General features: G+C 40.3%; 6 pseudogenes; 4 read left to right on the top strand and 2 right to left on the bottom strand.

Moving 5' to 3' along the window:
- Positions 42807 to 44033, top strand: ZNF736P6Y (zinc finger protein 736 pseudogene 6, Y-linked; annotated as a pseudogene).
- On the bottom strand, positions 55426 to 55849 carry MTND6P1 (MT-ND6 pseudogene 1; annotated as a pseudogene).
- Positions 55922 to 57040, top strand: MTCYBP1 (MT-CYB pseudogene 1; annotated as a pseudogene).
- MTND1P1 (MT-ND1 pseudogene 1) lies at positions 63553 to 63920 on the top strand (annotated as a pseudogene).
- Positions 63989 to 64063, bottom strand: NMTRQ-TTG8-1 (nuclear-encoded mitochondrial tRNA-Gln (TTG) 8-1; annotated as a pseudogene).
- MTND2P3 (MT-ND2 pseudogene 3) lies at positions 64131 to 64600 on the top strand (annotated as a pseudogene).

Here is a 72089-nt window from a genome sequence, read left to right on the forward strand (position 1 = left end):
ATTTTTGCATCAATGTTCATCAAGGATATTGGTCTGAAATTCTATTTTTTGGTTGTGTCTCTGCCCAGCTTTGGTATCAGGATGATGCTGGCCTCATAAAATGAGTTAGAGAGGATTCCCTCTTTTTCTATTGATTGGAATAGTTTCAGAAGGAATGGTACCAGTTCCTCCTTGTACCTCTGGTAGAATTCGGCTGTGAATCCATCTGGTCCTGGACTCTTTTTGGTTGGTAAGCTATTGATTATTGCCACAATTTCAGATCCTGTTATTGGTCTATTCAGAGATTCAACTTCTTCCTAGTTTAGTCTTGGGAGAGTGTATTTGTCGAGGAATTTATCCATTTCTTCTAGATTTTCTAGTTTATTTGCATAGAGATGTTTGTAGTATTCTCTGATGGTAGTTTGTATTTCTGTGGGATCGGTGGTGATATCCCCTTTATCATTATTTATTGCGTCTATTTGATTCTTCTCTCTTTTTTTCTTTATTAGTCTTGCTAGTGGTCTATCAATTTTGTTGATCCTTTAAAAAAACCAGCTCCTGGATTCATTAATTTTTTGAAGGATTTTTTGTGTCTCTATTTCCTTCAGTTCTGCTCTGATTTTAGTTATTTCTTGCCTTCTGCTAGCTTTTGACTGTGTTTGCTCTTGCTTTTCTAGTGCTTTTAATTGTGATGTTAGGGTGTCAATTTTGGATCTTTCCTGCTTTCTCTTGTGGGCATTTAGTGCTATAAATTTCCCTCTACACACTGCTTTGAATGCATCCCAGAGATACTGGTATGTTGTTACTTTGTTCTCATCGGTTTCAAAGAACATCTTTATTTCTGCCTTCATTTCGTTATGTACCCAGTAGTCATTCAGGAGCAGTTTGTTCAATTTCCATGTAGTTGAGCGGTTTTGAGTGGGATTCTTAATCCTGAGTTCTAGTTTGATTGCACTGTGATCTGAGAGATAGTTTGTTATAATTTGTGTTCTTTTACATTTGCTGAGGAGAGCTTTACTTCCAAGTATGTGGTCAATTTTGGAATAGGTGTGGTGTGGTGCTGAAAAAAATGTATATTCTGTTGATTTGGGGTGGAGAGTTCTGTAGATGTGTATTAGGTCTGCTTGGTGCAGAGCTGAGTTCAATTCCTGGGTATCCTTTGTGACTTTCTGTCTCATTGATTTGTCTAATATTGACAGTGGGGTGTTAAAGTCTCCCATTATTAATGTGTGGGAGTCTAAGTCTCTTTATAGGTCACTCAGGACTTGCTTTATGAATCTGGGTGCTCCTGTATTGGGTGCGTATGTATTTAGGATAGTTAGCTCTTCTTGTTGAATTGATCCCTTGACCATTATGTAATGGCCTTCTTTGTCTCTTTTGATCTTTGTTGCTTTAAAATCTGTTTTATCAGAGACTAGGTTTGCAACCCCTGCCTTTTTTTGTTTTCCAGTTTCTTGGTAGATCCTCCATCCCTTTATTTTGAGCCTATGTGTGTCTCTGCACATGAGATGGGTTTCCTGAATACAGCACACTGATGGGTCTTGACTCTTTATCCATTTTGCCAGTCTGTGTCTTTTAATTGGAATATTTAGTCCATTTACATTTAAAGTTAATATTGTTATGTGTGAATTTGATCCTGTCATTATGATGTTAGCTGGTTATTTTGCTCTTTAGTTGATGCAGTTTCTTCCTGGTCTCAATGATCTTTACATTTTGGCATGATTTTGCAGTGGCTGGTACCGGTTGTTCCTTTCCATGTTTAGTGTTTCCCTCAGGAGCTCTTCTAGGGCAGGCCTGGTGGTGACAAAATCTCTCCGAATTTGCTTGTCTGTAAAGTATTTTATTTCTCCTTCACTTATGAAGCTTAGTTTGGCTGGATATGAAATTCTGGGTTGAAAATTGTTTTCTTTAAGAATGTTGAATATTGGCCCCCACTCTCTTCTGGCTTGTAGAGTTTCTGCCAAGAGATCCGCTGTTAGTCTGATGGGCCTCCCTTTGAGGGTAACCCGACCTTTCTCTCTGGCTGCCCTTAACATTTTTTCCTTCATTTAAACTTTGACACCTCACACGGCCAGGTACTCCAACAGACCTGCAGCTGAGGTTCCTGTCTATTAGAAGGAAAACTAACAAACAGAAAGGACATCCACACCAAAAGCCCATCTGTATATCAGCATCATCAAAGACCCAAAGTAGATAAAATCACAAAGATGGGGAAAAAAATAGAGCAGAAAAACTGGAAACTCTAAAAAGCAGAGTGCCTTTCCTCCTCCAAAGGAACGTAGTACCTCACCAGCAAGGAACAAAGCTGAACGGAGAATGACTTTGACGAGCTGAGAGAAGAAGGCTTCAGATGATCAAATTACTCTGAGCTATGGGAGGACATTCAAACCAAAGGCAAAGAAGTTGAAAACTTTGAAAAGAATTTAGAAGAATGTATAACTAGAATAACCAATACAGAGAAGTGCTTAAAGGAGCTGATGGAGCTGAAAACCAAGGGTCAATAACTACATGAAGAATGCAGAAGCCACAGGAGCCGATGCGATCAACTGGAAGAAAGGGTATCAGCGATGGAAGATGAAATGAATGAAATGAAGCACGAAGGGAAGTTTAGAGAAAAAAGAATAAAAAGAAATGAGCAAAACCTTCAAGAAATATGGGACTATGTGAAAAGACCTAATCTACGTCTTATTGGTGTACCTGAAAGTGACGGGGAGAATGGAACCAAGTTGGAAAACACTCTGCAGGATATTATCCAGGAGAACTTCCCCAATCTAGCAAGGCAGGCCAACATTCAGATTCAGGAAATACAGAGAACGCCACAAAGATACTGCTCGAGAAGAGCAACTCCAAGACACATAATTGTCAGATTCACCAAAGTTGAGATGATGTTACTCTTTTTCCTTGGTGTTTTCCTAAGGAAGCCTTGTGACATATCTCAGGACCCAGCACCGAGGTGATGTGGCCCTTTTGCCTGGTTTCTTCCCATGTGTTAGACTGTGACATATACCTAAAGAAACACCTAGGTGATGCCACTCTCTTCTTCTTCTTGAGTCCTGCTTCAGGACATAGTGACTCTATATACACACCTAGGTAACAGTTAAAGGTGCCACCCTCAAAGATGAGCAGATTGTGTCATATCACTGGGCCTAGTACCCAGTTGTTAAAACTTTTGCTTAAATTATTTCTTGTGTGTATTGTGACATATCATGTCAGAATCATAATAATGTGACACTTTTGCCCTGGCCCTGCCAACAAGAGATATCATCACATATCTCTGAGCCTAACTGGTAGGTGATTTGTCTTTTTCTTGTGCTTTGCCCCCAAGAAATATTGTGATATTTTTGTATGTAGCATCTAGGAAATGTATCTCTTCTCTCTTGCCTAGGACCTCCCTACTAAAGGAATTGTGCCATACAGCTGAGTGCAAAACCTTGGTAGTGCAACTTTCCCCTTTATTCTGGAGTTTGTTACGAGAGGGGATTATGACATATTGCTGAGCCCAGCACCTAGGTGATGTGAGTTTCCTGTTTTTTTCAACCCTGTCTACAGTGGACATGGTGCCATATTACTTGTGGCTGTATCCAGGTGATGTGACTCTCCTTGCTTGCCCCTGCCAGCAAAGGAGTTGATAGTGTATCAGGAGCTCAGCATCAAGGTGATGAGACTCTCCTTCCTTGTTTTTGCCCACAGGTGAAATTATGTCATATGCCTGGGATCATCTCACATGCACAATTATAACCATCAAACTGGGACCCAGAAAGGAGAGAGATTTTGATTCTTATAGCTAGTCTTATTGCCATAAGTAAAATAATGGGTCTCCTAATTGTATAAAGTTCACAGAGGATTATGACACTCAGACATATCATATAAAGCCTCAGTGGTAAAAAGAGTGTCATGATAGGGAAGAACAACCTGGGGTGATTGCAAATCATGGAGGCACACCCAGCTAGCTTGATTGTCATTCTTACACAAGAACATGGCCTACAAGTAGGGTACTAAATTTCACACAAAAGAGCAGTCAAAGGTTGAAATTTTTCCCCTCATACACGGTTCAACCCCATGGGTAGTGTGGTGATGCAATATTCAGCCCAACTGTGAGATTGTGACTTTCCTACTGGAACATAATCTTCAAGTGGAACTGGACAACTTATGCATGGATCCTGTTAAGACTGTGAGTCCTCAGCTTTGACTCAACTCACAGGAGATGTTGACTCACATGCACAAAGCCAGGACTTGTGTAGGGCTGTGGAACTTATTTCTGAATATTTCCAAGTGTGTGATTAGAATGTAGAAGTTAGCCCAGCTCCTGAATAATTTGACTCTCCTTTTTAGGCCATGACCACAGATAAAATTGTGACATATGTGGACAGTACACCTAAGCAAAGCTTCCTGGGCCTGACTACCAAGGATACTTTTACATATCATTGGGACTAGCATCAAGGTGAGGTGAATTCTTTGTCTTTTCCCTGCCTACAAAAGGCATTGTGGCTTACAGTTAAGTCCATCATATAAGTTCATATAAGTGATGTCACTCCCTTCTAGTGCCTTGGCCCTGCTATTTCAGTTCATTGTGACACATAACTGGGTACTGCACCCAGGTGATATGACTCTCTGTTTAGGGTTCTGCCAGCAGGAAGCTTTGTAACATATCACTTAGCTCAGCACCTAGCTAATGCTTCTTCTCTCTTGCCTTGCTGTGATCAGAGGGGAGACTGTTTCATATTGCTAACCCTAGTGCTGAAGTCATGTCACTTTCATACCGTGGTTCTGAACATAGTGAACATTGTGACATGTCTAGGCCAATTCCTTAGGTAAAGTGAGTCTCCTCATCCTCTTAAGATTTGCTCACAGGGGGAATTTTGATTTATCACTAAAACCAGTATCCAGCTGATGTGAGTCTTATTCCAGGGTCCTGCCCACAAGAAAGATTGTGACATCTCACTGGACCAGCACCCACCCAAATGATGTGACATTTCTGTTTGTTCTCTGCCCACAGGTCATATTGTGCCATATACCTAACACCACTTAAGATGACTAATCATGAATTTTTTTTTTTTTTTTTTTTTTTTTTTTTTTTTTTTTTGAGACGGAGTCTCGCTCTGTCGCCCAGGCTGGAGTGCAGTGGCGGGATCTCGGCTCACTGCAAGCTCCGCCTCCCGGGTTCACGCCATTCTCCTGCCTCAGCCTCCCGAGTAGCTGGGACTACAGGCACCCGCTACCACGCCCGGCTAATTTTTTGTATTTTTAGTAGAGACGGGGTTTCACCGTGTTAGCCAGGATGGTCTCGATCTCCTGACCTCGTGATCCGCCCGCCTCGGCCTCCCAAAGTGCTGGGATTACAGGCATGAGCCACTGCGCCCAGCCTAATCATGACTTTTAAACCTGGATCCTGGTCATATGCAAGATGGAAACTCCCATTCCTGGAACTTTCCACCAGTGTTATTGTGACATATACCTTTGCCCGGCTCCTGAGTGATTTAATAATACTGCCTAATTGTAGCCCTCAAATTCGATTTAGACATATAGTTCATGTGATCACCTTTATGATTTCACTCTCCTGTTTTAACAATATCTTGCAGAAGGATTGTAACAGATTTCTGGACCCAACATCTAGTTACCTGACACTCCTCTCTTACCTGGACCCTGCTTCCACTATGGATTGTAGCATTTCTAAGCACTACCTCCAAATTATATGAATCTCTTGCCTGGTCCTTTCAAGAGGAGACCTTGTGACATATCTCTGGGCTTACCATTTAGGTGATATGAGTCTCCTCTTCTGCCTGGACACTGCCTACAAGGGGTATTGTGTTATACATGTTGATGTAACCCCTGAGTTATGCAACTTTTCTGCCCAGAACATGCCTACAAGGAGAATATTGGAAAATTTCTGGCTCAGTATTTAGGTGACTTGTCTGTCATGCCTGTTTCATTACCACAGACTGAATTGTGATATATACCCAAGCACAGCTCACAGGCATGATAATGACTTTCTTATGTGGATCCCACAAATAGAAGTAATTTTGACTCTCATAACTTGCTTTAGAGACATGAGTGATTAAATCTCTATCTGGCACCAAAAAAAAAAAAAAAAAACAAACAAAAGGTCAAAGAAGATTATAATGGCCTCACATATTTTATAAAGCCTTTGGCTTGTACAGAGTGTCATAACAGAACCCAGCAGAGAGGTGAAATTGTGAGTCTCAAATGCACACCCAGCTGTCACTAAGGTCTAATCACCATCTCACCTATATGAAGCTAACTGTCACTAATGAAAACAGCACACACGTGATACTGTACACCTCATCAGGGGAATTTTCTGATAGTGTTATTGTGATATAAATCTTTGTTGAGCACCTGTGTGATTTAATTCTCCATAATTGTTCCAGCCCACATATGTTATTGTCATATCTACCTGGGCCAAACTCTACATGATGTGACTCTCCTGCCTAGGCCCTGCTCTCAGTAAGAATCATGACTTATTACTACATCCAGCACCTAGGTCATGTTACATCTTTGCCTTAGCCATGCCCAAAGATATTGTTGTGACATATTACCGTGTCAAATACTTAGGTGATATAACTCTCCTAATTAGAATAAACCCTGCACACATGGGGGATAGTGACATGGTACAGCCAGGCACACAGGTAACAGTACTCTTGTTAGAGCCATGTCCCAAAGAAAGAATTGTGACAAATCTCTGGGCTGATCACTTAGATTATGTTGCTCTCCTGCTTGGCTCCTGCTTTCCTGAATAGTGACATATTGCTACACTAGGCCTACAAGTGTTGGTACTCTTTTGCCAGGGTCATGCCTCAAGGAGAATAGGAGAATGTTGTGACATATCTCTGTGCCTATCACTTAGGAAATGCTTCAGCATGGCCCACAAAGAGAATTGTGACATAAAGGTAGAATCTACACCTATTTGTTGTAACTCTCTTGTCTGAGTCTTGTCCTAAGGGAATCTTGTAACGCATCTCAGGAACCAGGATCAAGGTGGTGTGACTCTTCTGCGTGGCTTCACCTCACGTTAGATTTTGTCATATAGCTAGGGAAGCACCTATGTGATATGACTCCTCTTCTGCCTGAGCCTTGCTTATTTGGGACATTGGGCCTTATATCTAAGCCAGTATCCTAAGTGATGTAATTCTATTCTTCTGCCTGAGCCTTTACAATTGGGTGATGTGACATATTGCTAAGCCCAATACTTAGGTTATATGACTCTTCTTTTTTTCCCAAAACATGCCCATGAAAAGGAATTTTGACATATTGCATGGCCCAGCACCCAAGTGATGTTCCTCTTCTGCCTGGATCCTGCATAAAAAGAGAGTTATGGCATATTGCTGTGCCCCCCACCATGATGCTGTAACCCTCTCCTCTTGCCAGTGCCAGAGCAACAGAAAGTAATTTTACATATCTTGGGCACACCCAGTAGGAATTTTGCTTTCATCATTTGACTGTTTTTTTTTTGTTGTTGTTAGTTTGTTTTTAGGTGGGGGGATTGTGTCATATTGCTGAGCCCAGCACCTAGTTAATATAACCCTCATTTCTAGACCCTACCTAGAGAATGCATTGTGATCTATTGCTTGGGACAGCACCTCAGTTGTGCTACCCTCTTGACAAGTTTTTTTTCCCCTACAAATGGGATTATGAAATTTACATTGATCCAATTCAGAGGCATGTTGATCAAACTTAAACTGGGATTCCACCAATAGTAGGTATTTGCCTATCATCTCTACACTTAGGGTAATAAATTTAAAATTGTGAGTTGCATATTTGTAGAAAGCTCACAGCAGCTTAGAACACCAACTCATATTATAAAAACTGCTTGGGTGGTACACAGAGTTTTATAACAGGGCCTAGCAAGAGGTTAAGATTATGACTCTTGATTAGATGTGCAGGTGAGTGCAAATGTTTTCAGCATCCCATATTTACAAAGCCAAATGTTGAAGTCCTGAGCATAACAAGTAAATAAAGTACAAAATTGAAATTTTGACTTTCATATGTGGTTCTTGTTGTAGGTGAGATGGTGACTATTTTCTGGACCCAGATCACAGGCATAATAATGGGTCTCCTATCTGAACCCAGACTATTAGACAGATGTTGACAATCATAACCGGGTTTAGGCAATATGTAAGATTGTGAGTGAATATGAGCATGTAAGCCCCAGAGTGGTTTGTAACTATCATGTATGTTGCATAAACACTCTGAATGTTATAAACACTCTGAATGTTGTAGAGTGTGTCATAAAATGACGCAGAACACATGTAAGGTTGTGACTGTAGTATACACACCAAACTAACAGTTAAAGGTGTAACCTAAAAGATGAAGAGATTGTGTCATATTTCTAGGCCTTGCACCCAGGTGTTAAGAATTCTGACTTAAATTCTTTACCATGGGTGCATTGTGAAATATCACTGTGTGTGTGTGTTTACTATGTATTATATATATGTATTTTATATTTACATATATATGTATTATAATATTATATATGTATATGTATTATATATACATATTATATATGTATATGTATTATATATTATATGTATACTATATATACACACTTGTAGTGTATATATGTAATATACATACATGTAGTGTGTATATATATACATACACAATGTATGTATGTATATCTATACATACAATGTATACTATAGCTGAGTTAGAATCATCATAAGATGACTCTTTTGCTTGGAGTCAGACAACAGGAGATATTATCACATATCTCTGGGCCTATCAGGTAGGTGGTGTGTCTCTCCTGCCAGGGCCCTGCCCACAGGGGACACTGTGACATATCGCTGAATATAGCATATAGGTAATGTGGCTCTGCTCTCTGCCTTGATACTGCCCACTGAATAATTTGTGACATACCACCGAATGCAAAACCTAGGTGATGTGACTCTTCTCTTTGTCCTGGTCTCTATCCAGAAAGGGAATTATAACATATTGCTGTGCCCAACACCTAGGGTGTGTAACAATCCACTATTTTTTCAACCTTGTATACAGTGGGCATTATGACAAATTATTTGAGACTGTACCAAGGTAATATGACTCTTCTGCCTAGGTCATGCCTACGAAAGAGATATAAGTATCCCTGGCTCAGCACCCAGATGATATGACTCTGCTGTCTTGTCTCTATGTGTAGGCAAAATTTTGGCATATACTGGATTCATCTCAAATACACAATAATAACTCTCATACCCAGACCTAGTCAGAGAAGATATTTTGACTCTCCTAGCCAGTCTTGTGGTCATGGGTAAAGTCCTAGATCTCCCACCTGTAAGAATTCACAGAAAAGTATTCTACTCAGACATATCATGTAAAGCCTGGGTTGTACAAAGTATGTCAATACAGTCACCAGCAACCAAGTGCTATTGTGACTCTTGGATGCATAACTAGCTGAAATGACTGTCATTTTCACACATGATCAGAGCCTACGAATAAGGTAGAAAATCTCACACACATAAGCACTTTTACTTACACACCTGAATCTGATACAAAGCGGTTTGGTGATGGTTTAATCATTAATCTGAAGACCTGTGGTGTTTTGACTTTCCTACTGGAACACAATCTTTAAGTAGGATTGGGACTCTTATACATGGATCTTGCCCATTGTGGAGATTGTGACTCCAGTACTTTGACCCAACTCATAGGAGGTGTTGACTTTCATAACCAAAGCTAGCACTTGTGTGGGACTGTGAAGTTTATTTCTGAACATTTTTGAGTACATTATTGAGAAGCATGATTTTGCCCAGGATCTGAGTGTTTGATTCTCCTTTCTAGGCCCAGAGCACTGTTGAAATTGTGACATACATGCACCAAGCACCTAAGCAACGTATAACACTTTTTTGACAATGAGACAAAGGGCAGTTTTATATATAACTGGGGCCAGCACCTAGCTGACATAAAACCTTGGACTGAACCCTGCCAACAAAGATCATTGAGGTTTTTATCTAGGTCCATCACGTAAGTGATGTGACTTCATGCTACTGCCTTGACCATGCACTAATGGTGCATTGTGCCACTTAACTGGGTACTACACCCAGGTGACCTGACTCTATTTCTGAAGGAGTTCTTCCAATAGGAAGCTTGGTAAATTACCACTTGTCTCAGCACCTCGGTGATGTTTCTTCTCTCTAGCCTGTGCCTTGAAGACCAGAGAGATTGTGTCTTATTGCTGAACTTAGCACCAAGGTGAGGTCACTCTCCTGCCTTGGTCCTTCATATAGAGGGCATTGTGACATATATCCAGCCCACTTACTTGTGTGATATTCACCTTCTCTTGTGCCTAAGCTCTGCCCACAGTTGGGAGGACTTAGATATATCACTGAAATCAGCATCCAGGTGATATGACCTTTCTTCCAGAGTCTTTCCCACAAGGAGGATTGTGACATTTCATTGGACCAGTACACAATCAGGTGATTGTTTTCTTTATTCTCTCTGTCCACAGGTGATATTTTGCCATATATGTGAGACCAGATCAAAGGCCTATTAATGACTATTGTACCTGCAGCCAGGACCTGTGTAGGATCATGAGTCTCATAGCTGAATCTTGCCATAAGTGTAATTGTGAAATACACTTTGCCCAGGACCTGAGTGATTTAATGATCCTCAGGTCCTCAATACACCTTGGCCAAAGAAACTTGGTGATTTGCATCTCATGTCTTAACAGTGCCATCAGAAGAGATCATAACATACCATTGGATATAGAAACATTGGGAAATATCACTGAGCCCATGACCTAAGTGTTGTGACTCTCGTTTTCTGCCTGGGTTTTCACTATAGGAGATTTTGACACATTGCTGAGCCCAACAGTCAGGATATGTGACTCTCCTCTTTTTCCTGAACCGTGCCCACAAAAAAAGGTATTGTGACTTATTGCAGGACCCATAACCCAGATGATGCTACTCTTCTGCCTGAGTTATGCATAAAGAGGAAATTATGGCATATTGCCTATTGCTGGGCCCAGAACCCTTACAATGTGTGTCTCCTGCCTGTGGTGGAGCCACTGAAGGTACTTTGACACATCTTGGGTCCATTTGGTAGGTGTTTTGGCTCACATAACTTGGCTGAGTTTTTTCCACATGTGAAATGGTGTATTTCTGGGTCCAGCACCCAGGTAATGTGATCCAATTTCATATGCCCTGCCTAGAGAAGGAAATGTGACATATTGGTTTGCACAGCATCTAAGTGATGTTACCCTCCTGTCTAATTTTTTGACCCCAATGGGATTATATCATATACCTTGATTCAGTCCACAGGCATGATTATTATACTTATACTGGGATTCTGCCAATAGGAGATATTCCCTCTCATTGTTAAAACAATAAGTAAGTTTCTAGATATAAAATAATAGGTAAGTTCCTGTGTTGCATATTGATAGGAACCTCACAGAATCTTACAACACTAACTTATATTGTATAAACTCTTTGCGGTAGAGAGTTTCATAAAAGGGGCCAGCAAAAATTTCAGATTGAGACTCTCGGTTACACATCCAGTTGAAGTTAAAAGTAGTCACCATCACACATTTACAGTGCATGCTGTTGAGGTTCTGATTCTAACAAGGCGATACAGCACAAAGTAGGAATTGTAACTTTTGCATGTGGATTAGGCCACAGGCGGGATGGCTGCTCATTTCTGAACCCAGATCACAGACATAATAATAAGTGTTCCCTTTTAACCCTGCCTATAGGAGAGATATCATCTATCAAACGTGGGCAATATTTATGATTTTGAGTCCCCATGAGCATAAACACCTCAGAGAGGTTTGCAACTCTCAATGAGGTTTCATAAAGCCCCAGATGCCTTACAAAGTATCATGCATTGGCCCAGCATACACGTGAGATTCAGACTCTAATATACATCCTCAGCTAAAGTTAAAGGTATCATCATACAAGATGAGGAGATTGTGTCATATCACTGGGCCTAGTTCTCAGGTTTTGACACTTTTTGGCTAAAATTCTTTTCCTTAGGAGCACTGTTGCAACTTGCTGTGTCAGAATTATAAGAATGTGACTCTTCTGCTTGGACCTAGACAACAGGGGATATTATCACTTATCTCTGGGACTATAAGCTAGGTGATATGTCTCTCCTGCTAGTGCCTTGCCCACAGGAGACACTGTGACATATCGCCAGATATAGCAGCTAGGTTATATGACTCTCCTCTCCTGCCTGAACCCTGCCCACTAAAGAAAGAGTGACATACAACTGAATGCAAAACCTAGGTTATGTGACTCTCCTCTTTGTCCAGGACACTGCCAAGAGATAGAATTATAATCTATTGCTGAGTGCACAACCTAGGGGTTGTGACAATCCACTGTTTTTTCCACCTTGTACACAGTAGGCATTATGACATATTATTTGAGACTGTACCCTTTTTTTGACTTCTTTGACTTGGTCCTGCCTACAAAGGAGATTATAATGTATTCCTGTCTCAGGACTCAGAAGATATCGCTTTTCTGATTGTCTCTGTCCAAAGGTGAATTTGTCACATATAACTTGATTAAGCTCATATGCAAAATAATAACTCTCATACCTAGACCCAGCCAGGGAAGATATTTTGACTCTCATAGCCAGACTTAAGAACATGGATAAAATCCTTAATTTCCCATCTGTAAGAATTCACAGAAAAGTATGCAACTCAGATATATCATGCAAACCCTGTGTCGTACATACAGTGTCACAACGGACAATAGCAACCAGGTGCTATTGTGACTCTTGGATGCACATTCAGCTGACATAATTGTCATTCTCACACATTAACAGAGCCTACCAATGAGGCACTAGATCTTACACAGATAGGCACTTTGAAGCTTGTAATTGTTACTCTCATACATGAAACTGACCTACAGGTGGTTTTTTTGACGTTTGAACAATGGCTCAGCAGACGTGTAGTGCTTTGACTCTCTTACTGGAATATAATCTTCAAGTATGAATGGAGCTTTTATAAATGGACCTTGCCCATTGATGACATAGTGACTCCTTGTACTTCGACCCAACTCATGGGAGATGTTCACTGTTACATCCAAAGGCCGAACTTGTGTGGAACTGTCAAATATATTTCTGAACATTTTTGAGCGTGTGATTGAGCAGTGTGACTTTGCCCAGCATCTGAGTGTATGACTCTCCTTTCTAGGCCCAGAGCACAGTTGAAATTGTGTCATACATGCACCAAGCATCTGAGCAATCTATAACACGCGTTTGGCAATGTAATATAGAAAAATTTACAAATCAATGAGACCAGCACCCAAGTTTTGTGACATTTCTCTTATATCACTACCTACAAAGAGAATATTGGAATATTTCTGGCTGAAGATTTAGTTGATATGGTTGTCCTGGCATGATATTTCTAGTCATATATGGACCCAGCCAATAGGAGAAATTTTGACTAGTATAACTAGGTTGAGGTACATGAGTAATGTCTGGGGCCTAATTCTGGTAAAAATGTTACAGAAGATTACAACAGTCACACATATTTTATAACATCCTTGGGTTGTATAGACAGTGTCACTATAGGGCCCAGCACAGAGAGGAAATTCTGAGTCTCATATGCACACCCAGCTGACAGTAAGGACTTTCACCATCACAGATGGATGAAGACAACTCTCCTACATGAAAACAGAATGTATGTGATCTTTTAAATCTAATCCCCAGAATTTTATTTCACTGTAACTATGATATAAATATTTGCCAAGCACCTGTGTGATTTCACTCTTCAGACTGGTTATAGTCTACATATGAGATTTGGGTATCTCCCTGAGACAATCTTGAAGTGATGAGACTTGTCTGCCCAGACCCTGCTGTCAGTAACAATTGTGACATCACTGGATCCAGCATCAAAGTGTCATTACATTTTGCTTACACCATGCCTAAAGACATCATTGTGACATATAACTTTGTACATTAGTTAGAAGATGTAACTCTCCTCTCTGAAATAAGTCCTGCACACAGGGCAAAAGAGTGACATATTACTAGGACAGGCACACAGGTGACAATACTCTTTTGCCAGGGTCATGCCCAAAAGACGGCATTTTGACATATCACAGGTACTATCATGTAGGTGATATGGCTTTTCTGCTCAGGAGTTGCCTACTTGAATAGTGACATATTGCTAGGACAGGCACAAAGATGGTGGTGTTCTTTTGTCAGGGTCATGCTTTCAGGAAGGCTTTGTGACATATCTCTCAGCCTATCACTTAAGTGATATGCTTGGCCCTGGTCCTTGGTCCTGCTTGTCCCTGCCCACATGAAGCATTGTGAATAATAGTGGAGCATGAACCTAGGTGATGTAACTAACTTCACTAGGTTCTTTTCTAAGGGGGACTGACTTGTGAGTATCTCAGGACACAGGAACAGAAGATGTGGCTCTTCACCATGGTTTCTGATCACATATTAAATTGTGACATACACCTAAAGAAGCATCTAGGTGATCTGACTCTTTCTGCCTGAGCTCTGTCTACTGGTGACATTGGGCCATATCTCTGGCCCAATATGATAGACATAGCATATCTCTGTCTACTGGTGACATAAGTGATGGGACTCTCTTCTTCTGTCTGGACCTTAACAATAGAAACATTTTGACATATTGATGAACCTAGCACATAGGTAGTTTGACTCTCATCTTCTTGCTCAAAAACACCCAGGAACAGGGATTTTGCAATATTTCAGGGCCCAGCACCTGGATGATGCTACTTTTCTGCATAAGTCATGCATAAACAGGGAATTGTGGCATATTGCTTGGTCCAGCACCCTAATGACGTGACTCTCCTGCTTGTGACTGAGCAAAATAAAGTATTTTCAGGTATCTTTAGCCCATTTTATAGGAGCTTTGGCTCTCACCACTTTGCTGGGTTTCTCCCACCTGTGGTTGTATTATAATGCTGGCTCCAGCCCCTGGTTAATATGACTCTCTTCCCTAGGCCTTGCCTAGAGAGGACATTGTGACATATTGCTTGGCCTAGCAATATGTTAACCTTCTGCTTGTTTATTAGCCCACTAATAAGATTATGATGTATACCTTCCTGCAGTTGAAGGGCATGATGATCAATATTATATTGGGATTCTGCCAATAGGAGATATTTTGCCACTCACCATTAGGTTTTGTTCAGTAAGTTCCTTTATTGCATATTTGTACAAATCTCACAGAAGTTTACAACGCTAACTCATATCATACAAACTCCTTGGGTGTTACACAGAGTTTCATAACAGGGCCCAGCAAAAAATTAGGATTGTGACCCTTGACTACACAGGTGAAAGTAAAAGTTGTTATCATTCTACATTTACAAAGCCCATTGTTGATGTCCTGAGTCTAACAAGAGAATATAGCATAAAGTTGGAATCCTGACTTTCATAAGTCAACCTGGCCACAGGTGGAATCATGGCTCATTTCTGGACCCAACTCACAGGAATAATAGTGGTCTCATTCTTTAAGCCAGCCTATAGGAGAGATGTTGACTGTCATATGTGGGTTTAGGACAATCTGTAAGTTTGCGATTCCATATAAGCATGCAGGCCCCAGAGAGGTTTGCAACTTTCGCACATGTTGTATACAGTTATCAGATGTAGAGTGTCACACAATGGCCAGCACATACCTGAGATTGTGACTTTTGCATACAAAACTAGCTAACTGTTAATGGTGTCACCCTTAAAGATGAGGAGATTGAGTCATAATGCCTTGGCCTAATACCCCGGTGTTAAGAAGTTTGGTATATATATAATTTTTCAATAAGAGCATTGTTACATATCACTGGGTCAAGATCATGATAATGTGACTCTTCTGCCTGGGTCCTGCAAACAGTATATATTTTCATATGTCTCTGGGTCCCTCAGCTAGCTGATATGGCTCTCCTGCCAGTGCCCTGCCCACAGGGGTCATTGTGACATATAGCTAGATATAGCATCTAGGAAATGTGACTCTCCTCTGCTGATTGGATCCTGCCTACTGAAGAAATTGTGACATACTGCTGAGTCCAAAACCTAGGTGACATGAGTCTCCTCTTTGTCCTGGATTCTGCCAAGACAGGAAATTATTACATATTGCTGAACCCAGCACCCAGGAGTTGTGATTCTCTCTCTCTTTTTTTTTCTTTGAAACTGTCCTTATTGGGGATGCTGACATATTGCTTGAATCTCTACCTAGTTTATGTTGCTCTTCTGCTTGGTGTCTGCCCATGTGTTAGAATGTGATATGTAACTAGGAAAGTCCCTAGGTGATATGAGTCACCTTTTCTGACTGGGCTTTCCTTACTGGGGACAGTGGGATATATACCTATGTCCATGACCTAAGTGAAGTGACTCTCTTTTTCTGCCTGTTCTTTACAATGAGGGGATTGTGGCATATTGCTGAGTTCATTACTCATGTTATTTGTCTCTAGTTTTTTTCTACAGCCATGCCCACCAATAGAGTTTTTGACCTATTGCAGGCCTCAGCCACGAGATAATGTTACTCCTTTGCTTGGGTCCAGTGTATAGACTGAATTATGGCATATTGCTGGGGACAGCAACCTGACAATGTCATTTCAGAGCAGGGCATTATTTCATCTCTCATGCCTGTCCCGTATGCACAGAAGATTTTTAACATATCCTGGGCTTATTATGTAGGTGTTTTGACTCTCATCCCTTGGCTGGGATTTTGCACATGTGGGATGGTTTCATACTGCTGAATCCAGCACCCAGCTAATGTGACTCTAATTCCTATACCCTTTCTAGAGAGAACATTGTGACATGCTACTTGACACAGCAGCTAAACAATCTTACCTGCCAACGTAGTTTTTGCCCACAAATGGGACTATGATATATACTTTACTTCAGTTTGCAGGCATGAGAGTAAAACCTATATTAGTGATATGGTTCTCCTTCATATTCCAGACTCTGACAACAGGACTTACTTTGTCTTTCATCGCTAGGCTTAGGGCAACGTCCTGTGTTACATATTTGTATCAAACTCACAGTGCGTTACAATACTAACTCATAAAGTATAATCTCCTCATGTGGTACAGAGAGTTTTATCATAGAAACCATCAAAAACTTCAGATTGGGTCTCTAGATTATACACCCTGGTAAAAGCAAATGTTGCTACCATTCCACCTATGCAAATCCCACTGTTACGGTCCTGAGTCTAACAAGTGAATAAAGTACAAAGTTGGAATTGTGACTTTCATATGTCCCACATATGTCCCACAGGTGGGATGATGACTCATTTCTGGATCCAGCTCACACGCATAATAATGTGTCTCATCCCTAATCCCAGCCTATAGAAGAGATGTTGACCATTATACCTGGGTTAGGCCAGTAGTTATGATTTTGAATCCAAATGGGCATACAGGACTCAGAGTGATTTGCAACTCTCATGCATGCTGTATAAAGCCTTCAAATGTTGTAGAGTGTCATACAATAGCCCAGGAAAAATGTGAGTTTGTGACTGTCATATACACATCCAGGTCACAGTTAATGGTGTCACCCTCAAAGACCAAAGGTTTGACATATTCTTAGGCCTTGTACTGAGGTGTTGAGACTTTTTGGCTTAAATATCTTCTCATGGGTTCATTATGACATATTGTTGAGTTATAATAATAATATTATGACTTTTCTGCCTGGACCCTGCCAACCTGAGATATTATCACATAACCCTGGGCTTATAAGCTGGGTGACTTCTCTCTCCTATGTGTACCCTGCCCCTAGAAGACATTGTGAAATATTGTTTGGCCAACATTTATGTCATGCGATCCTCCTCCTGGCTAAGGTTCTGCTTACCAAAAATCTTGTGACATACTGCTGATTGCAGCACCTAGGTGATATGGCTTTCCTTCATATTCCAGACTCTGGCAATAGATACATTATTAAATATTGCAGGGCCCAGCACCTAGGTGGAGTAACTCTCCTCTTATGCTTCTTCCCTGTCTATAGCCGGCTTGGTAACATACTATTTGAGGCTGTATCCAGGTTGTGTGATTTTCTGACTAGGCCCAGCCTATAAAAGAGATTATACTGTATCACTGGCTCAGCACCCAGATAATGTGACTTTCCTGCATTGTCCCTGCTAACAGGTGAAATTGTGATATACACATGAGTTAAGCACATATGCACAATAATAACTCTTATAACTGGACCAACCCAGTAGGACTATTTTAACACTCTGTGTTAAGGACACATGCATAATAAATTTTATACCTGGACCCAGCAAGCAGAGATATTTTGAGTCTTACAGCCAGTCTCAAGTCCATGGGTAAAGTCCTGGGATTTTTACTTGTACAAAGTTCATGAAGAATTATAAGACTCAGGCATATAATATAAACCCTTTATGGTGCAAAGAGTGTCATAAAAGAGATCAGCAACGAGGTGAGAATATGACTCTTGCATGCATACCTAATAGAAGTCAAAAGCTGAAATAATTACTCTTATACCTGCCTCTTAATCACAGGTGGTTTGGTAACATTTGCAGCATGATTCAGCACAATGTGGTGTTGTGACTCCCCAGCTGAAACATAATCTTCTGGTGGGATTCTGGCTGTTATAGATGGATCTGCATCATTGCTGAAATGTGACTCCTCTGCATCAACTCAACTCATAGAAAGATTTGACTTTCATACACAAAACCAGGACTTGTGTAGAATGTGCAACTTATTTCAAACATTTCTGAGAGTGTGATTGGGACAGGTAAATTTCCCCAGCACATGAATAATTTGACCCCTTTTTTTGGTCCACACTACAGATGAAATTGTGCCATATGTGGAAGAATATGGCCCTAAGCAATACGTAACACATTCCTTCGCACTGCCTATGAAGGGCACTTTTGTATATCACTAGGACCATCATCCTGGTGAGGCGAATTATCTGCCTAAACTTGCCTACAATGAGAATTGTGTCTTATATCAAGGTCCATTACATAAGTGATATGACTCCTTTCTACTGCCTTGGCCCTGCACTTATAGTGTATTGTAACACATAGCTTGGTACTGCACCCAGGTGATGTGATTCTCTATTTTGGGTTCTGCCAACAGAAAGCATTGTAACATATCACTTGGCTAAGCACCTAGGTGATGTTTCTTCACTTTTGCCTGTTCCCTGGCCACAGGGAGACTGTGACATATTCCTGATTTCAGCATCAATGTGAGATCGCTCTCCAACCTTGGTACTGAATATTAGAGCCATTTTGACATATAGTGAGGCCAATTGTTAGGTGAACTGAATCTCCTCTCTTGCCAAATTCATGCCAACATGAGGAGTTTTGATATGTCACTGAAATTAGCTTTCCGGTTTTGTGACTTTTTGGCCAGTTTCCTGCCCACAAGGTGGATTGTGACATCTCATTGGACTTGCACCCACGTAGGTGATGTGACTTTCCTGCCTTCTCTCTTGCCACAAATAATATTGTGCCATGTATCTGAGACCATAAAAAAGCCTAATAGCAACTCATGTCTGGAGTCAGAACTTGCGCAGGATGGTGAGTTGTATTCTTAAACTTTTTCACAAGTGTAATTCTGACATATAGTATTGCTCAGCTCCTGAGTGACTTAATAATTCTGCCTAGATTCAGTCCACAAATGAGATTTTGACAAATACCTGGGCCAAGAACCTTGGTGAATTAATCGTGCTATCTTAACAATGTCCTTAGGGTGAATGGTCACATATTTCTTTACCTGTCATCTAGGTTACATGACTCCCTTCTTTGGCCTGTACTCTGCTTTCTTTAGTAATTTTAGCATTTCTAAACACTGCATCCTAATGACTTGATTCTTTTTCCTGAGCCCTGTCAACATGAGATATTGTGACATATTTTTGATCCCTGCTGTAAGGTGATATGAGTCTCCTATCCTGCCTGGACACTTCCCACAAGGGACGTTGTGCACAAAGCTGGATTTAGCACACCAGTTGTGTGACATTTCTTACTGGAATATTCCTACAATAAGAATATTGGGATATTTCTGGCCCAGGATTTCAGTGATGTGGCTCTTCTGCCTGCTTTATAACTACAGAGGGAATTGTAACCTATTCCTAGGCCTGCACAACAGGCATGATAATGAGTCATTTATGTGGACTCAGCCAGTAGAGGCTACTTTAAGTCTTATAAATAGGTTTAATGACATGTGTGATGTCTTGGATCATCTTCTTGTTCAAAGGTCACAGAAGACTGTAACACTTACACATGTTTACAAAATCTTTGGCTTACATACACAGAATCTAAGCAGGGCTCAGCTTACAGGTGGTTTTGAGCCTTGTATGCACACCTAGCTCACAGTAATGACTGTCATCATCTAACATGTATGAAGCCAGTTGTTAAATGAAAACAGGATGTGTGTGGTATTGTAAATCTCATCTTTGGAATTTTCTGAGAGTGTGATTGTGATGTAAACCTTTGCCAAGCACCTGTGTAATCTGACTCACCAGAATTGTTTCAGCCCATATATGAGATTGTGATCTCTACCTAGGACAACCTGGAGGTGATGTGACTCTCCTGCCTGGGCCCTTTTCTCAGTAATGATTGTGACATATCACTGGAGCTAGCATCCAGGTGATGTTATATTCTTGCCTTCACCATGCCACCCAAATTGCTGTTACATATATTTGTGTCCACCTCTTAGGGGATGCCACTCTCCTCTCTGTAATGGGCCCTGCACAAAGGAAGGATGGTGACATATTGCTAGCCCAGGCATACAGGTGAGGGAACTCTTAGGCCAGATCCATGCCCAAAGGAGGGCATTGTGACATATCTCTCGGCTTATCGCAGAGTTTATGTGGCTTTCCTGCTTGGGCTTTGCCAACCTGGAGAGTGACATATTTCCAGGCCAGTCACACAGGTGATGATATTCTTTTGCCAGGGCTATGCTCCATAGAGGACATTGTTACATATATCTGGGCCTATCACCTCGGTGAAGTGAATCCCTGCTTTGGCCCTACCCATGTGGAGCATTGTGGCATAAGCAGAAACCTGCATCTAGGTGATATAACTCTCTTTGCTGGGTTCTGTGTTAAGAGAGCCTTGTGAAAGATCTCAGGAACCAGAACCTAAGTGATGTGTTTCTTTTGTCCACTTTCTGTCCACATGTTACATTGTGACACATTCCCAGGAAAGCAGCTAGGGGATCTGACTCTCCTCATCTGCCTGATCCCTGCTTGCGGTGGACATTGGGATGCTGGGGTTCAGTCAGCCTGGTGGGAAATTATTTATGTAAAATATAAACACATAATCTCTGGAAGGCCTGGAGGTTTGTATAAAGTGTTTGGCTGAAGACAGCCTTATACTTTTTGAGCTATAGCAAGGGTATTTAACGATGGAATACAGAGAAGTCTATTTAAATAGCTTGTTTACTCATGTGGTCCTAAAACTAACCTTTGACCATTTGCTGGTGTGTAATTTCTTTGTATTAGAGGGGTCAGCAATGGTAATTAATTTCTAGTGGTGTTTACTTGAGACTTTTGTCATTTAATGTGTGTTGAATGAATGCCAGGAGAGCCAGCAACTCAGGGCCACAGCTGACAGCACTCTCACTGGAGTCTGTAAGTGGCTTGGACTCTCAGCCAGACTGATAAGCATAATATATGCATCTGTGTACATTATTTATTTTTCGTTGAGTCAGGGTTTCCCGGAAAACCTCTCATTGGGACATATCTCTGAGCCCATGACCTAAGTGATGTGGCTCTCTTTTTCTGCCTGGGCCTTCACAATAGGAGGATTTTGACACATTGGTGAGCCCAGCACTCAAGGTACATAACTCTCCTCTTTTTCTGGACAATGCCTACAAAAATGGAATTTTGTCATATTGCAGGATTCATCACTGGATGATGTTACTCTTCTGCCTGGGTCCTGCATAAAGAGGAAATTATGACATATTGCATATCACTGGGCCAAGCACCCTATTGATGTGACTCTCCTGTCTGTGCTTGAGCCACTGAAGGTATATTGTCATATCTTGGGCCCATTATGTAGGTGTTTTGGCTCTCATTACCTGGCTGGATTTTTTCCACATGTGAGATGGTACCATATTGATGGGTTCAGCACCCAGTTATGTGACCCAGTTTTCGATACCCTGCGTAGAGAAGGCATTGTGACACATTGCTTTGCACAGAATTGCTCAATATTCAGGTTATTTGGCTAAGTGATGTTACCCTCCTGCCTAGTTTTTTGTCCACAAATGGAATTATGACATATACCTTGCTGAAGTTCAAAGGCATGATGATCAAACTTATATTCGGTTTGAGCCAATAGGGAAAATTTTCCCTCTTATACTTAGGCTTAGGACAATAGAGAAGCCCCAGGTTGCATATTTGTATCATGCTCACAGAAGCTTACACCACTATCTTATATAGTATAAACACTTCTGTGGTAGGGAGTTTCATAACAGGAGCCAGCAGAAAGTTCACATTGGGGCTCTCAATTACACACCAAGGAGAAATTAAAAGTGGTCATTATTCCACACCTACAAATCCCACTGTTGACATTCTGAGTGTAACAAGCAAATATAGTGCGAGGTTGGAATTATGACTTTTATATGTGGATCTGGCCAAAGGTGAGATTGTGACTTATTTCTGGACCCAGCCCACAGGCATAATAATAGGTCTTCTCCCTTAACTCTGCCTATAGGAGAGATGTTGACTAAAAAACCTGGGGTTAGGGCAATATATAAGATTGTGAGTTCATAAGAGCATGTACACCTCAGAGAGGTTTGCATCCCTCATGAAGGTGTTATAAATTCCTCGGATGTTGCAGAGAGAGTCATACATTGGTCCAGTACACAAGTGAGACAGTGACACTAATACACATGCTCAGCTAAAAGTTACCTGTCACCCTCAAAGATGAGGAGATTGTGTCATATCACTGAGCCCCAGTTTTGAGACTTTGGGGCTCATATTCCTTTCCATGGGGACATTATTACATGTCACTGGGTCAAAATCATAATGATGTGACTCTTTTGCCTGGGCGCTCTCACCGGGGGATATTATCACATATGTCTGAGACTATTAGCTACGTGATGTGTCTCCCCTGACAGTGCTGTGCACACAGGAAACATTGTGACTTATCACTAGATATAGAATCTACGTAATGTGACTCTTCTGTCCTGCCTGGATCCTGCCCACTGAAGAAATTGTGACATACCACTGAAAGCAAAATCTAGCTGAGTCATATCACCAAATATTTAGGTGATATGACTCTCCTCTTCTGCCTGAACATGGCCCACAAGTGACAATGTGCCACAGAGCTGGATCAAGTACACAGGTTATGCCACATTTCACAAAGTATTCTGCCTACAAAGAAAATATTGGACTATTTCTGGCTCAGCATTCAGGTTGTTTGGCTACCATGACTGTTTCATTACCACAAAGTAACCTTTGATGTAAACCTGTGCACAGTTCACAGGCCTGGTGATAACTCTCGTATGTGGACCCCATGAATAGGAGTAATTTTGACTCTCATAATTTTTTAAAAACAGGAGTGATTACATCCCTTTCTGCTAAAAAAAAAATCACAGAAGGTTATAACAAACTCAGATATTTGGTAAAGACCTTGACTTGTACAGATCGTGTCATAAGAGAACCCAGCAGAAAGGTAAAATTGTATTCTTACATGCACACCCAGCAGTCAGTAATGACTGTCACTGTCTCACATATATGAAGCCAACAGTTACACATGAAAACGGGACGTGTGGAATCGTAAATCTCCTCTCAGGTATTTTCTGCCAGTGTAATTGTGATGTAAATATTTGCTGAGAACCTGTGTGATTTGACTCTGTAGACTGGATCCACCCCACATATGTTGTGATATCTACCTGGGGAAACCACTAGGTGATGTGAATCTCCTGGCTGGGCTTTGCTGTCAGTAAGAATCATGGCATATCACTAGATCCAGGAACCAGGTCATGTTACATTTATTTCTGAGCCATGCCCACATAAATCATTGTGATATATGACTGTGTCAAACACCTGGGTGACATAACTCTCTTCATTAGAAGGCACATAGTGGAGTATAACGACATATGGCTTGATGAGTCAAACAAGTGATGGTACCCTTTTGCTAGGGCCTTGTCCTAAACAGGGCATTGTGGAAAACCTCTGGGCCTATCACCTAGGTGATATTGATCTCCTGCTTGGGTCCTACTTTCCTGGATAGTGACATATCACTAGGCTAGGCATGCAGGTGATGGTACTCTTTCCACAGGGCCATGCCTCAAGGAGGACTTTCTGACATCTCTGGGCCAATCATCTAGGTGATGTGACTCTTGGCTTGAGGCCTGACCACATGGATTATTATGAAATAAGTGTAGACCCTGCATCTATTTGTTGTAACTCTCTTGCCTAGGTCCTGTCCTAAGGGAGCCATGTGACACATTTCAGGACCCAGCATCAAGGTGAGGTGGCTATTCTGCTTGGCTTCAGCTCACATGTTAGATTGTGCCATGTACCTGGAGAAGCACCTAGGTGATATGACTACACTTCTACCTGACTCCTGCCTACTTGGAATATTTGGCTAATGATCTGAGCCTGGGTCCTAAGTGATGTGACTCTTTTCTTCTGCTTGAGCCTTTAAAGTATGGTGATGTGACACATTGTTAAGCCCAATACTTAGGTAATATGATTCTACTTTTTATCCTGAACTATGCACATGAAAAAGAATTTGGACGGATTGCAGGGCTCAGCACCTAGATGATGTTCCTCTTCTGTACATGTCCTGCATAAACAAATAATTATGGTATACTGCTAGGCACCCTCATCCTGATGATGTAAACTTCTCTCCTGTGCTAGAGCAACAAAAAGTATTTTTACTTATCTTGGGCCTATTGCATAGGTGTTTTTGCTATTATTTTTCTATGTTTCTTTTTTTCACATTTGGGATTTTGTCATATTACTGGGTCCAGCACCCAGTTAATGTAACCCTAACTTCTAGACCCTGCCTAAAAAAGGTATTGTGTCATATTGCTTGACACAGCATCTTAGTAGTATTTTTCCTACAAATGAGATTATGAAATTTATATTGTGTCATTTCACAGGCAAGATGATCAAACTTAAATTTAGATTCCACTACTAGTGATATTTTCTTCTCATTTCTATGCTTCAGCAATAGGTAAGGTTATGAGTTGCATATTTGTATAAAGGTAACATAAGTTTGCAACACTAACTCATACCATATAAACTCCTTGGGTGGTACACAGAGTTTTATAACAGGGCCCAGCAGAAGGTAATATTGTGACTCCTGATTACATATGCAGGTGAGAGCAAAAATTATCACCATACCACATTTGCAAAGCCCAGTGTGGAAGTCCTGATTCTAACAAGTAAATAAAGTACAAAGATGGAGTTGTGAGTTTCATATGTGGATCTTACTATAGGCAAGATGATGAATCATTTCTAGACCCATATTAAAGGCATAATAATGTGTCTCATGTCTGAACCCAGCCTATAAGAGAGATATTGACTATCATAACTGGGTTTAGGGCAATATGTGTCATTGTGAGTCAATACAAGCATGTACGACTCAGAGATTTTCAACTCTCATGCATATTGCCTAAAACCTCCAGATATTATAGAGTGTGTCATACTACGACCCAAAATACACATGAGATTGCGACCCTTATATACACACCAAGCTAACTGTTAAAGATGTTACACTAAATTATGAGAAGATTGTGTTATTTTACTAGGCCTAGTACCCGGTGTTGAAAGTTTTTGGCTAAATTTTTTCCCATGGGTGCACTGTAAAATATCTCTGAGTTAGAATCATAATAATGTGGCTGGACATGGTGGATCATGCTGTCATTCCAGCATTTTGGGAGGCTGAGGCTGGTGGATCACAAGATCAGGAGATCAAGACCATCCTGACTAACACGGTGAAACCCTGTCTGTATTAAAAATACAAAAAAGTTAGCCAGCATGATGGCAGGCACCAGTGATCCCAGCTACTCAGGAGGTTGAGGCAGGAGAATGGCATGAACCCAGGAGGCAGTGCTTGCAGTGAGCCTAGATCATGCCACTGCACTCCAGCCTGGGTGACAGAGGGAGACTTCATCCCGGAAAAAAAAAAATAGTAATATTTTTCAGCTTGGACCCAGCCAACAGGACATATTATCCCACATTTTTGGTCTTATAAGCCAGGTGATGTGTTTCTCCTCCCAGTTTTCTGACCACAGAGGACACTGTGACATATCTCTAAATATAGCACATAGGTAATGTGACTCTCCTCTCTTGCCTGGATCCTGCCCACTGAAGAAATTGGGACATACCACTGAGTGCAAAACCTAAGTGATGTGACTCTTCTCTTTCTCGCGGACTCTGACAAAAGAGGGAATTATCAGGTATTACTGCACACAGCATTTAGGGAATGTGACTATTCAATATTTTTTCAAACCTGTATACAGTGAGCATGATGTCATATTTGAGATTGTACCCAGGTGACATGGCTCTTCTGACAGGGTCCTGTGTACAAAGAAGGTTTTAATGTATCCCTGGCTCAGCACCTTGATGATGTAACACTTCTGTCTTGTCTCTGTCCAAAGGTGAAAATGTGACATATACCTGCATTCAGCCCATATGCACAATAATAACTCTCATATCTAGACCCATCCAGGGCAGATATTTCAACTCTCATAGCCAGTCATACAGGCTTGGGGAATGTCTCAGATTTCCAACTGTAAGAATTCACAGAAAAGTATGCTACTCAGGAATATTATATAAAGCCTGAGTGGTACAAGGACTGTCATAACATAGAAACCAGATGCTATTGTGATTCTTGGATCCACACCTAGCTGACACAATTGTCATTCTCACACATGGACAGAGCCTATGAATGAGGTGCTAAATCTCTCACACCTGAGCAGTTGATACTGTTACTCTCATACATGTATCTACTCCACAGGTGGTTTAATGACATTTGAGCCATGATTAAGTAGAACTGTGGTGTTTGACTCTCTTGCTGGAACACAATTATTTACTGGGATTCGGGCTTTTATACATGGATTCTTCCCCTCGTTGGGATTGTAATGCTTGTACTGCAACCCAAATCATAGGGGGGTGTTGACTCTCATACCAGAAGCCAGGAATTGTGTGAGACTGTGAAACTTATTTCTTAATATTTTCAAGTTTGTGATTGAGAAGTATGACTTTGCCCAGCATCTGAGTGTTTTCACCTTCCTTTCTGGGCCCAGAGCACAACTGAAATTGTGACATGTATGCACCAAGCACCTAAGCTAAGTCCAACACCTTCTTTGGCAATGTGACAAAGGGCACATTTTTTCATATCATTGGGACCAGCACTCAACTGATGTGAAAACTTGTTCCAAACTCTGCCTGTGAAGAGTATTGTGGCTTCTATCTAGGTCCATCACATAAGTTATTTGACTTTCTTCTAATGCCTTGGCCATGCACTTATGGTGCATTGTGACACATCACTGGGTACTGCACCCAGGTGATATGACTCTTTTTTATGGGAGGGGTTTTACCAGTAGGAAATGATGTGTCACTTGTCTCAGCATCTATGTGAGGCTTATTCTTTTTTGCCTGGGCCCTGACTACTGGAGAGATTGTGAAATATTGCTGAACCCAACACCAAGTTTGGTCCCTCTCCTGCATGGTCCTGCACACAGGGGAAATTGTGACATATATCCAGACCAGTTGCTTAGGTGAGGTTTGTCTCCTATCCTGCCTAAGCCCTGCCTACAGGGGAAATTCAGATATGTCACTGAAACCAACATTTATGTGATGTGCCTCTTTTTCCAGAATCCTGCCCACAAGGAGCATTGTGACATTTCACTGGACCAGAATCCACTCAGGTGATGTGACTTTCCTTTCTTCTCCCTCCCTGCCCACAGGTGATGTTGTGCCATATAACTGAGACTAGATGAAAGGCCTAACAACGACTTTTGTACTTGGAGCCAGGACATGTGCAGGATGGTGACTCTCATCCCTAAACTTTTCCATTGGTGGTGTTGTGACATAACTTTGCCCAGCTCCTGAGTGATTTAATAATCCTGCCTAGTTATAGCCCACTGATGACATTTTGACATAAACCTGAGATAACAATCTTGGCGATTTGACTCTCATGTTTTAACAGTATCCTCAGAAGAGTTCACAACATACTCCTAGACCCCTTGTCTAGGTATGTGACTCTCCTCTCCTGCCTGAACTCGGCTTCCAGTGAAGAGTGTAGCATTTTTAAGCACTGTATCCAAACAACATAACCCTCTTGCCTAACCTTTTTGACAGAAGGTATTGTGAAATATTTCTGTGCCCATCATTTAGGTGGTATGACTCACCTTTCCTGCCTGGACACTCTGCACAGGAGGCATTATGCCATAGAGCTGGGTTTAGCACCCAATATTTGTGATGTTTCTGTGAGGGTCTTGCCTACAAAGAGAATATTGGAATTTTTCTGGCTTCGGATTTAGGTGACATGGTTGTCCTGCCTGTTTAGTAACCACAAAGTGGATGGTGGCATATACGTAGGCACAGCTAACAGGCATAATAATGACTCTCATATGTGGTCTGAGCCAATAGGAGAAATTTTGACTCATCTAACTAGGTTGATGTACATGAGTGATATGGAGGTTCTTCTTCTGGAAAAGGTCACAGAAGATTACAAAAATCACACATATTTTATAACACCTTTGGGTTGTACAGAGAGTGTCATAACAGGGCCTAGCACACAAAAGAAATTGTGAGTCTCCAATGCACACCAGCTGACTGTAAGGAATTTCACTATTCCAGATGGATGGAGGCAACTCTCCTACATGAAAACAGGACATGTGTGGTATGGTAAATCTAATCCCTAGAATTTTATTCTATCGTGATTGTGATATAAATCTTTGTCAAGTACCTGTGTGATTTTACTCTTCAGACTGGTTCCAGCCTACATATGGGATTTTGATATCTACCTGAGCCACTCTTAAAATGATATGACTCTTCTGCCTGGATCATGCTCAGTAAGAATGGTGACATCACTGGATCCAGCTCCCGGGTGACTTTACATTCTTGTCTGCACCATACCCAGAAACATCATTGTGACATATCACTGTGTCCATCCCTTAGAAGATGTTACTCTCATCTCTGGAATGAGCCCTGCACACAGGGAAGAATAGTGACACATTTCTAGGCCACACACACAGATGATGATACTCTTTTGTCAGGACCTTGACCAAAAGAGGACATTTTGACATATCTCAGGGCCTATCTTGTAGGTGATATGGCTCTTCAGCTTGGGACCTGCCCACTTGAACAGTGACATATTGCTAGGCCAGGCACAAAGGTGATGGTACTCTTTTGACAGGGCCATGCTTTAAGGAAGACTTTGTGACACATCTCTGTGGCTATCACCTAGTTTATGTGACGTCTTGCTTGGTCCTGCCCACATGGGGCATTGTGACATAAAGCTGGAACCTGGACATAGGTGATGTATCTCCATTGTCTGGGTCCTTTTCTAAAGGGGACTTGTGAATACATCAGGACCAAAATTCATGTGATGTGTCTCTTCAGCCTAGTATCTGCCCACATATTAATTTGTGACATATAGCTAAGGAAGCAATTGGATGATATGACTCTCTTTTTCTGCTTGAGCCCAGCATACTGGTGACATTGGGACATATTTCTGAGCCCATGACCTAAATCATGTGACTCTCTTCTTCTGACTGTGCTTTTATAATGAGAATATTATGATATATTGATGAGTCCAGCCCTTAGGTAATGTGACTTTCATCTTTTTGCTGAACAACACCCACAAACAGGACTTTTCCCATGCTTCAGGGCCCAACTCCCAGATTATGTCAGTCTTCTGCCTAGGTCATGCATAAATAGGGAGTTATAGCATATTGTTCAGCCCAGCACCACAAAGATGTAACTCTCCTGCTTCTGCCCAAGCCACAGAAGGTATTTTGACGTATCTTTGACCCATTCGGTAGGTGTTTTGACTCTCATCACTTTTCTGGATTTTCTCCACATGAGGTTGTATCATATTGGTGGCTCCAGCCCCCAGTTAATGTGACCCTTTTCCTAGCCCTTGCCTAGAGAGGACATTGTGAAATATCGTGTGGCACAACACCTAAGTAATTTTAAAGTTTTGCTTGGTTTTCTTGCCCACAAATGGGATTATGACATATACTTTGGTTCAGTTCAAAGGCAAGATGATCAAGCTTATATTGGGATTCACCCAATAGGGGATATCTTGCCTCTAGCATCTATATTTAGGTCGATAGGTAAGGTCCTTCATTTCACATTTGAACAGAGCACACTGAAATTTGCAATATTAACTCATATCAGGAAAACTTATTGGGTAGTACAGAGTTTCATAATAGGGCCGAGCAAAAGTTAAGATTGTGTCTCTTGACTACACACTCTCATGAAAGTAAAAGTTATTGTCATCCTACATTTACAAAGCCCATTGTTGAGTTCCTCAGTCTAACAAGTAAATACAGCAGAAAGTTGGAATTGTGACTTTCATAAGTGAATGTGGCCACGCATGGGATGGTGACTCATTTTTGGCACCAGCTTACAGGCATAATAGTGGTCTCATTCCTGAGTCCAGCCTATAGGAGAGCTGTTTACTGTCATGCCTGGGTTTATGGCAATATGTAAGATCATGAGTCCATATAAGTGTTTGGGCCTAAGAAAAGTTAGCAACCCTGATGCATGTTGAACAAAGTTCCCTGATGTTGTAGAGTGTGCCATACAATGGTCAGCACACATGTGAGATTGTGGCTTTCATATACACAACTAGCTAACAGTTAATATTTTCACTCTTAAAAATGAGAAGATTGTGTCATATCCATTGGCTTAGCAACCAGGTGTTGAGACTTTTTGGCTTAACTTCCTTTCTATAAGGGCTTTGTTACATATCACTGGTTCAGAGTAATGATAATGCGATTCTTCTGCCTAGACCCAATAATCAGGGAATATTTTTAGATAGCTCTGGTCCTACTTGCTAGGTGATATTTCTCCCTTCCAGTGTCCTGCCCACAGGGGACACTATAGCATACCACAAGATAAAATATCTAGGTAATATGACTCTCCTCTCCTGCTTGGATCCTGCCTACTGAAGAAATTGTGACATGTTACTGAGCATAAAACCTTGTTGACATGACTTTCCTCTTTTTCCTAAACTCTGCCTAGAGGAGGAATTATTCCATATTTCTGAGCTCAGCACCCAACTGGTGTGATTCTCTTTTTCTTCTTCAAAACTGTCTACACTGGGGATGATGACATATTATTTGAGGCTGTACCCAAGTGATGTGTCTCTTCTGTCTAGTTTCTGCCCACATGTTAGTTTGTGACATATAACTAGGGAAGCACCTAGGTGATATGACTCTCCATTTCTGCCTGGGCCCTGCCTATTGGGGGCACTGGGAAATATCTCTGAGCCCATAACCTAATAAACTAACTGCTTCTTCTCTCTGGCTTTTACATCAGTGGATTGTGCCATATAGCTGAGCCCATCACTCAGGTTATTTTATCCTTTTTTTTTTCTTGAACCATGAACACACAAAAATTTTTGACTTATTGCGTGGCCCCAGCACATAGATGATATTACTCTTTTGCTTGGGTCCTGCATATAGAGAGAACTATGGCATATTGCTGGGCCCAGCACCCTAAAAATTTGTAATATGACTCTCATGCTTGTCCCAGAGCCACAGAAGATATTTTGACCCCCTGGGCCCATTATGTAGGTCTTTTGTCTTTCATAACTTGGCTTTTTTTTGCGGCAGTGGGGCGTGGAGATAAAGGAGTCTTGCTCTGTCACCCAGGCTGGAATGCTGGAGTGCAATGGCATGACCTCGGCTCAGTGCAACCTCCTCCTCCTGGGTTCAAGCTATTATTCTGTCTCAGCCCCCTGAGTAGCTGGGATTACAGGCACGTGCCACCATGCTCAGCTAATTTTTGTATTTTTAGTAGAGACAGGGTTTCAGTAAGTTGGTCAGGCTGGTCTAGAACCCTTCCTTGTGATTTTCCAGGCTTGGCCTCCCAAAGTGCTGATATTTCAGGCATGAGTCATTGTGCCTGGTCTGGATTTTATTCCACCTTTGAGACTGGGGCATATTGCTGAGTCCAGCACCTAGTTAATGTGACTCTAATTCCTATACACTGCCTACAAAGGGCATTGGGACATGTTGCTTGGCACAGCACCTAAGTAATGTTACCTTCCTGCCTAGTTTTTTGCCCACAAATGGTACTATGACATATAATGGTCAAACTTATACTTGGATTCAACCAATAGGAGATATTCTGCCTTTCATCTCTAGTCATAGGGCAATAAGTAAGATCCTTGGTTGCAAATATCTAGAAAGCTCACAGAACTTTACAACTCCAACTCATAATGTATATGTTTCTTGACTGGAACAGAGAGTTTCATGACAGGGACCAGCAAAAAGTTCAGATTGGGACTCCTGATTACATTCCCAGGTGAAAGCAAATGTTGTCACCATCCCACATGTCCAAAGCCCACTGTTAACATCCTGAGTCTAACAAGTGAATACAGTACAAAGTTGGAATTTTGACCTTCATATGTGGATCTGGCCACAGGGGGGATGGTGACTCATTTCTGTGTCCAGCTCATAGGCATAATAATGCATCTCATACCTAAAACCAGCCTATGGGAAAGATGTTTACTATCATACCTGCGTTTAGGGCAATATGTGAGATCATGAATCCCTATAAGCATGTAGGCTTCAGAGTGGTTTGCAACCCTGATGCATGTGGTATAAATGCTTCAAAATGCTGTATAAAGCCTTCAAATGTAGCCCAAAAAACATGTAAGATTGTGACTCTCATAGACACAGCTAGCTCAATTTAACGGTGTCACTCTCAAATCCAAAAAGATTTGGAACATTACTAGGCCTAATACCCATGTATTGGGACTTTTTGGTTTATTTTTTTTCCCATTGGTTCATTTTGGCATATCGCAGGGTTAGAATCATAATCATGTTACTTCTGCCTGTACCCTGGAAACAGGGGATATTATTGCTTATCTCTGGGCTTATGAGATAGGTGATTTTTCTCTCCTGTCTGTACCTATTCCCAGAGCACATAGTGAAATATCTTTTGACCAAACATCTAGGTCATGTGACTCTCCTCTCCTGCCTGGGTACTGCTCACCACAGATGTGGTGACATACCACTGTGTGATATGACTATGTGATGTGACTCTCCTTCCTATTCTAGACGCTGCCAAGAGAGGGAATTACTACACATTGCAGACCCCAACATCTAGGTGATTTGACTCTTCTGACTAGGCCCAGCCTACAAATGAAATTATATTGTGTCACTGGCTCAGCACCCAGGTTATGTGGCTCTCCCGCTTTGTCCCAGCTCACAGGTAAAATTGTGACATATACCTGTGTTAAGCATACATGGGTAATAATAACTTCCATTCCTGGACCCAGCCAGTAGAGATATTGTGACTCTCATATCCATCTCACTGTCATGGGTAAGGTACTGGGTTTTTCACTTCCATAAAGTTCATGAATGATTATAATGCTCTGGTATATCACATAAAGCCTTATTGGTACAAAGAGTGTCATAACAGAGAAGAGCAACCAGGTGAGAATGTGACTCTTGTATGCACACCTAGCTGACACAATTGTCATTCCTACACATAAACAGGTCTAGGAATGTGGTACTAAATCTCACACATAAAAAGTGTTGAAGGTTGAAATAATTACTATCATACGTGGATGTGATTAACAGGTGGTTTTTAAACATTTGAAACATGATTCAGCACACTTGTGGTGCTATGACTCTCCTACTGGAACACAATATTCAAGTAGGATTGAGGCAGGATTGAGGCTTACACATGGATCTTGCCCATTGTTGGGATTGTGACTCCTCTACTTTGACCTAATTCATAGAAAAAATTAACTCAAATATACAAAACCAGGATTCATGTGGAATAAAAAACTTATTTCTGAGCACTTCTGAGAGGGTGATTGGGACAGGTAAAATTGCCCAGCATGTGAATAATTTGACTGTCTCTTCTAGGCCCAGGCCACAGATGAAATTGTGTCATACATGGACAAATACCTAAGCCATGTATAATACTTTCTTTGGCTATGCCTACAAAATGGCACTTTTGTATATCCCTGGGACCATCACCCAGGTGAGGTGAATTATCTCCCTGAAATCTGCCTACAAAGAGAATAGTGTCTTTTACCTAGGCCCATCACATAAGTAATGTGACTCCCTATATTTCCTTGGCCTTTCACTTACAGTGCATTGTGACACATAACTGGGCACTGCAGCAAGGTGACGTGATTCTTCTTCTTCGGTTCAGCCAACAGAAAGCATTGTAGCATATCTCTTGGCTCAACACCTAGGTTATGTTTTTCTGCTTTGGCCTGTGGCTTGATTACAAGGAGATTGTGAAATTCTTGGGTCCAGCACCAATGTCACTCTCCAGCTTTGGTACTGCACAGAACAAACACTGTGAGATGTATCTAGACCAGCTGCCTAGGTTAAGTGAGTCTCCTCTCTTTCCAAAGTCCTGCCCACAGAGGGGTTTTTGATATGTCACTGAAACCCGCATCCAGGTGATGTGAATTTTCTATAAGGGGCTTCCCACAAGGGGGATTGTGACATCTCACAGGACTCACACCCAAATAGGTGATGTGACATTCTTGCCTTCTCTGTGTCCACAGGTGATATTGTGCTATATACCTAAGACCATAACAAAAGCCTAATAACAAGTCATATACCTGGGCCCAGAACATGTGCAAGATGATGACTCTTATTTTTAAACCTTTCCACAAGTATAATTGTGACATATACCTTTGCCCAGCTCCAGAATGATTTAATAATTTTGCTAGGTATAGCCCACAAATGAGATTTTGACAAATACCTGGGCAAAGTACCTTGGTGATTTGACTGTGCTATTTTAACAGTGTCTTCAGGGGGGATTGTAATACATTTCTGGACCCATCATCTAGGTTATGTGACTCTCCTCTACCCTCTACTGCCTGTATTCTACTTCCTTTGGTAATTGTAGCATTACTAAACACTGCATCTAAATGATACATCTCCTGCCTGGGCCCTGTTAACAGGAGGCATTGTGAAATATTTTTGGGCCCACCATTAAGTGAAATGACCCTACTCTCCTGCTCTGACACTTCCCACAAAGGACACTGTGCCAAGAGCTGGACCTTGCACACAAGTGTTTTGACATTTATGACAAGACCTTGCCTACAAAGAGAATATTGGAATAATTCTGGCCCAGCATTTAGGTAATATGGCTGTTCTTCCTGCTTCATAGCCATACAAAGAATTGTAATATATACCTAGGCATGGTTCACAGGAATGATAATGACTGTCATATGGGGATTGAGATAATAGAGGTTATTTTAACTCTTATAACCAAGTTTAGGTACATGCATGATGTCCTGAATAACGTTCTTATACAAATGTCACAAAAGATTACAACATTTACACATATTTTACAAAGTCTTTGGGTTATAGAGACAGAGTCACAGCAGGGCTCAGAACACAGGTTAAATTGTGTCTTGTATGCACACCCTGCTGACAGTAAAGACTGTCATTATCTCACATGGATAAAGACAAATATCACACATGAAAACAGGATATGTGTGGTATTGTAAATCTCATCTTTGCAATTATCTAACACTGTGATTGTGATATAAATCTGTGCCAAGCACTTGTGTAATTTGACTCTCCTGACTTGTTGCAGCCCACATATGGGATTGTGATATCTGGCTAGGCCAAACTGAAGGTGACATGATTCTCCTACCTGGGCCCTTCTCTGAGTAAGGATTGTAACATACTGAATCTAGCACCCAGGTGATGTTATATTCTTGCCTGCACCATGCCCACCAAAATTATTGTGTCATATTTTTGTGTCCTCCTCATAGATGATGTAACTCTGCTCTCTGGAATGGGCCATGCACAGATGAAAGATAGTGACATATTGCAAGGCCAGACACAGAGTTGAGGGTATTACTTTGCCAGAGCAATATTCAAAGGAGGGCATTGTGAATTATATCTGGGCCTATCACCTGAGTTATATGGCTCTCCTGCTCGGACCTTGCCAACCTGGAGTAACATATTTCTAGGCTAGGCACACAGGTGATGATACTCTTTTGTCAGGGCTATGCTTTATAGAGGACGTTGTGACGAATCTCAGGGTCTATCACCTAGGTGAAGGGACTCTCTCCTTGGGCCCTACTGAAATAAAGCACTGTGGAATAAGCAGAAAACCTACAACTACATGATGTAACCCTCTTTGCTTGTTGCTGTCCTAAGACAGCCTTGTGACATATTTCAGGACCCAGCATCCGAGTGATGTGGCTCCTCTACTTGGTTTCTGCCCATGTGTTACATTGTGACATATTTCCAGGGAAGCACCTGGTGATATGACTCTGCTCATATGCCTGAGCCTTGCCTACTGGAGACATTGGGACATATCTCTGAGCCCATCGCCTAAGTGATGTGATGTTCTTCATCCGCCTGGGACTTCACAATAGGAGGATTTTGACATATTGCTGAGCCCAGCACTCAGGATAGGTGACTCACCTCTTTTTCCCGATCCATACCCACAAAATAATGTATTTTGATTTATTGCATGGCCCAGCATTCAGATGATGTTACTCTTCTGCCTGGGTTCTGCATAAAGGGAAATTTATGACATATTGTATATTGCTGGACTCAACACCCTTATCATGTGTCTCTCCTGCCTGTTCTGGAGCCACCGAAGGTTTTTTGACACATCTTGGACCTATTATATAGGTGTTTTGCCTCTCATAACTTGGCTGGGTTTTTCCACATGTGGAATGGTGTCATGTTCCTGGGTCTGGCACCCAGTTATTGTGACCCAAATTCCTATACACTGTCAAAAGAAGGAATTGTGACAGAGCACCACATGTGACAAATGTGGCATAGCATCACAAGGCATTGTGATACAGCATCTAAGTGATGTTAACCTTCTGCCCCATTTTATGCCCACAAATGGGATTATGACATGTACCTTGCTTCAGTTCAAAGACATGGTGATCAAATGTATATTTGGATTCAGCCAATAGGAGATATTTTACCTCACATTGCTAAGCTTAGGGCAATAGGTAAACTCCTGGATTGTATATTGATTCCAAGTTGACAGAAGTTTACAACACCAACTTATATTATATAAACTCTTTGATGGTAGAGAGTTTCATAACAGGACCTAATGAAAAGTTGAGATTGGGACTCTCGATTATGCACCCAGGCAAAATCAAAAGTTTTCACCTTCCCAAAAACTGGATAGCCATATTACAAAAGCTGAAACTTGATCCCTTCTTTACACCTTTTACAAAAATCAATTCAAGATGGATTGAAGATTTAAATCTTAGGCCTAAAAGCATAAAAACCCTAGAAGAAAACCTAGGCAATATCATTCAGGACATAAGCATGAGCAAGGACTTCATGACTAAAACAGCAAAAGCAATGGCAACAAAAGCTAAAATAGACAAATGGGATCTAACGAAACTAAAGAGGTTCTACACAGCAAAATAAACTACCATCAGAGTGAACTGGCAAGCTACAGAACGGAAGAAAATTTTTCCAATCTACCCATCTGACAAAGGGCTAATATCCGGAATCTACAAAGAACTTAAAGAAATTTACAAGAAAAAATTTAACAACCCCATCCAAAAGTGGGCAAAGGATATAAACAGACATTTTGCAAAAGAAGACATACAAGCAGCCAATGGACACATGAAACAATGCTCATCATCTCTGGTCATCAGAGAAATGCAAATCAAAACCACAATGAGATACCATCTCACACCAGTTAGAATGATGATCATTAAAAAGTCAGGAAACAACAGGTGCTGTAGAGGATGTGGACAAATAGTAACGCTTTTACACTGATGGTCGGAGTGTAAACTAGTTCAAACATTGTTGAAGACAGTGTGGAAATTCCTCTAGGATCTAGAACTAGAAATACCATTTGACCTAGCCATCCCATTACTGAGTATATGCCCAAAGGATTGCAAATCATGCTACTATAAAGACACTTGCATACGTATGTTTATCGCAGCAGTATTCACAATAGCAAAGACTTGGAACCAACCCAAATGTCCATCAATGATAGACTGGATTAAGAAAATGAGGCACATATACACCATTGAGTACTATGCAGCCATAAAAAGGATGAGTTCATGTCCTCTGTAGCGACATGAATGAAGCTAGAAACCATCATTCTGAGCAAACTATTGCAAGGACAGAAAACCAAACACCGTATGTTCTCACTTGTAGGTGGAAATTGAACAATCAGAATGCTTGGACACAGGGCGGGGAACATCACCACTGGGGTCTGTCCTTGGGTGGGGGAATGTGGGAGGGATAGCATTAGGAGAAATACCTAATGTAAATAATGAGTTAATGGGTGCAGCAAACCAACACGGCACTTGTATACATATGTAACAAACCTGCACATTGTGCACATGTACCCTAGAACTTAAAGTATAATAATAATAATAAAAAGTTTTCACAAATCCCACATTTACAATGCCCACTTTTGAAGTCCTGAATGTAACAAGGAAATAAAGCACAGAGTTGGAATTGTGACTTTTATGTGTTGATCTGCCCACAAGTGGAATAATTAGTCATTTCTGGATCCAGTCCACAGACATAATAATAGGTCTTCTGCATTAACTCTGCCTATAGGGGAGATATTGACTATCAAACATGGGTTTTGGACAATATGTAAGATTGTGAGTGCAATATGTAAGATTGTGTGTGCACATATGCCTCAGAGAGGTTGACAATCTTCATGGAGGTGTTTTTTTTTTTTTTTTTTTTTCTGTTGGGATGGAGTCTCACTATGTCACCCAGGCTGCAGTGCAGTGGGGCAGTCTCAGCTCACTGCAACCTCTGCACTATGACTTCAAGCAATTCTCCTGCCTCAGTCTCCCAAGTAGCTGGGATTACAGGCCCCTGCCACCATGCCTGGCTAATTTTTTGTATTTTTAGTAGAGATGGAGTTTCACCATCTTGTCCAGGTGGGTCTTGAACTCCTGACCTTATGATCTATCCGTCTCACCCTTCCAAAGCGCTGTGAATACAGGCATGAGCCACTGCAACCTACCACTTCATGTAGGTTTTATAAAGCCCATGGATATTGTAGAGAGTGTCATATACTGACCCAGCTCACATGTGAGACTGTGAATCTAATATACACACAGCTAAAAATTAGAAGTATCGACCTGAAAAATGTTGAGATTGTGTCATGTCACTGGGCCTACTATCCAGATGTTGTGAGATTGTGGCTCTATTTTCTTTCCATGGGTGCATTGTTATGTATTGCTGGGTCAGAATAAAAATAATGTGACTTTTCTGCCTGGGCCATGTCAACAGGAGATATTATCACGTATCTCTGGGCCTATCCGCTAGGTGATATGTCTCCCCAGCCTGTGCCCTGCCCCCAAGTACATTTTGAAATATGGCTGAAACTAGCATCTAGGTAATGAAATTCTCCTCCCCTGCCTGGATACTGCTTACCAAAGGAATTGTGACATACAGCTGAATGCAAAACCTAGGTGGTATGTCTCTTTTCTCCATTCAAGGGTTTATTTCTGTGCTGCATTCTGTTTCATTACTTTAGTGTTCTAGTTTTATATCAGTACCAAAGTGCTTTGGTTACTGTAGGTTTTTGTGTGTGTATGAAAATTGTTAAGTGTGAGGCTTCCAATATTTTTCTTATTTTTCAAGATTGTCAGACTATTCATGGTCCCTTGAGATCTTACAGGTTTTTTTTTCTATTTTTGAAAAATATGATTAAAAATAACAAGGGGTATGTTGAGCATTGGGTCACTTTAAGCAGCATGGACATCTTCGCAATATTATGTCTTCCAACCCCTGAAAAAAAAAGCCTGCTCAAAAGTGTGTTGTTGGCTGAGCATGGTGTCTCGTGCCTGTAATCCCAGCACTTTGGGAGTCCGAGGAGGGTGCATGGAGAAATCAGGAGATCGAGACAATTCTGGGCAAAATGTTAAAACCTCATCTCTACTAAAATACAAAAAATTAGCTGGGCGTGGTGGTGTCTGCCTGTACTTACAGCTACGTGGAAGGCTGAAGCAGAAGAATCCTTTGTCCCCGGAAACTGGAGGTTGGTGACAGAGCGATACTCCATCAAAAAAGAAATTTTAAAAAATCTGTGTTTTTAAATATTATATTGTTTGAATTCTTCAGCTTTTCTTCTTTTGCTGATTTCTAGTTTCATTCCATTCGGGATGTAAATAATTGTAAAATTTCAATAAAAAAATTGTTACTGCTTCTTTTGTAGTGTCACAAGTGGTTCGTGTAGGAAATTTTTTTTTCTTTTTTTCTTTTTTTTTTTTTTTTGAGACGGAGTCTCGCTCTGTTGCCCAGGCTGGAGTGCAGTGGCGCGATCTCGGCTCACTGCAAGCTCTGCCTCCCAGGTTCACGCCATTCTCCTGCCTCAGGCTCCGGAGTAGCTGGGACTACAGGCGCCCTCCACCACACCGGACTAATTTTTTTTTGTATTTTTAGTACAGACGGGGTTTCACCGTGTTAGCCAGGGTGGTCTCGAAATCCTGACCTCGTGATTAGCCCGCCTCGGCCTCCCAAAGTGCTGGGATTACAGGCGTGAGCCACCGCACCCGGCCAGAAAATGTTTTATGAGCTTTTGAAATGAATGTATATGCTGTTGTCTGTATACAGTTGTTAAATGTAATTATTGTATAGTGCATTCAATTATTTTGTTTCCTTATTGATATTCTGTCTTGTTTATTTTTTTGAAAGTGTGATGTTGATGTATGCATCCATTATTATATTGCTGTCTATTTTTGCATCAATTCTGTCAATGTTTGCTTCATGTGTTTGGGAAAACTGTCATATATTTATAGGTTCTCCGTGAATGAACCCTCTTCTATAATTGAATGTCCTACTTTGTCTCTTGCAAAATTTCACTAAAACTAAATTTTATTAAATATGACAGTTGCCAACTTAATAATTGTTGTCTCTTCTCCTCTCATTTGGTTAACACTTGCATGGAATGTATTTTTCACCCTGGCATTTCCAGTTTATTTTTTTATTTGCTTTGAAGTGAGTCTCTTGAAGCCATGACATAGTTAGATCTTGATACAGAACATGATGTAGTTAGACTAATTTTTTTATTTTGAGTGATACTTTTGCTGGATATAGTATTCTTGCTTAGACTTTTTTCCTATGTTTTGACTATGTCATTCTCCTCTCTTCTCGCCTGAAAGATTTATGTTCATAAATTTACTGGTAATCTTACAGAAGCCTGCATATAAATAACATATCTATTTTTGCTCCTGGCATTACAGCTTCTCTTCGTGTTTGTGACATTCAAAACATTCCTTATGTTTTGTCTTGTTAGAAATCTCTTTTTGTTAAACTCAGTTAAAATTTTCTGAGATTCTTGATTTTCTTATTTTTTTTACTAATGTTGAAGTGCATATTAGTTTTTTTGGTTCTCATACTCCAAAATTTGTATTTCTTTTTGTGCATTTTTTTGTTGGTTTCATTTTTGTTCTTTCATTTTGCCTGCTTTATTTCCATTTGCTCACTGAGCATCATTAAGATGGTAATTTTGATAGTTTAGGATAATTTATTCTTTTCTTTTAACAATAGATCTAGAATTTAAATCTGATTGTTTCAGGTAATTCTTCCATCTTCATTTTTTAATAACTGAATCCTGAATATTTATTTTTGTTTTTGATTGAGTCATATTATCTTGATGTTTGCTGTATGTTCTAATCTTAGGTTGCAATTTATTTAATAAAAAGGCATATGTCAAAATCTTGAAAAATAAGTTACACATTTTTTTAGGCTAGAGATTCTTGGAGTCTCTCAAGCCTGTTCTATGAATATTTTCCCTTAACTTGTGTGATTTTTTGTTTAAAAAGTTCCCCCATGTTTTTTTCTTGCTCTTTTTCTTTTCTCTCTTTTTCTTTCTTTCTTTCTTTCTTTCTTTCTTTCTTTCTTTCTTTCTTTCTTTCTTTCTTTCTCTCTCTCCTCCTCTTTCTTTCCTTCTTTCTTTCTTTTCCTCTTTCCTTCTTTCTTTCTTTCTTTCTTTCTTTCTTTCTTTCTTTCTTTCTTTCTTTCTTTCTTTCTCTCTTTGTTTCTGTCTTACTCTTGTTGTCCAACCTAGAGTGCAATGGTGCAATCTTAGCTTACAGCAAACTCCACTTCCAGGCTTTAAGCAATTATCCGGCCTCAGCCTCCTGAGTAGCTGGGATTACAGGTGACTGCCATCACACCCAGCCAATTTGTGTATTTTTATTAGAGATGGGATTTCACCATGTTGACCTGGCTGGTCTTGAATTTCTGACCTCATGTGATTCACTGGCTTCAGCCTCCCAAAGTGCTGGGATTACAGGCATGAGCCACGACTTTTTCCATGTTTCTAATTAAGGTCCTGTAGTCAGTTGCTATTTCCATTGTCTGTCAATGATACTGATGTCTCTCTTCTCTTGTAACAGTCATTTACATTTGATTTCAGTTGTCCAAAAGTGTCAAAGTGCACCACCTTTCTTTTCAACACTCTCATGGAATATAGAAATTAGTCTTTTGTAAGGTCACAAAAATCCAGAAGCATGGACATAGGTGTCACTATTTTACTTATTTTTGGAGGAGTAAGGAAGGAGTTGGGAGTCTATATTTATAGTCATAATAAAATGAAGAATGGCAAATGCTTAACTGATTATTAGACTTCTCACAAAGACATTTTTGTCCATATATTTCTGTTGAGTTTATATGTTTATAAAGGAATTAGTACCTGTGGTATTTTATTGTCACCTTGTTAATGTGTTTTGTATAATTATGCATTTGTAAAGTGTATTCACCTGCACTTAATGAGGGAGGAATTCTGTTGTTCTTTTTTTTTCTTTTCAGCTGGCTCTTTTCATTTTTCTGCAGGGATATTGCTGGAGCATGACATAAAAGATACATTTAAAAAAGTAAATCTGAGAAAATATGGAAGCTTTGACCTCAATAGTTTATATTAAACAAAGACTACTAAAGTGTGGATAATTGCAAAGGGCAGAAAAGCAGTTATAATGGCCTTCATCAATGTTTGTCAACAACCCATGGCAAAACCTGTTGATGTAATAAATGTGGCAAAGCTTTTGAGTTGTGCTCAATCTTTACTGAATGTAAGAAAATGTTTAGCAGAGAAAAATGATAAAAATGTGAAGAATGTGGCAAAGACTTTAGGTTGTTCTCGGATATTACTATACAGAAGTAAATTCATACTGCAGAGAGATGGTACAGATGTGAAGAATATGGTAAAGTCTTTGAAAAGATCTCAAATATTGCTGAACATAAGATAGCTCATACTGGAGAGATACCTGACAAATGTGAAGAATGTGGCAAAACCTGTAACTGCTCCTCAACCCTTACTAAAAAGAGAGAAATCAGACTGGAGACAAACCTTAGGCATGTGAATAATGTGGCAAAGCCTTTAAGTGCTTCTCAGACCTTACTAATCATAAGAGAGTTCATACTGTGGGGAAATGTTACAAATGTGAAGAATGTAACAAAGTCTATAGGTGGTTCTCAGAACTTGCTAAGCCTAAGATAATTCATACTGGAGAGAAACCCTACAAATATGAAGAATGTAACAAAGACTATGGTAGTTCTCAGACATTACTAAAGATAAGATAATTCATAGTGAGAGAAACCCTACAAATATATTGAATATAAAAAAGCTTTTATGTGGCTCTCAGCCATTAGTAAACACAAGAGAATTAATACCGGAAAGAAACTGTATATTGTGAAGAATGTGGGACAGCTTTTACCTGCTTCTCAACCCTTATTAACCACAAGAGAATTTATAAGAAAAAGAGACCTTATGAATGTGAAGAATGTGACAAAACCTTTAAGTGTTTCTCAGATGTTACTAATCATTAGATAATTCACACTGGAGAGAAACCCTAAAAATGTGAAGAATGTGGCAGAGCATTGAGCTTGTTCTCACACCTCTTTAGAAAAAAGAATTCATACTATAGAGAAGTTTGCAAATGTTATAAGTGTGGAAAAGTCTTTAACAAGTTCTCATATGGTGTTCAACATCAGAGGATGAATACTGAACAAATGCATCATAAAGGTAATGACTGTTAATTCCATGGCATAAGGCCCAAACCAGAGAACGGGCCAGCAGTTTTGCTGCACCTAAGCAGCTTCTGCACTTTTCCAAGCACGTCTCATTCTGTTCATGCTTCCAATTATTTCACCAGCAGCTTCTCATTTGTCCCAGTTATTTTTGACCCCCCACAAACTATGATTTTGAAACTCCTCTGAAGACTGCATGAGCCAAGCACTAAGGTTCACAGTGCTCTAGCCTACTCAGTTTCACCTGAGGACAGAAACAAGGCAGGAGAGTCTTGTCACCTGGATTCTGTTCTCAGGATATGTTATAATCTTCTTTGGAGGCAGCGCAGAGTCAGAAGAGTAACATCATTTGTGTACAGCCTCAAGTAATATGACACTATGTCCACTATAGACAGATTTGAAGAAAAACAGGAGAGTCACACCACCTAGGTGATAGGCCTAGCAATATGAAATTATCCTCTTTCTTGGCTGACTCCAGAATAAAGAAGAGAGTTGCATTACCTAGGTTTTGCACTCAGTGGTATGTCACAATTCCTTTATCTGGCAGGACCTAGGCCAGAGAGGAGTCACATTTCCTAGATGCTACTTCCAGAGATGTCACACAGGCAAAATAGACAAATCTCCTAGCTAATAGGCTCAGAGATATGTGATAATATCTCTTGTTGGCAGGACCTGGGCAGAAGAGTCACATTATTATAATTCTGACCCAACAATATGTAGCAATGCACACATGGAAAACAATTTAAGCAAAAGTTTTTATACCTTGGTAGTCTGCCCAGTGATGTGACATAATCTCTTCATCTTTGAGGGTCACAATTTTTACTGTGAGCTTGTTACTTGTATCAGTTAATATTTCACGTGTGTGCTGGACCATTGCATGAAACCCTCTACAGCATCAGAGGGCTTTATACATCATGCAAGAGAGTTGCAAACTACTCTGTGACTCACATGCTCATATGTACTCATAATGTTATATATTGCCTTAAATCGAGATACGATAGAGGTATGATAGTGTATTTCTCTCATTTAGGCTGAGTTCAGGAATGAGACTTTTTTTTTTTTTTTTGAGACAGAGTCTCACTCTGTCACTCAGGCTGGAGTACATTGGCACAGGGCACAATCTCGGCTCGCTACAACCTCCACTTCCCAGGTTGAAGTGATTCCCCTGCCTCAGCCTCGCAAGATATGGAATTACAGGTGCCTGCCAGCATTCTCTGCTAATTTTTTTGTATTTTTAGTAGAGACAGAGTTTCACTGTATTAGCCAGAATAGTCTCAGTTTTGGCCTCATGATCTGCCTTCCTCAACCTCCCAAGCCTGGGATTACATGAGTGAGCCACCCTATGCCTGTGAACTCAAGATACATGATAATTTTCAAAACTGAATCACGATTGAACCTGTGGCCAGATCCGCATACAAAAGTCAAAATTCATTCTTTGTACGCTTTCCCTTGTTAAACCCAGTACTTCAACAGTGAGCTTTGTAAATTTGCAGTGGTGAAAACTTTTACTTTCAACTGGGTGCGTAATTGAGAGTGACAATTTTAACGTTTTGCAGCGCCTTGTTATGGAACTCTCTGTATCACCCAAGGAGTTTGTAGAAGAGGAATTAGTGTTGTAAATTTCTGTGAGTCTTCTACAAAAATGCAACCCAGGATTTTACCTATTGCATTAGTTTAGCGATGGGAGGCAAAATATCTTCTACTGGCTGAATCTCAGTATATGTTTGACCATTATGCATGTGAACTGAAGCAAGGTATATGTTATAATCCCATTTGCGGGCAAAAGCTTAGAACAAAGAATGAAATATCTTAGGTGATGTGGCAAGCAACATGTCACAGTGCTTTCTCTAGGCAAAACCTAGAAAGGAGGGTCACATTATCTGTTTGCTGTACTGATTGATATGACACAATTCCACATGTGGAAAGACGTAGCCAAGGGTTGAGAGCCAAACACCTACAGAATGGACTGAAGATATGTCAAAATACTTTCTGTGGCTCAGGCACAGGCAGGACAGTAGCATCATCAGGGTGCTAGGCCCACCAGTATGAAAAATTCCCTCTTTATTCAGGTCTCTGGCAGAAGACTAACATCATCTGGGTGCAATAGGTCAAAATTTTCCTTTGTGGCATAATTCATAAAAAATGAATAGAGTCACATGACCTAAGCTGGGCTCAGCAATATGTCAAAATCCCACCTTTTTAAAGGCATAGGCCATGGACTCATAGAAATGTCTTAATGTCTCCAGTAGGCAGGGCTCTGGCAGATGAGGAGAGTCATATCACCTAGGTGTTTCCCAAAGATTCAGTCACAATGTAACATGTGGGCAGAAATCAGGCAAAAGATCCACATCACTTGGGTGCTGGGTCCAGAGATATGTCACAAGGCTCTCTTAGGACAGCATGCAGGCAATACAGTTACATCACATAGGGCCAGGTTCTCTGCTTATGCCACAGTGTTCCATAAGGGTAAGGCCCAAGGAGGGAGCCACTTCACCCAGGTGATAGGCCCAGAGATTTATCACATTGTCCACTAAGAAGCATAGCCCTGGCAAGAGGACCTTCGCCTGTGTTCTTGTCCTAAAACTGTGTCACTGTCCATGTTCGCAGGGCAAAAACAGAGAGCCACATAACCTGGGTAATAGGCCAAGAGATATATCACAATGCCCTCCACTGGTCATGGCTCTGGGGAAAAATATCTTCACCTCTGTGCCTGGCCTTACATTATGTCACTATCCTTCCTTTGTGCAGGGTCCATTCCAGAGAAGAGGGTTGCATCTCCTATGAGGTAGACATAAAAATATGTCACAAAAATTTTGTTGGGCATGGTGCAGGCAAGAATGTAAGATCACCTGGGTGCTAGATCCAGTGATATACCACAATTCTTACTGAGAGAAGGTCCCAGGCAGGAGAGTCACATCACCTTGAGATTGGCCTAGGTAGATATCACAATCCCATATATGGGCTGGAATAAGTCTGAAGAGTGAAATTGCAAAGCTGCTTCCAATGATTTATATCACAATCACATGGTCAGAAAATTTCACACATGAAATTTGCAATACCACAGGTATCTTGTTTTCATGTGTGACACTTGGCCTCATCCATGTGAGATCATGACAGTCTTGACTGCCAGCTGGGTTTGCATAGAAGAGTCACAATTTCATCTGTGTGCTGAGCCCTGCTTTGACTCTGTCTTTATAGCCTAAAGACTTTGTAAAATATGTGTGGGTGTTGTAATCTTTTGTGACCTTTGAGCCAGGAGGTGATCCATGACATCAAACATTTTCATAAACCTAGTTATAATAATCAAAATATTCTCTATTGGCTGAATTCGCATATGAGACTCACTATCATTCTTGTGAGCCACACCTAGATATATGCCACAATATTTTCTGTTGTTATGAAGCAGGCAGAACAGCCACATTACCTCAGTTCCGCGACAGAAGTATTTCTATATTCTCTTTGTAGGCAGGGTACTGTCAAAAATGTCACATAACTTGAGTGCTAGTTCCAGCTCTGTGGAACTATGTCCCTTGTGGGCAGTGTCCAGGCAGAGGAGGAGAGTCATATCACCTAAATGATGGACCCAGATATATTTCACAATGCTCCTGTTGATAAGGCCCAGGCAAGAAAGTCATATCATTTGGAATCAGTTTTTAGAAATGCTACAATTACCAAAAGAAGCAGGTTACAAACAGGTTAGGGGTGTCATGTAACCTAGATGATTGGTCCAGATGTATGTTACAATCCTTCCTGAGGATATTGTCACATCATCTGGATGCTGGTTTCAGTTACATCAAATCTCCCTGTGTAAGCAGGACTTCAGCAAGAGAGGAGGTTCATTTCACCTAGGCAATTGGCCTAGATATATGTCACAATGACCCTTTTGTGCAGTAGGAAGGCTGGAGACTGACCTCACATTGTTGTTAAGCCCAGCAACATATCACAATCTCCCTGTGGTCGGGGCACAGGCAAAAGCAAAATAAATAAATAAATAAATAAATAAATAAATAAATAAATAAATAACCTAGGTGCTAATCCAAGTGATATGTTACAATGTTTCCTGTTGACACAACCCAACCTGGGTGAAGTGAAGAGCTACATGTCAAAATGCGTTGTAAATGCAGGGCCAAAGAACTAGAAGGGAGTCACATCACTTATGTGAAGGACCTAAATATAAGACGCAATTCTTTTTGTAGGCAGGTTTCAGGATGATAATTCACATCACCTGGCTGATGGTCCCAGTGATCCCCAATCCCACTTAAATATTTTGTTACAATAGGGGAGTCACAGCACCACAGGTGTGCTGAATTCTGGTTCAAGTGTTACCAAACCACCTGTGCATGTGATCCATGTATGAGAGTAATTATTTCAACCTTCGACTGCTTTATATGTGTGAGATTTAGTACCTTATTCCCAGGCCATGTTCATGTGTGAGAATGACAAATGTGTCAGCTAGGCGTTCATAAAAGAGTTCCATTCTCACCTTATTGCTGGTGTCTGTTATGACACTCTTTGTATCATGAATGCTTTTTATAATACAACTGAGTATTATAATCATTTGTGAACTTTATATAAGTGAAAAACACAGGACTTTACTCATGGCGATGAGAGTGACTATGACAGTAAAAATACATCTGCTGGCTGGGTTCAGGTATGAGAGTTATTATGGTGCATGTTTGCTTAAACCAGGTATATGTCACAGGTTCACCTGTGAGCAGGGCCAAGGCAGGAGAAGCACATCACTTGGGTGCTGAGCCAGTGATAGAGTATAATCTAATTTTGAGGCTGGACCTAGTCAGAAGAGTCACATTACCTGGGTGCAGCTTCAAATAGTATGTCACCAAGACCACTATAGAAAGGGAAGAAGAAAGAGAAAAGAGTCACTCAATCTATTTACTGGGCTCTGCAATATGTAATAAAGCCCACTTTTGGCAGAGTCTAGAATATGAAGGAGAGTCATATAACCTAGATTTTTCAATAATCAGTATGTCACCATTTCCTTAGTTAGCAGGACGCAGATAGGAGATGAGAGTCACATTACCTAGGTGTTGTCAAACAATATTTAACAATGTTGTCTGAGGGCAGGGAACTGGCATTGGATATAAATTACCTAGCTTACAGGGCCAGAGATAAGTGACAATATTCCCCATTGGCAGGGTCCAGGTGGAAGAGTCACATTATTATGACTCTAAGCCAGCGTTATGTCACAATGTACCCATGGGAGGGAATTTAAGCTAAAAATTCTCAACACCTGGGTATTAGGCTTAGGAGTATGACAAATCTTCTTATCTTTGGAGGCGACACTATTAACTGTGAACTTGGTGTGTATATGAAAGTCACAATTTCACATGTTTTCTGGGCCATTGTATGACACTCTACAACATTTGAAGGCTTTATACAGCATTCATGAGAGTTGCAAACCACTGAAACCTACAAGCTTGTATGCATTCACAATCTTAAATATTGCCTTAATCCTAGGCTTAATAGTCAACATCTCTTCTGTAAGCTGTATTTGGAATAATACTCATTATTATGCCTGTGAGCTGGATTCAGAAATGAGTCACAATCCCATCTGTGGCCAGATCCACATATGAATGTCACAATTACAGGTTTGTACTTTACTCATTTATTAGACTAGGACCTGAACAGTGTGGTTATGTTATGTGGGATGGGGAGAACATTTGCTTTCATCTGGGAGTGTAATTGAGAGTCCCAATCATAACTTTTTGCAGCTGCCCATCATGAAACCCTCTGTACAACACTAGGAGGTTATACATTATGAGTTAGTATTGTAAAGTTTTGTGAGCTTGGTACAAATATGCAACTCAGGACCTTATCTATTCAATTAAGCCTAGAGATGAAAGGCAGCATATCTTCTATTGTCTGAATTTCACTACAAGTTTGACAATCATACTTTAAACAGAAGTAAGGCATATGCCATATTCCCATTTGAGGGCAAAAAACTAAGTAGGAGGGCAACATCACTTAGCAGCTGTGTTAAACAACATGTGAAAATACCCACCCTGGGAAGAGCATAGGAATTAGAGTCACATTAAATGGGTGCTAGACTCAGCAATATGAACCATCCAACATGTGGAAAAACAAAAACAAAAACAACAAACAACAACAACAACAAAACAGCCAAGGGATGAGAGCCAAAACACCTACATAATTGGCCCACAATCTGTCAAAATACCTTCTGTTGCTTTGGCACAGGCATGAGAGTCACACTATCAGGATGCTGGGCACAGCAATATGTCATAATTCTTTCTGTATGCTGGACCAGGAAAAAGAGTATCATTAACTGGGTGCTGGCCTCTGCCATAGGTCAAAATTTCTGTTTGTGAGCAAGGTTTGAGGAAAAAAAACAAGAGTCATATAACCTGAGTGTTGGTATCAGTAATATGTCACAATTCCCCCAATGTAAAGACCAGGCAGAAGAAGAGAGCCATTTCATGTAGGTCGTGGGCTCAGAGCTATATCTCAGTGTCCCTCCTAGGCATGTACGAAGTAGAAAATGAGTCCCATATCACCTAGGTGCTTCCCTAGTTATATCACTTGGGTACAGCCTCAAGTAATGTGTCAGCATGCCAAATGTAGATGGGTTAAAGAAAAAAAGAGAATCACACAATCTGGTTTCTGGGCTCAGCAATATTTAATCATTCTCTCTCTTGGCAGAGTTCAAGACGAATAGGAGAGACAGGTCACCTAGGTTTTGCACTCAAATAATATGTTACAATGGACATACGTGAAAATTCCTGTTTCCAGAGCCCAGGCAGAAGACACACATTATCATGATTTTGACCCATAATGCTCTTATGGAGAGGAATTTAAACAAAAAAGACTCAACACCGGGATACTAGGCCAAGGGATATGACACAATCTCCTCATCTTTAAGGGTGACATCATTAACGTTAGATAGTTGTGTATATGAGCATCACAATCTCATGTGTGTGCTGACCATAGTATGACACTCCCTACAACATCTGAGAATTTTATACAAGAGGCATGAGAGTAGCAAAACTCTGAGGCCTATATGGTTATATGAACTCACCATCTTACATATTGCCCTAAACCCAGGTATGACAGTCAACATCTCTCCTATAGGCTGGCTTCAGGGATGAGACCATTATTATGCCTGTGAGCTGGGTCCAGAAATGGGTCACCATCACACCTGTGGCCAGATTCATTTCTGAAATTCACAATTCCAACTTTGTGCTTTATTCACTTGTTAGACTCATGACCTCATCAGTGGGCCTTGTAAATGTAGAATAGTAACAACTTTTACTTTCACCTTAGTTTGTAGTCTAGAGTCATAATCTTAACTTTTTGCTGGGTTCTGTTATAAAACACTCTGTTCCACCCAAGAAGTTTGTATGATGTGAGTTGGTGTTGTAAACTTCTGTGAGATTTGTACACATTTGCAGTGAAGAACCTTACCTATTGACATAATCCTAGGGGTGAGAGGCATCCTATCTCCTATTGGTTGAATCCCAATATAAGCTTGATCATTAGGTTTTGAACTGAAGCAAGGTATATGTCACAATCCCATTTCTGGGCAAAAAAGTAGGCCGAAGGTTAACATCACTTTAAGTGTTCTGCCAAGCCATATATCACAATGCCCTCTCTAGGCAGAGCCTAAAAATGAGGCTGACATTAACTGTCAGTTTAAGCCAGAAATTTTATACAACCACAAGTGGAAGAATCCTAGCAATATGATGAGAGCCAAAGTACTTACAGAATGGGACAAAGATATGTCAAAATATCTTCTATGGTTCTGGCAAAGAAAGGAGAGTCTCATGATTAGTGTGCTAGGCCCAGCAATATGCCATAATTTCCTCTTTATAAATGACCTAGGCAGAAGAGTAACATCATCTGGGTGCTGGGCCTTGAAATACAGTAAGTGTCCTGTTTGTGGGCATTGTTCAGCAAGAAGACATAAGTCATATTACCTAAGTGCTGGGCTCATCAACATGTCACAATATTCCCATTGTAAAGGCCCAGAAAGAAGTCATGTCACTTAGGTTATGGGCTCAGAGATATGGCCCAATGTAACCAGCAGGCATGGCTCAGGCAGAAAAAGACAGTCATATTCCCTAGGTGCTTCTTTAGGTATATGTTGCAATTTAATATGTTGGCACAACCCAGGTAGAAAAGCAAAATCACTTTGTCCTGGGTCATGAGATATTCTTAAGTCACCCTTAGAGAAGGACCTAGACAAGAGAGTAACATCACCTAGATGCAGGTTTCACCCTTATGCCACAATGATACATGTGGGCAGAACCAAGCAGGAAGTCACATCAACTAAGTGATAGGCCCAGAGATATGTTCCAAAGCCCTCCTTAAAGCATGGCCCTGACAAAAGAGTACCATCACTTTTGTGCCTTGCCTAGCAATATGTCACTATTCAAGTCAGCAGGTCCCAAGCAGAAGAGCCATATCACCTACATGATATGTTCTGTGATATGTAAAAATGCCCTTTTTTGAGCATGGCCCTTGCAAAAGAGTATCATCACCTGTGTGCCTGGCCTAGAAATATGTCTCTGTTCTTCCCTGTGCTGCAGGACCGCTTCCAGAGAGGAGAGTTATGTCTTCTAGATGATGGACACAGTCATATATCACAATGATGTCTGTGGGCATGGTGTAGGCAAGAATGTAACATCACCTAGGTGCTGGATCCAGTGATGTCACCATTCTTGCTAAGCATGATCCAGGCAGAAGAGTCACATCATTTCAAGGTTGACCCATGTAGATATCAAAATCCCATATATAGTCTAGATCCAGTCTGAAGAATGAAATCATGCAGGTGCTTGCCATAGATTTATATCACAAAGTTCTGGAATTATAGGCATTAGCCACTGTGCCCGGCCTTTGAGTACAACTTTGTGTGAGATTTAGTACTTTATTTGTACCTGTTCTTGTGAGAGAATAAAAATGAGGTCAGCTGGGTGTGCAACCAAGAGTCACAATTGCATCTGGTTGCTGCTGTTCCCTGTTATGACACTCTTTGTATTACTCAGGATTTATATGATATGCCTGAGTTTCATAATCCTCTGTGAAATTCATGCAATTATGAGACCAATTACTTTACTTATTGCTGTAAGACTGACTATGAGATCCAAAATATCTCTCCCTTCTGGATCCAGGTATGAGAGTTATATTAGTGCATGTGAGTTGAACCTAGGTATATGTCACAATTTCACCTGTGGGCAGAAACAAGGCAGGAGGGTCTCATCCCCTAGATTCTGAGCTCAGGATGCATTATAATCTTCTTTGCAGCCAGGGCAAGTCAGAAGTGTTATATCACCTGGGTAAAGCCCCAAATAATATGACACCATGTTCCCTGTAGACAGGGTGTGAAGAAAAAGAGGAGAGTCACACCACCTTGGTGCTGGGCTTGGCAATATGTAATAATCTCCTTTTTTTGCAGACTCCATAATAAAAGGAAGAGTTGCATTACCTAGGTTTTGCACTCAGCATCATGTTGCATTACTTAATGCAACATAATGCACTCAGCATTATGTCAGTACCATAATGCACTCAGCATTATGTCATGATTAGTTTAGTAGGCAGGACCCTGTGATCAGGGCCTAGAAAAGACAATCAAATAATTCATGGGCTGGGCAAAGGCTGTTGTCTTAATTACACTCTCAGTAATATTTGGAAATAAGTCTCACATCCCACACAAGTCCTGGTTTTGTACATGTGAGTCAAATCTTTCTATGAGTTTTTGTATATGTGAGTATATGAGTTTTGGTATATGTGAGTCAACTCTTTCTATGAGTTGGGTCAAAGTAGTCGAGTCACAATCTCAACAATGGGTAAGATTTATGTGTAAGAACTCCAATCGCACTTGAAGATTGTGTTTCAGTAGGGGAATTACAGCATGACAGGTGTGCTGAATCATGATTTAAATATTGCTCACTCCTTCAATCCCGACACTTTGGGAGGCCAAGACAGGAGGATCACTTGAAGCCAAGATTTTAAGACCACCCTGGGTAACATAGCAAGACCCTATCTCTACAAAAAATTGAAAAATTATCCAGGCATGGTGGTGCATGCCTGTTGTCCTAGCTACTCAAGAGGCTGCAGAGGGAGGATCGCTTGAGCCCAGGAGTTTGAGGTTACAGTGAGCTGTGATTGTCCCACTGCACTTCAGCATGGGCAACAGAGTGAGACTTGTCTCTGAAACAAACCAATACTAAATTAAATAAAACATAAGCACAAATACACACTCACACACATACAAGAGTATATATATATCCTAAAGTTTATTCCACAGTAACCATAGTAATATATAGAGATTTTTCTAATTCTTTTTACAGCTGCATAATAATCGGTTGTGTTAATCTTCATAGTTTATTTAACTATTCTGTGTTATTGAATATTTGGATTATTTGCAATCCACTTGCTATTAAAAACGGTGGTTCAATAAAAAAAATTACCAAAGCACCTGTGAATCTGATCTATGTATGAGAGTAATTATTTCAACCTTTGACTATTTTATATGTCAGATATAGTACCTCATTCCTAGACCCTGTTCAAGTTTGAGAATGACAATCATGTCAGATAGGTGTGCATACAAGAGTCACATTCTCAACTGGTTGCTGGTCTCTGTTATGACACTTTGTACCACTAAGTGTTTATGTGATAGGCCTGAGGGCTATAATCCTTTATGACCCTTATACAAGTGAAAAATCCAGGACTTTACCCATGACCATAAGACTGGCTGAGAGTCAAAATATCTCTACTGGCTGGGTCCAGGTGTGACAGATATTATTATAAATGTGTATTTAACTCCGGTATATGTCACAATTTCACCTGTGAGCAGGGACAAGGCAGGAGAGTCACATTACCTGAGTGCTGAGCCAGTGATACACTATGATATCATTTGCAGCCTGGTCTTATTCAGAAAGGTCATATCACCTAGGTAAAGCCTTAAATAGTACGTCACCAAGCCCATGACAGACAGGGAAGAAGAAAAAAAGGAGAGTCACTCCACTAAGGTGCTGGGATCTTCAATATGTAATAATTCCCTCTCTTGGCAGAATCTAGAATATGAAGAAGAGCCACATCACCTAGGTTTTGCAATCAGTAGTATGTCATAATTTCTTTTGTCGTCAGGACCCAGGCAAGACATGAGAGTCACATGACCTAGATTAGTTAGCCAAATGATATTTCAGAATATCCTCTGGGGGCAGAGGCAGGAGAGAAAAATTGCCTAGCTTACAGGCCAAAAGATATGTCATAATATTCCCCATTGTCAGGGTCCAGGCAGAAGAGTCATATTATTATGATTCTAACCTGGAGATATGTCACAGTTCATCTGTATGTAGGAATTTATGCCAAAACATCTCAACACCTTGGTAGTAGGCCTACATCTCCTAGACGAGTCAGCTGCTCCCACAGAATCCTCACACGACCACCCCAACCTCTCACCCTCAATAATTATCTTTCTATGCTATTAAAATTAATTGTGACCACCACCCCATCATACTCAAATATTCATTGGACCAATGCCAACTCTCTTAATAATTCTAATAATAAAGACCCTCAAATATCAGTAGTTGACCCTCATGTTTCAGGATATTCCTTAATAGTGATAGCCACAGTATAACCAAAAACAACCATCATATCACCTAAATAAATAAAAAAAAGACTATTGACCCTATGAAACCCCCAAGAAAATTCAACACAATTCCACAACACACAGCATCACTAATAATTAACTCTAGGCCTCCATAAATAGAAGAAAGTTTTGAAGAAAAACCTACAAACCTTACAGCCAAGGGAATACTTAATAAAAATAAAGCATATTACATTATTCTCACATGGACTATAACTATGACTAATGATATGAAAACCATCGTTGTACTTCAACTATAAGAACATTAATGACCAATACTCACAAAACACATTGCTAATAAAATTATTAACTACTAATTCATTGATCTTTCCACACCATCTAACATTTCTACATGATGAAACTTTGGATCACTTCTTGGTGGCTGCCTAATTCTCCAGATCCTCACAGGATTATTCTTGGCCCTGCACTATACTTCAGACACCTCAACTGCATTTCCTTCAGTTGCTCATATCAGCCAAGATGTAAACTGCAGTTGAATGGTTTGTTATTTTCAGGACAATGGCCCTTCAATATTTTTCATCTGCTTCTTCTTATGTGTTGACCAAGGCTTATATTACAAATCATTTCTATTCCTGGAAACCTGAAATATTGGCATTATCCTCCTATTCACAACTATAGCATCAGCATTCATAGGCTACATGCTCCCATGGGACAAATATCATTTTGAGGCACTACAGTAATTACAAATCTGCTATCAGCCATACAATATATTGGAACTGACCTGGTACAATGAATCTGAGGCAGATTCTCAGTGAACAAGGCCACCCTCAAACAACTATTCAGATTCAATTTCATCTTACTTTTCAACCCTACAGCTCTAGCAACGATTCACCTTTTATTCTTGCATGAGAGAGGATTTTTAGGAGTTTCATCAGACCCAGACAAAATCATGCTCCACCCCTACTATAAAACCAAAGATATCTAGGTTTAATTTTTCTTCTCCTTCTAATAACTCTAGTACTGTTTTCACCAGACCTCCTTAACAACCCAGATAATTAGAGTTTAGCCAACCCCCTCAATACTCCACCCCACATTAACCAATACCTTTTTTTGGTGTACCCAATCTTACTACCTATCCCTAACAACCTAGGAAGTGTACTGGCCCTCATATCATCCACTCTCATTCTAGCAGTTAAGCAGTTATTTCTGTACTTCACAAGTCTAAGCAACAAGGCATCATATGCCAGCCATTAAATCAATGCATATTCTGAATCCTAGTGGCTGTTCTGTTTACATTCACATGAATCGGAGGGAAGCCATCAAATACCCTTTTATTGACATCAGACAGACAGCATCTATCATGTACTTCTCTACCATCCTCACCCTTATGCTGCTCACTACCCTAATTGAAAATAAATTATTTAAATGAAAATTCTCTTGTAGTATAATTCAATACTCTGATCTTCTAAACCAGAAATGGAGAATCCCCTCTACAGGACAACTCAAGAAAAAAGCATTTCTACTTCACCGTCAACTCCCAAAGCTGAAATTCTAATTAAATTATCCCTGAATTTTTTTACAGCACACACTTTAACTACTATGTCAGTATTAATCAACTAACACTAATACATTAGTGCTTTTATGTATTTTGTACATTACTGCTATCCCCATGAATAGTATGTATTACTATAATTGTTTATTCATACTTTCATACATGCAGATACATTACAAATCTGCTCCACATACATATAAGCATGTATTAACCTTCCCTTAATCAACTATGCTATATCTACTATTATTGACAGTACAATACAAATCTAATTTATATGAATATTGACCTATATTAGATATCCTTAATATGACATAGTGCCTACATTTATTTTTCAGACATAACACATTTCTGTCAAGAAATCTCTTGTCAACATGGATATCCTCTACCAAATCCTGATCTCTTAATCTACCAACTTCTGTGAAATCACCATCCTAATTGGGAGTACTACCCACCTCATTCTGGGCCCTTAACACATGTGGCTGACTATTTTGAAAGTATAACTGGCAACTGGTTCTTACTTCAGGACCATGAAACTAAGATCACTCACATGTTCCCCTTAAATAAGACATATTGATAGACTAAAGGCTACCACCATATTAACCAGTAATGGGAGCACTATCATGCATTTGATATTTTTAACTTTGGAGGCTGCTGTCACTCACCATCAAGGAAAGCCTAGTCTCCTCTGAATCTGCTGTACATGAATTCAGATTTAATTCCTGCCAAATCAATGGTAGAAACTGAGCTCGTATTGAATATTCTGGGCTGGCACAGGAACCATAGCTGTTAATTAATTCTTGCTTAAAAGACATAACAATTAGTCATTAGGCACGTATGTTCATGAAGGTATGCTCACTTTCAAGAACTACTTCTGATTAAATCCACAAACTCCTCCTCCCCTCATCACTGACTTTACCATCAACCAAGGTAAATTTATCTTTGCCAAATTCCAAAAACAAGAGACTAAACTGGAACACAGCTAGAACTCAAAAATCATATTTTAACCATGAATACCCCAACTTCTACCCCAGGATTGAGGAAATTTTCCTAAAAATCTTAAGACCCAACAAATCAAGCCTCCATTTTATATAATGAATATAATAACTAAACTTCCATCTTAACACTAATATAATAACCTGAGCATATCTCTCTAAAAGCGCCACCCCATGTATTATACCTTAAATCAATTATATTCTAATTATGAGTAATCCTCTCAACTCAATCTCTGCCAATTCAACTTCAAAGGCCGTGAATTCTCAGAAGTGTAAATGACTACTTATATTTACTTCTCTCCTTCTCATATTCTAATTTTAGACTTAAGTATCTATACAGTTAACATAGCTTTATTATTTCAAAGCAAGACACTGAAAATGTCTAGATGGGTCTAGACAATCCCATAAACAAACAGATTTAGTCCAGGCCTTTCTATTAGATCCTAGTAAGATTACACAAGCAAGCATCCCTGAGCCGGTGAAAATGCCTTATAGATCACCCGGATCAAAAGGAGTAAGAATCAAGGATGCACAAATGCAGCTCAAAACACTTTGCTCAATCACAACCCTGTGGGAAACAGCAGTGATAAATATTTAGTAATAAATGAATATTTAACTAAGCTATGCTGATATCCAGGGCTGGTCAGTTTCATGCCAGCCACCATGGCCATACGATTAACCCAAGCTAATGGAACACTGCATAAAGAGTGTGTAAGTTCTGCTCTCACTAAGGCTAAACTCCATCTAAGTTGTAAAAAACTCCAGCTGAAAAACAATATACTATGAAGGTGGTTTTATTATCCTGAAGGCACAATAGCCAAGACCCAAACAGGAATTAGATAACACACTATGCTCAGCCCTAAACTCTAATAGTTACATTAACAAAACCACCAGAATACTACAAGCAACAGCTTAAAATTTAAAGGACTTGTTTTTTTCTTGTAAATTTGTTTGAGTTAATTGTAGATTCTAGATATTAGCCCTTTGTCAGATGAGTAGGTTGCAAAAATTTTCTCCCATTCTCTAGGTTGCCTATTCACTCTGATGGTGGTGTATCTTGCTGTGCAGAAGCTCCTTAGTTTAATTAGATCCCATTTGTCAATTTTGAATTTTGTTGCCACTGCTTTTGGTGTTTTAGACATGAAGCCCTTGCCCATGCCTATGTCCTGAATAGTATTGCCTAGGTTTTATTCTAGGGTTTTTATGGTTTTAGGTCTAACATGTAAGTCTTTAACCCATCTTGAATTAATTTTGGTATAAGGTGTAAAGAAGGGATCCAGTTTCAGCTTTCTGTATATGGCTAGCCAGTTTTCCCAGCAACATTTATTAAATGGGGAATCCTTTCCCTGTTTCTTGTTTTTGTCAGGTTTGTCAAAGATCAGATAGTTGTAGATATGTGACATTGTTTCTGAGGGTTGTGTTCTGTTCCATTGGCCCATATCTCTGTTTTATTACCAGTATCATGCTGTTTTGGTTACTGTAGCCTTGTAGTATAGTTTGAAGTCAGGGAGAGTGATGCCTCCAGCCTTGTTCTTTTGGCTTAGGATTGACTTGGCAATGTAGCCTCTTTTTTTGGTTCCATATGAACTTTAAAGTAGTTTTTTCCAATTCTGTGAAGAAAGTCATTGGTAGCTTGATGGGGATGGCATTGAATCTGTAAATTACCTTGGGCAGTATGGCCATTTTCACGATATTGATTCTTCCTATCCATGAGCATCGAATGTTCTTCCATTTGTTTGTATCCTCTTTTATTTCGCTGAGCCATGGTTTGTAGTTCTCCTTGAAGAGGTCCTTCACATCCCTTGTAAGTTGGATTCCTAGGTATTTTATTCTCTTTGAAGCAATTGTGAATGGGAGTTCACTCATGATTTGGCTCTCTGTTTGTCTGTTGTTGGTGTATAAGAATGCTTGTGATTTTTGCACATTGATTTTGTATCCTGAGACTTTGCTGAAGTTGCTTATCAGCTTAAGGAGATTTTGGGCTGAGACAATGGGGTTTTCTAGATACACAATCATGTCATCTGCAAATAGGGACAATTTGACTTCCTCTTTTCCTAATTGAATGCCCTTTATTTCCTTCTCCTGCCTGATTGCCCTGGCTGGAAATTCCAACACTATGTTGAATAAGAGTAGTGAGAGAGGGCATCCCTGTCTTGTGCCAGTTTTCAAATGGAATGCTTCCAGTTTTTGTCCATTCAGTATGATGTTGGCTGTCGGTTTGCCATAGATAGCTCTTATTATTTTGAGACACATGCCATCAATACCTAATTTATTGAGAGTTTTCAGCATGAAGCGTTGTTGAATTTTGTCAAAAGCCTTTTCTGCTTCTATTGAGATAATCGTGTGGTTTTTGTCTTTGGTTCTGTTTATGTGCTGGATTACATTTATTGATTTGCATATGTTGAACCAGCCATACATCCCAGGGATGGCGAAGGATATGAACAGCACTTCTCAAAAGAAGACATTTATGCAGCCAAAAAGCACATGGAAAATTGCTCATCATCACTGACCATCAGAGAAATGCAAATCAAATCCACAAGGAGATAGCATCTCACACCAGTTAGAAGGACGATCATTAAAAAGTCAGGAAACAACAGGTGCTGGAGAGGATGTGGAGAAATAGGAACACCATTATGCTGTTGGTGGGACTGTAAACTGGTTCAACCATTGTGGAAGTCAGCGTGGTGATTCCTCAGGGATCTAAAACTAGAAATGCCATTTGACCCAGCCATGCCATTATTGGGTATATACCCAAAGGATTACAAATGATGCTGCTATAAAGACACATGAACACGTATGTTTATTGGGGCACTATTCACAATAGCAGAGACTTGGAACCAACCCAAATGTCCAATAATGATAGATTGGATTAAGAAAATGTGGCACATATACACCATGGAATACTATTCAGCCATAAAAAATAATCAGTTCATGTCCTTTGTAGGGACATGGATGAAGCTGGAAACTATCATTCTCAGCAAACTATTGCAAGGACAAAAAACCAAACACCACATGTTCTCACTCATAGGTGGGAATTGAACAATGAAAACACGTGGACACTGGAAGGGGAACATCACACACCGGGGAATGTTGTGGGGTGGGGGGAGGGGGGAGCGATAGCCTTAGGAGATATACCTAATTCTAAATGACAAGTTAACGGGTGCAGCACAACAACATGGCACATGTATACACATGTAACAAATCTGCACATTGTGCACATGTACCCTAAAACTTATAGTATAATAATAAAAAAAATTAAAGGACTCAGCGGTGCTTTATATCCCTCTAGAGGAGCCTGTTTTTTAATCAATAAAACCTGATATACCTCACCACTTCTTGCCCCCAACCTATATATCCCCCTCTTTAGAAAACCCTAAAATGGTTATAGAGTAAGCACAAGCATACCCACAAAAATGTTAGATCAAGGTGTAGCTCCTGAGCTGGCAAGAAGTGGACTACATTTTCTGTACCCAGAATATCTCATAACAACTTCTATGAATTCTAAGGGCTCAAGGAGAATTTAGCAGTAAACCAAGAGCAGAGTGCTTGGTTGAATAAGGCCATGAAGCATGCATATACCACCTGTCACCCTCCTCAAATATTATTCTAGAAATTACTATTACTGAAAATTCTCCATGCACTTATAAAGGAGCTCCATGACAAAATGGTAAGCATACTGAAAAGTGTGCTTGGACAAACAAAAGTGTAGTTTAACCCAAAGCATCTGGCTTACTCCCAGAAGATGTCATCACAACCTGATCACATTGAGCCAGCTCTAGTCCCAAACCTCTCTAAAAATATAATAAACTATCTTAATCATACTATTTATCTTAGACAAAAGTATAGGTGATAAATTTTTTTACCCTGGTGCAATAGACATAGTACCATAAGGAAAAGATGAAAAAACTGAATAAAGCATTAGAAGGCAAAAACAAACCCTTTTATATTCTGAATAATGTATTGACTAGAAATAACTTTACACAGAGAACCATAGCCAAGTCCCCCAAACCGGACTAGCTACTCAAGAACAGCTAAAAGAGCACAGAGTAGGAAGATTCATGAGTAGCAGTGACAAGCCTACTGAGACTGGTGATATCTGGTGGTCCAAGATAGAATCTTAGTTCAACTTATACTTACCCACAGAATTACTTAAACTCCCTGTAAGTTTAAATGTTATTCTAAAGAGGGACAGCTCTTTAGACCTTAGGAAACAACTTTCCTAGAGAAACTAAAAAATATTACCACCATAATTGGCCTCAAAGCAGCCCCGATTAGGAAAGCATTCAAGCTAAACATCCAATTACCTTAAATTCTAATCACCACACTAAACTTTAATATCACTTTGGACTAACTTATTACTTAATATAAGCAATAATGTTAATATAAGTAACATGAAAATATTCTTCTTTGGATAAGCTTATGTGAGACTGGAATAATTCACTGATAGTTAATAGCCCAATATTAATAATTGATATAATAAGCACCCTATTATTTATACTGTTAATCCAACACAGGTATGCTCTAAGGAATGATTAAAAAAACTAAAAGGAACTCAGCAAATCTTACTCTGGCTGTTTACCAAAAACTTCACCTCTAGCATTATCAGTATTACAAACACTGCCTGTCCAGTGAAAAATGTTCAATGACCATGGTATCCTGAATGGACAAAGGTAGCATAGTTACTTGTTCCCTAAATAGGGACTTGTGTGAATGGCCATATGAGGGTTCATCTGTTTCTCACTTTTAATCAGTGAAATTGGTGACCTATCCATGAAGATGTGGATATAAACAAATAAGATGAGGAGACCCTATGGAACTTTAATTCATTAATGTAAATAAAAACTCAAAAAATCCTCCAGACCCTAGTGTACTATCGCTGCATTAAAAATTTGGGTTATGGTGACCTTGGACCATAATTTAAACTTTGCACAACCTAAACTAAGACTGCACTAGTCTAAGAGAGTTGACACACATTGATCCAATAATTTCATCAATGAAATAAGTTACCCTAGAGATAACAGCATAATCCTATTCTAGAGTTTATATCAAGAATAGGATTATGACCTATTGACCTTCATGTTTGATAAGGACATGCTAATGGTGTAGCCAGTATTAAGGATTCTTTTGTTCAGTGATTAAAGTCCTACATGATTTGAGTTCAGACCAGAGTAACCCAGGTCGGTTTCTATCTATTTAACTTTTCTCCTAGTATGAAAGGACAAGAGAAACAGGGCCCACTTCATAAAGCACCCTCACCCCACAGATGATGTTATCTTACTCTAATATATCACCATGCACCCTACCCAAGAGCAGGGTTTGTTAAGATGGCAGAACCTGGCAGTTTCATAAAACTTAAAGTTTATAATCAGAGGTTCAACTCCTCTTCTTAACAACATGCCTATAATTAACTTTGTCCAACTTATTACTCCCACTCTAATTGCTATAGCATTCTTTACGCTCATTGAACAAAATATCTTAGGCTATATACAACAATGCAAAAGACTTAACACTGTAGGTCCTACGGACTGATTCAACCATTCACTGATGGAATACACTACACACTGTATATTCACCAGAACTCTATATCACAAATTTTATTACAAAGACCTTCTTTTACCCACCTTGTTTTTATAAATTGGAAGAGCATACCTCCAATTTAACTGTGAACACCTCACACATTTTCTATGAAAAAAAATTTCTATCACTTACACTAGCATTCTGCATATATCACAATGTCTGTCCTAATTTTGAGCATTACACCCCAAAGAAAATATGTCTGACAAAATAATTACTTTGACAGAGTAAACAATAGGTGTTAAAATCCTCTTATCTCTAGAATATAGGAATTGAACCTGCACCTGAGAATCCAAAATTCTCTGTGCTACCTATTACACCACGTCCTAAATTAAGGTCAGCTAAATAAGCTATCAGGCCCATACACTAAAAATGTTGGTTATATCCTTCCCAAAGTAATTAATCCATTAGTTCAACTTATTATCTCCATTACTATTTTCACAGAAACCCTTATCACAATGCTAGACTTACACTGATTTCTCATTTGAATGGAAATAGAAATAAATATAATTGATTTTACCTCAATCTCCATTAAAAAATAAGTTTCTGCTCTAGAGAAGCAGCCACCAAATATTTGTTTACACATACAACTGCATCTATAATTCTCATGATAGGTATTCTTTCCAATAAACTTTCCTCCAGGCAATGAATACTATTAATCAAATTTACCCTTAATAATAATAACTGCCCTAGTAATACGACTCAGAATAGCCCCCTTACTTCTAAGTCCCAGAGATAACCCAAAGAACCTCTCTTATATCTGGCATAATTCTCCTCACATGAGTAAACTAGCCTGTATCTCGATTATGTTTCAAATCTTCCATCAATGAACATGAACATCCTCCTATCTATCAAGAACCTATCCATTATAGAGAAAGCTAAGTATTTACCAAGTTATATGGCACAATCTAACATGTGGGCAGAAATGAGGCAGAAGAGCTACATCACCAGGGTACAGCCCCTAGTAATGTGCTACCATGCCAAGTGAAGACAGGTATGAAGAAAAACAGAGAATCGCACCACCTGGGTGCTGGACTCAGAAATATATAATAATTCCTTCCCTTGAAAAAGTCAGGACAAAGGGGAGAGTCATGTCACCTAGGTTTTCACTTAGTGGTAGGTTACAATTTCTTTTGTGGGAAGGATCAAGGCAGGAGATAAGAGTCACATTACTTAGAAGTAATTCCACTGATATTCTAGTGGAATATCAGTGACCACCATAAACATGGCACTGGCAGCAGAGACAAAACACCTAGCCAATAGGCCTGGAGGTATATAAAAGTATTCTGTTTGCAGAGCACAGGCAGAAGAGTCACATTATCATGATTTTGAACCTGTGATATGTAACAATGCCTTATGAAAAGGAATTAACCCAAAAAGTCTCAACCCAGAGGTACTAGGCCAAGGGATATGACAAAATCTCCTCATCTTTGAGGGTGACACCATTAACTGTTAGCTAATTGTGTATATAAGAGTCACAATCTATCCTGTTTGCTGGCCATTATATGACACTCTCTACAACATCTGAGAACTTTATACAAAATGCATGAGAGTTGCATACCTCCTTGAGGTCTAGATGCAAAATCTTTTTTGTTGCCCTAAACACAGGTATGACAGTCAACATCTCTCCTGTAGGCTGGCTTCAGGGATGAGAGTACTGTTATACCTGTGAGCTGGGTCCAGAAACGAGCCGCCATCCCACCTGTGGTCAGATTAAGCTATGAAAGTCAGAATTCCAACTTTCTTCTGTATTCACTTCTTACAATCAGGACTTCAACAATGGGCTTTGTAAAGGTAGAATGGGAAAAACTTATACTTTCACTTGAATGTATAGTCAAGAGTTACAATATTAAATTTTTGCTGGGCCCTGTTATGAAACTCTCTGTACCACATAAGAAGTTTTTATAATATGAGTTAGTGTTGTTAATTTCCGTGAGCTTTATAAAAATATGCAATGAAGGACCTTACCTATTAACCTAAACCCAATGGTGAGAGTCAAAATATCTCCTTTTGGCTGAGTCTGAATATAAGGGTTAATCATTATGTTTTTGAATGAAGGAAAGTATATGTCATAATCCCATTTGTGGGCCAAAAAAAAAAATAGGATGTTAACATCCTTAGGACCTGTTTCAAGGAATATATCAAGGCAGGGTCTAGGAAAGACAGTCATATTAACTGAGGGCTGGAGCCAGCAATATGATACAACCACTAGTGGAGAAAATCCAGCAACGTGATGAGAGCCAAAACACCTACACAACTGAACAGAGATACGTCAAAACACTTTCTATGGCTCTGGAACAGGCAGGAGAATCTTATCATTAGGGTGCAGGACTGAGCAGTAGGCTGTAATTTCTTCTTTATGCATGACCTAGGCAGAAGAGCAATATCATCCCAGTGCTGCAATCTGAAATACTGCAAAAGTCCTGTTTGTGGGTGTTTTTTGGCTACAAAACAAGAGCCACATTACCTAAGTGCTGGGCTCATCAATATGTCACAGTCTTCCCATTGTAAAGACCCAGACAGAAAAAAAGTCACATCACTTAGAACATGGGCTCAGAGATATGACCCAATGTCATCAATATACAGGGCTCAGGTAGAAGAGAATCATATCACACCTAGGTGCTTCTTTATGTACATGTCACAACCTAATATGCAGGCAAAATTATGGTGAAGAGCCACATCACCTGGTCCTGGGTTCTTAGATAATCACAAGTTCCCCTTAGAAAAGGCTCAGGCTAGAGAGTTATATCATCTAGGTGCAGGTTCCACCCTTACGTTACAAAGTTCCAAGTGGGCAGGGCCAAGTAGGATGTCATATCACCTAGATGATAGGCCCAGGGATATGTCACAAAGCCTTCCTAAAAGCATGGCCCTGGCAAAAGAGTACCATTGTGCTTGGCCTGGCAATGTGTCACTATACAAGTAGGCAGATCCCAAGCAAAAGAGCCGTATCACCTGCCTGATGGGCCCTGTGATATGTCAAAATGCCCTCTTTTGGTCATGGACCTGGCAAAATGGTATTATTACCTGTGTGCCTGGCCAAGGTATATGTCACTATATTGCCCTGTGTGTAGGGCTCATTCCAGAGAGGAGAGTTACATCTTGTAACTGATTGATGGAGTGATATGTCACAATGATGTCTGTAGGCATGGTGCAAGCAAGAATGTAACATCATCTGGGTGCTGGATCCAATGATGTCACAATTCTTACCGAGAGCAGGTTCCAGGCAGAAGAGTCATATCACCAGGTAGACATCAAAATTCCCAATGTAGGCTGGAACCACTCTGATGAGTGAAATCACACAGGTGCTTGGCAAAGAATTATATCACTGTCATGATAAAATAAAATTCTAGGGATTAGATTTAAAATACCACACATGTCCTGCTTTAATGTAAGACAGTTGCCTTCATCTATCTGTGATTGTGAAAATCTTTAAATCAGCTTGGAGCACATATGGGCTAAAAATTTCCTGTGGGTGCTTGGCCTTGTTATGACACTCTCTATAAAATCAAGGGTGTTATATAGTATATGTGATGGTTTTAATATTCTGTGACCTTTTTACCAGAAGGAAATGCTGGACATCACTCATGTCCCTATACCTAGTTATGAGAGTCAACATTTCTCCTATCGGTTGAGTGTACGTATAAGAGTTATAATCTTGCCTTTGAGCTGTGCCTTGGTATAAGTCACCATCACCTCCTGTGGTTATTAAATAGTCAGGATAATTACAAAACCTATATCCTAAGCCAGAAATATTCCAATATTATCTTTGAGACAGAAAAGTCACAAACCTTTTGTTCTAGGCCCAGCTCTATGGCATAATGCCCCTTGTGGAGAGTGTCCAGGCAGGAGAGTCATATCACCTGGATTATGGGCCCAGAGATATGTTACAATGCCTCCTGTTGAAAGGGTCCGGGGAAGAGACTCATGTAATTTGGATGCAGGGCTTAGAAATGTTATACTCTTCACTAGAAGCAGGGTTGAGGCAAGAGAGGAGAGTCACATAACCTAGACTATGTGTCCAGAGATATGTTATGATCCCTTCTGAGGACACTGTGAAGACACAAGGGTCAAATCACCAAAGTCCTTGGCCCAGGTACATGTCAATATGCCATCTGTGGGCTAGAATTAGGCAGAATTATTAAATCACTCAGGAGAAAAGTAAATGTCACTATAACACCTGTGGACATGTTCAGGGATGAGAGTCATCATCCTGTATACATCTTGGCTCCAGGTACAAGAGTTGTTATTAGGCCTTTGACCTGGTCTTAGGTGTATGGCATAATATCACCTGTGGTCCAGGAGAAGAAAGGACAGCCGCATCACCTTAGTGGGTGCTGGTCTAGTGAATTATTACAATGTATTTTTGGGGCAGGACTCCGGAAGATGAGTCACATCACCAGGATACTTGTTTCAGTGATATATCTAAATCCCCACTATGGGGAGGGCTGAGGCAGGACAAGAGACAAAGTTCACATACTCAATTGGCCTGGATATATGTCACAATTTCCCCTGTGTGCACAAACATACAGGAGAGTAACCTCACCTTGGTGCTGGGTTCAGCAATGTGTCACAATCTCCCTGGTTGTCAGGGCCCAGGCAAGAGGGAAGAAACATCACCTAGGTTCTGAGACAAGTGATATGTTACAAATTTTCCAATTGGCAGAGCCCTTGCACAAAAGAGTCACATCACCTGGGTTGAGATACCAGTTATGTGTCACAATGCACCCCAAGTGTCAGGCAAAGGCAATAGAAGGAATTCATGTCACTTACATGATGGACCATGATAAAAGCCACAATGCTCCTTGTAGGCAGGGTTCAGGCCAATATTTCACATCAGCTGGGTGCTTGTCTCAGTAATACGAAAAAGTGCCCTCTGTCACATTGCCAAACAAGATGTTGTATATTGCATATATGCTTGATGCATATATGTCACAATTTCAACAGCGGTCTGGGCCTACAAAGGAGAGACAAAACACTCAGATGCTGGACAAAGTCATACTTCTCAATTACACAGTCAAAAATGTTCAGAAATAAGTTTTACAGTCCCACAGAAGTCCTGGCTTCTGGTATGAAAGTCAACAGCTCCTATGATTTGGGTCAAAGTACAGGAGTCACAATCTGAACAATGGGCAATATCCCTGTATAAGAACCCCAGTTCCACTTGAAGACTGTTCCAAGAGATGAGTCAAAGCACTACAGGTATGCTGAATTATGGTTGAAACATCATCAAACTACCCATGGATCAAATTCATGTATGAGAATACAACTTTAAGCTTTGACTGCTTATGTGTGTGATATTTAGTATCTCACTCATAGGCTCTGTTTATTTGTGAGAATGACAACTGTGTCAGCTGGGTGTGGATCCAAGAGTCACAATAGCCACTTGGTTGCTGGTGTCTGTTATGACACTTTTTGTACCACTCAGACCTTATATAATATGTCTAAGTAGCATATTTTTCTGTAAATATTTACAGGTGGGAGATCTAGGACTTTACCCATGGTCCTAAGACTAGCTATGATAGTTGAAGTATCATTCCTGGCTGGGACTAGGTATGAGAGTTATTATTGTGAATATGAGCTGAAGAAGGGTAGCACAACTTAGGTGTTGTGCCAAGCAATATGTCACAATGCTCTCTTTAGGCAGGGTCCAGTAATTAGTGTTACATTAACTGGGTGCTGGACCCAGCAATATGACACAATCCCAATGTGGGGGGCGGGGAACAGAAAAGTAATGAGAGCAAAAGAGCAAAAACACCTACAGAATAGGCCCACAATATGTGAAAATACTTTCTGTCACTCTGGCACAGGGAGGAGAGTTACATCATCAGGGCGTGGGGCCCAGAAATATGCCCTAATTATCTCCTTAGGCAGGAGTGAGGTAGAAAAGAAATATCATCTGGTTCCTGGCCCCTGCCAATATGTCAAAATTTCTTTTCATGGGCATGGTTCAGAAGCAAAAGTAGAGTCATATTGCATAAGTATTAGCCTTAGCGATATGCCACAACACCCCATTGTTAAGGCTCAGGGAGAAGAAAAGAGTCACTTCAATTAAAAAACAATCTTACATATATAGTCCAATGGCCCAAGTAAGCGGGGATCTGGCAGTAGAGAGGAGTCATATCACCTAGGTGCTTCACTAGGTATATGACATAATCTAACATGTGAGGTGAAAGGAGGTAGAGGAGCCACATCACCTTGATGCTGGGTTCTTAGATGTGTCACCAGGCTCCCTTAGGACAGGACCCAGGCAAGACTGTTACAACAAATAGATGCAGGTTCCACACTTATGTCACAAGGCTCCATGTGATCAGGGCCCAAGAAGTAAGTCATACCACCTAGATGACAGGCCCAGAATTATGTCACAATGTCCTCTTTGAGGCATAACCCTGTTGAAAGAGTGTGATCACCTGGATGCCTAGCCTAGCAATAGGACACCATCCAGGGAAAGCAGGACCCAAAAGGAGAGCAACATAACTTAGGTGATAGGCCAAGCGATTTTTCACAATGTCCCTCTTAGGACATGGGCCTAGCATAGGAGTGCCATACCCTGTGTGCCTGGCCCAGCTGTATGTTACTATTCCCCACTGTGTGAAAGGCCCATTCTAATGAGGAGAGTTATGTCACCCAAGTGGTTGACATAGTGAAATGTCACAATAATTTCTGTGGGCATGGCTCAGGAAAATGTAATATGACCTGGGTGCTGGATCTGGAGATATGTCATGATTCTTACAGACAGCAGGGCCCAGGAAGGAGAGAAATATCACCCAGAGGTGGGTGGATACCACAATAACATATGTGGGCAGAAACCAGTATGGAGTGTCAGATCACACAAAAACTCTACAAATACTTATATTACAATCACACTTGCAGAAAATTCCCAAAAGGAGATTTACAATATCACACCTGTCCTGTTTTCATGAGTGAGAGTTGGCTTCATATATGTGAGATGGTGACAGTTCTTACTGTCAGCAGGGTGTGCATATGCGACTCACAATTTCACCTTTTCTGCTGGGTTCTGTTATGACACTCTCTGTATAAGCCAAAGAGTTTAAGAAATATCTGAGACTGTTGTAATCTTATTTGAACTTTTTTTTTACCAGAAAGATATTTAATCACTCTTGTTACTAAAGCAAGTTATGAGAGTCAAAATTACTCCTTTTTGTGGGGTCTACATATAAGAGTCATTATCATGCCTGTGAGCTGTGCCTAGGTATATGCCATAATTTACTCTATGGTAATGAAACAGACAACACAGACAAGTCACCTAAATGCTGAGCCAGAAATTTTCATATATTCTCCTTGTAAGCAACTCCCTAGAAGAAAAGTTGCATGTCTTGGGTTTACACTGAGATGTATGGCATAATGCCCCTTGTGGGCAATGTCTAGAAGGAAAAAGAGACTCATATCACCTAAACGATAGGCCCAAAGCTATGTCAAAACTTCTCCTGTTGAAAGGACCCGGCAAGAAAGTCATATGAATTTGATGCAGTGCTTGGAAATGCTACAATCCCCAGTGGAATCAGGGTCTAGGAAGGAGAGTCAGGTAACAAGATGATGAGTCCAGCAACATGTAGCAGTCCTCCCTGAGGATATTGTTAACACAACAGAGTCAAATCACCAAGGTGCCCAGCTGAGGTAAGTGTCCAAATGTGTGGGTTGCACTTAAGCAGAATATTCAATCACTCATGAGCTGGGCAAAGGTATATGTCACAATAACACTGGTGGAAAATTCCAGGAATCAGAATCATCATCATGCGTATAACCTGGCTCCAGGTTTAAGAAGAATGATTAGTCCTTTGATCTGCTCTCAGGTATATGGCACAATATCACCTGTGGGAAGAGGAAAAGCAGGAAGGTCACGTCACCTGGGTAGGTGCTGGTGCAATGAAATGTCACAATTCTTGTAGGCAGAATCCTGAAAGAAGGGTCATATCATATGGATGCTGGTTTAAGTAATATACCAAAATTCCACCTGTGGGTAATGCTTAAAATTAGAGTAGACTCAATTCATCTAGGCGACCGACCTAGATATGTCACAATAGCTTCTATGTCCAGGACCAAGGTATTGAAATGACCTCACCTTGGCACTGGGGTTAGCAATATGTCACAATATCCCCTGTGTTCAGGGTGAGGCAAGAGAGGAGAAACATAACCTAGCTGCTGAGCCAAGGGATAGGTTACAAAGATTCCTGTTGGCATAATCCAAAACACAGAGTCCAATCACCTGGGTGCAGTACCTAGTTTTGTGTCACAATGCACCGTAAGTTCAGGGCCAAGAGAGTAGAAAGGAGTCACATCACTTATGTGATGGGCCTAGATATAAGCCCAAATACTATTTACAGGCAGGAATCAGG

Source organism: Homo sapiens, chromosome Y (assembly GCF_000001405.40).
Source record: "Homo sapiens chromosome Y, GRCh38.p14 Primary Assembly".
NCBI classification, from domain to species: Eukaryota; Metazoa; Chordata; class Mammalia; order Primates; family Hominidae; genus Homo; species Homo sapiens.